Genomic DNA, 72,089 nt, shown 5'->3' with positions numbered 1-72,089 from the left:
CAGTGAGATTCACATGGAAGAATTTGATGCCATGGAAGACACACTGTCAGTTCCACTTTGTGGATTAAAAGTCCACATTTCATTTCACTGGCTCTAGAATAATGATTTGCTTTCTGCTTTGATCCCTGAAAGCCACTCTGATTTCTTGTGGAAAGAGAATATTCTGATTCTTTCTTTCTACATAAAATTCAACATTCTCTGAATTAATTTCCTTCAGAAGACATCCCACAAAACTCCAGTTGAGTGCGGTTTTTTTTTTTTTTTTTTAATGTACTTGACTAATTCTGGGATTAGAGTTCCGCTCCCAGAGTAAGGAAGAAAAACTGTAATATATTGAGATTTTCTGTGTTTTGTGAAACTACGTTATATTCAATAAATATTTAAATTTACATTTCATGAGGATGAAGGAAAAGGAACCAACAAAGGAAAAGTACTATATTTTTATTGCTGATTTGTCTATCTAGGAGCATGAAGCTATCTGCCACACTGGGCCACTGTTGAACACACAGACAACTCAGTGACTTACAGTCTAGTTTATCCACCTGGGCTCAATTGAGGCGCTGCAGAACTTGAAACCTGCTTTCCTTGAATCTGCTATTTATTTCATTGTTGGCAGCCTGTTCTGTGTGTGGCCAGTGGGATAGCCATGCAGCATCTTCTACATGTGGCCACAACTCAACAACTGCCCTCACTGTTTTGGGGGCCCCAGTTTAACTCTGAACTTCCTGATAACAAACTCTGGTCTCTCTTCTCTTGAGATCTTCGAACTTGGAAGCCCCTGGAACTACCAGGTGGTCCCAGCTTAATTTTTGGTTTTAACACCCGGTTTATACCATTTTATTCCATTTTCCTGTGGTTCTTTCCTCTGGATTCTTGATTTTTCCCACTTACCAAGATGCTTTGTTGAACTTCGAAGTGGTCATTGCTCTCCAGTTTAGCATGAAGCAGGAGAGTACAAACTTGAGCATTTATGTTTTCATGTCTCCTAGAGATATGTATTGAGAAGTCCTAAGCCCTGGTATTTGGTATACTTACTTAGAGATAGGAATGTGCAGCAGTAACCAAGTTAGGATGAGGTCACACTCACTTAGGATGGGCTCTACCTCAATATGACAGCATCTCTGTAAGAAAAGAGAGAGAACCCGGGAAGACAACGCCATGTGGACATCCAGAGACCCATGTGGACATGGATCCAGAAGGAAGATGGTCCTGGGAAACAGATGCCAGGACGGGAGTTAGGCTGCCAAAGCCCACAGAGCACCTGGGACTCAGAGTAGCTTCAAGAGGAAAGGAAGGAGTTTCCCTAGAGGGTTAGGGAGTAGTTTGATTCTGTAAACACCTTGATTTTTTTGGATTTTTAGGCTCAAGAACTGTGAGAGAAAAAAATTCTGTTTTTTTCAGCCTGCAGTGTGTGTAATTTGGTACCATGGCCCTTGGAAGCTAGTATGGAAGCTCCAATGAGATGCAGATCATTTGGTTCTGTGGTTGAGCACTGGACACTGAGAAAGGCAGAAATCATCTGTTCCAGATCTCTGTTTAGAAATATTTCCCTATATTTAACATCACAGAGATGTTCACAGAGCATCTCCTCTTAAAGGGGATTTTCCCTTTCCTCATTTGGGATCAATCTAACTGCCCATTAGTCCATCTGCCTTCTCATGGTGTCACAAGAAGTGTCTTAATCCACTGTACCACAATACCAGCTCCACAAACCGAAGTTTTAATTCCATTTGTCTGTGAAGGTTTTGGGTGCCTCATATAAATCAAATAATAGCAGTTCTTGCAGAATCTTCCATTGCTAATAAAAGAAAACTTACCGTAAACCACAATAGTATCTTTACAATTATATGTTTGGTATGAGTGCCTATATTTTATAGATGAGATAACTGAAGCTAGACATTGAGTAATTTGATCAAAGTGATGCAGCCACTGGGTGGCAGAGCCTAGCTCATTCTCAGTTGTGTTGAGGAAAAGTCCTAGGCAGTTTCCATTACACCATAATTCACATAGTGAAAAAGATGTCCTTGGAATGTAAGTCATTTCAAGCCGTGCCATTGCTTGTGTCCACATTGCTGCACAGGTGAATTCAGAGCTGAAAGCAAGAACTTGAGCTTAAAGAAGTCAGTGAAATAAACTTGTGTCAAGTCAGGCTGGTTTATGTAGGTAAAGTTGGATTTGTCTCAAACGCTGTCCATGTCTTTTTGTTTCCACAGGTAGCACCCTCATCCACTCCCCATCACCTTTCAACAAAGCTATTGCACCAGCCCTGTGACTCTGCACCTGCTCTTGTCCATGTCTGTATGTCCTCAAAGCAGCCAGACTGAGCAGTTTAAAACTATGAGAGTAATTCAGAAAGTTCCCAGAAAATGCAATTAACAGATAAGTTTATTTTGGTGCAAAAAAATTGAAATCCAGGCATGCACTTTTCATGATATGCATTTTCCATGGACTTTTTAAAGGCCCATTGTATGCATGGATTCAAAAATATTTTGCATCAAAATAAACTTGCCATTTTTTAGAAGAGGAATTATTTCAAAAACACATACACACACACACACACACACAGAGAGAGAGAGAGAGAGAGAGAGAGAGAGAGAGATCTTCCATGCGCTGATTCACTCACCAAATGTCCACAACAACCAGGCTAAAGCTAGGCTCAAACCAGGAGCCAGGAACTCTGTCCTGGTCTCCCTTATGGATGGCAGGGACTCAAGTACTGGGCCATCATCAGTTGCCCTTCCAGGAGAATTAGCAGGGAACTGGGTCAGAAGCAGAATAGACAGGACTTGAACCAGCACTCCAGTATGGGATGTTGGTGTTGTTACAGCTAAAACAGCGATGAAGAAAGATGACTTCAGTTCTGATCTCATGTGACAGAAGGATGTTCACATGGACAAGGCAGGGAGAAAACTAAGATTTATTTAAGTCAGATACCCCCTGCTGAAGCAGCCAGGAGGGGGCTCCAAGAGAAGCAGATCTGAAAAATTGGTGAAAGTTGAGTCGTTTTATTTTTAAAATTTTTTTTTAAAAAATTTTAAGGTGAACAAATTTTCATATTTCATATATACAGATTTAGGAGCATAGTGATACTCCCCACCCTTCTCTCCTCCCTCCTTTTTTGCACTTTCTTTTAATTTTTACAATGATCTACTTTAAGTTTATTTCATACTCACAAGATTAACCTTACACTAAGTAAAAAATATCACAATGAATGAGAAGAAAAAAAAACACTGCTCCTCAACAGTAGAGACAAAGGCTGCAATCATCGTATCACAAAATGTCAATTTCACTCAGATGCATTACATTTTTGGGGTACTCTATTAATTACCACAGATCAGAGAAGACATATGGTATTTGTCTTTTGGGTATTAGCTTATTTCACTAAGTATAATGGTTTCCACTTGCATCCATTTTGTTGCAAAAGACAGGATTCCACTCTTTTTTAACAGCTGAGTAGTATTTCATATTATAAAAATACCATAATTTCTTTATCCAGTCTTCAGCTGATGGACATCTGTGTTGATTCCACCTGTTTGCTATTGTGAAATGAGCTGTAATAAACATGGGGTCCAGAAAGCTCTTTCGTATGCTGATTTCATATCCCTTGGGTGCATTCCCAGGAGTGGGATTGCTGGATCATATGGTAGATTTATTTTCAGCTTTCTGAGGTATCTGCGTATAGAAGTGGAGCCTGTAAAGCACAATTTGGGGGGGGGGGGGCTAAAAACAGAACAGCAGCCAGTAATTACTCAGAGGGTGGAGACAAAAGCCCTCAAAAGGCCGGATTTGTAATCCAGTCTGTTCTGTCTAGCTTGTTTATGTCAAACAAAAAAGCCATCAGAGAGGTATGATTGGTAACTTCTTCTTTCTATTCTCATGATAAATCAAAACTCATAAGGGTAGAATCACCACTTCTTTCCTATAAAACTGGAAACTCTGGACTGGGATTTGGCACCTTCATCTTGCTAAATGTAGCTTTCGGGGAGAAGCAAGCATCTTGCATCCTTTCCTCATTCCATCTGGGGCCAGTCTAACTTCCTATTAGTCCATCTGCCTCCTCAGAGTGTCAGAAGCAGTGTCTTAATCCACTGTGCCACAATACCAGCTCCGCAAACTGAAGTGTTAATTCCGTTTGTCTGCGAAGGTTCTGGGGCGCCTCATGCTTATTAAATTACAGCCTTCCATTGCTTATGCAAGAATACTTACCTTACACCACAAGGTCCTGCAGGCCCTCTTGCTTCATCTTGTGTCTCTCTTACCTCTTCTTCATTGTGTCCCAGCCCCGTGTTATCTTTTTCCCCTCCAATACATCAAGACCATTCCCATTGCCAGGCTCCGTACTAGCTTTTTCCAGGCCTAAATTTTCAGGTGGGAAGTCAGATACCCCCTTTTTAGAAAGGAGTTCTAGGAAAAACGTGATGAAAGTGTTGCCATCACTCCAGTATCCTTCTGCCCCGTGTACTTGGTTCTGTTCTCATCATAGCCATCATTACCACTTCAAACTCTCTTATTTATAATTTGCTTTCTTACTTTTTGTCCATCTTGCTTACACAGCTCTTACTGTTCACGAGGGAAACAACCTTGTCTGCACTCTTCTCTGCTGTATTTGCCCCCACAGTGTAGCGCCTGATAGTGAATTCTCGATAAAGGTTGGTGGCGTGAACACCAATGCCATCAGTCATAATAGCCATATTTTCCAGAGCTTACAGCGCGTCAGGTACTGTTCTGATCCTTAGACAAACGATCTCGTTTCCAGCAACCCAGTTGTTTAGAAATGATTCATAATTCCCGTGTTGAAGACCCTGAGGCTTAGAGAGATTGAGAGATGTGCTCGGAGGTAGTAATGGCCAGAGACAGGACTTGAACCCAGGTGTGAGAATGACAGCTTGTTCTCCGGCACCAGGGCTCCCTGCTCGTAGATAGCTTTACCAACTCTAGTGGCTTCTTTCATGGCCGGCAGTGAACGTTTCAGAAAGCAAACGTTGGGCATTAAGGCAATGATCTTTTCTTTTTATGGGAGTTGACCAGCTCAGTACTCAGATCTAGAGCAATCGTTTAGTTCACAGAGTTGGTAAAATGGCCCTGCTCTTTGGCAGTCTCATTGATTTGAGGGCTCTGTTCTGGCATCATCTACTTTGGTACTTTATAGACTGGGGGGACACTTTCCAGATAAGTCAATGGGTCCCCCGACTAGAGGAGTCTCAGAAACAAAGGGGTCATGCAGAACATTGTCTGACTCGTCCCCTCCCCTTCATATGCCTCCCATTAATTTCCACTCCCGTATTCGAAAAGTTGGCTGGGACGAAGGCCCCATTTAGCAAAAACGATGAAACACAAACGTTTATTGAGTCTGTGCTTCGAATCAACAGGGTTTTCCTCAGATTGAGTTGCCGCCAATTATCCTCCATGCAATTACGGTGATCCCAGAAGCAAGCAGATGGGGAAGAGTTTTGTTTTCAAATGGAGGAGAAACCAATATGTAGGAAGAAAAGGCAGCTTGTTCATTTGAACAGACTCCAGGTGGCTGTTCGCCAAAAGGCAAAGAGCTGGGGAGGCCAGGTCTGGCCCTGGATCAGAGTGATTGCCCACAGATCAGATGAGCCACAGAGATGACGAGGCTCTCCTTCTACTGTCTTGTCTGCCCTCAGCCATGCAGATGACAGAGGGAAAGCCAAGGGGAGGGACAGCCCACAAAGACTCTCGCAGGTCAGGCTCCTGACGTTGACACCACTGGGACAGGAAATCCTGCTATTTTGTTGTAAAACAGCAATGTGTTGGTGTGTTTTCATAGAGAAGAAAATTGAAGAAAAGACATGCAAAAGCCCAAGCCATATGGCGAGCCTCCTTGAGTGGCCTTGATCATTTGGAGTTTCACAAATGCAAAAGGTTGTTTCCTTTTCTTATTATACTGTCCCATGCTTCTTGCTCAGCCTATGGGTTATCATTCGCAGGAGAACTGAACATGCTGTCAAGAGATTACCATAATTATTGTTCTCTGATTTTTTAAAATTTATAATTGCATAGCAGCTAGGGCTCTCTCAAAAATAGTCAATGACGCCAATGCCAGGAGCATCGAGCTTAGAGGGGATTTGTTCCCCTTTGACAAGAAGGGAACGTTATCAGATTGAAATAAATCCAAGGCACATGGAGTGTGAAAATGATATTTACAGTTACTCAGTAAATTAATTGAGGTAAGAAAGGTATAATTAAATGAGGGAAATTTCCATGCAAAAATCAGCCCAACTCATAAGCCAAATGAAGATGTTTGAATTTTCGTTTATCACCCGCACAGCAAATAACTATTTGGATTCCCATTTTTAAAAAGAGTAGCCAGTTGTCCTAGATGAATAGGTAAAAAAATCTTTATGTGATCTCAGTTTTAATCTCTGTCTGATATCATACAGCTGTATAATTTTGTCAAATCGCTCATATTCCCTGAGATATGGTTTATTCTTCTAGTTTAAGGTAAGTTCACTAATGTATACCGAATCAACATTTTGTAGTTAGAGTGAAAAAAAGACCTTGATAAATGTTGGGCTTTTTAAGGAAATGATTCCTTCTGTTTGCCAGGGAGCTTATGGATGATTTTATGAATGATCATATGATTGCACTCCTCTTGAATGAGTGAATATTGTGGGGGAAATAGTGGACTATGCAAAATAGAATCTGACCATAGAAAACATGTAGGAGATGGATGGGGCCTGTTTTGACAGTAAGAGGAAAAAAGCCCAGGAAAGCTCTTAGAGGCAGGAAACAATTTTGAAAGTGCTGCAAAAGACAATGATATTGTTCTTGGTTTAATAGGTGATCTGCCCCATGAAATAAAGCTGCAGGGCCACGTTTGTCTTGGTTAATAATGTCAGCAGAGTGAGGAGGGTTAGCTGTAATAACAGTAATAACTGTGTCGATGTAACTGCTGAGGCAGAATTTCCATCTGCAGCCTCATAATATATGACCTTTGTTATGCCTCTACCTGTTGATTTTTAAAGGAAAAATTGGCTTGTCTCTTCTGTTCAGAGGATGGAGGCTCAAATAGTCCATTTTCCCTGGATAAATCAAGGTCTTGTGTGTAGTGATTTAATCTCACAGGCATCCTCTGGACTTGATTAAAATTGCAGAGAAAGGAAGTTAGACATTAACAGATACATTTTTCCCTTTGATGCAGGATTCGGTGGGTTTAAAGCTGGACATTTTTTACTTCTTGTCTTTCCTTTCATTGCCTTCCCTTTTTCTCCATCAAACAAATACTGACACATGCATTTTCTTCCTGCGATGCTTCCCTGACCTCCCCTGAAAGAGTTAAGCACTCCATATTCTTGGAATGTGTTTTTATTACATCTGTCATATTGTTTTGCAATATATTTGTTATCATGTCTTGTCTCCCTCACTGGACAGTGAGGTCTTTGAAAATAGAGACTAGGTCTTGCTGATTTCTGAATCTCTAACACCTAACATGCAGCCTGGTTGATGTACAATACTATCTAGGCATAGCATTGAAGATTCTCTCTAATGCATTTTTTTTAACTTTTCCACACAATACGCACTCATATTGTTCATCCATTTATCTCCTGTAGTGGTAATACAACAGTAGTAGAACAGATTGAATGAGATAGGTTAATACAGTTGTTCAAGATTTCTTAACTAATTAGTAGTGAACACAGGGTCAGGGCTTTTACTTTCTAATTAATAGCCTTGAGCTTGGTCAACCCATGTGGGATCGGGGACCTCCTGGGAATGTGTATAGGACACTTTTGACATTACTGTTCCCCCTGTATGATCCCAGGCTGATACAATTGTATCCCATTTCTCTTGAAGTCTGCTGATTTTATTTAGCTTTAACAGTGAATGTTGAGTGTTGTATGGAAGTGTCCATCAACATTATTATCTTTATCCCTCAGAAAATTTTTTAAAGACTAAACAATATATATAAGGATTTATCAATCATATCTGCATTGGAAGCACTCTGGAAATTGATCAATTATATTTTGCCTTTTTCTCTTTTCTGTCTTTTCTGCACTATCTAGCTAAACCCAGTGTGCCCTTCAGAGCCAAGCCCAGCTGAAGTTTCTCCTTCATAATTTCACTCCAAAGTCACTCTAGAGGGTCCAGTATCCTCTGAAATCATCTACACTCCTTGCTAACCACATGATGACATACGGATTCAGCTGCATTATTACTTTTGTCTATTTTGCTGTTTTCTCATATACCTATACATAAAACATGTTTGATCATTGATGATCGATAGTCCATATAATACTTTGTGGGCTCCTTGATCTCAAAGAGGTCATGACTTTGGAAAAATGTCTGATTTTGTTTATAGTTTCTTGTTTCTTTCCAATGGCTGTTCTGTGGATTTTTGCCTGATTGCTTTCTCCACATTTATGTCTCCTTACTCTACAAGATGGGTAGTCACAGTTCAACATCCTGATTTTGCAGAAGGACCAACTGATGATTGAGGAAGTGAAATAAGTTGTTCTAAGTTACATGACAGTCCAAGTGTAATGTTTATGGTGACAATGATGATGGGGGCGATGACATCACACTACCTGTAGAGAGACACTTGTTGATATTCTGATATTTTTTAGATTCCTACAATCATTGAACTTCCTTAAAAAAGCCATGAGATGTGGTTCTCTATTCCATGTTAGCCACTAGCTGATGCATTGGTTCAAATTTCTCATTACTATCTTGGTATGACAGTGAAAATCCCAGCAGGAGGACCTGCCAACTATTCCAGCCAAAATCTGACAGTAACTATTTGAAACCCCAATTCTGATGATGATTTTAGCCCTAAAAACAACTACAACTTCATGGACCATAGCACAGAAAGAAACAAGGAGAATAGAGATGAAGAGTGGACAGCGGGAAACAGTTACGTTGTAAAATATTTGTGCCTGATGCCTTTGGTTGTCCCTTTCTGAGTTCTTATTGAGGGGGCTTCCTCCATCTTAGCACTCAGAGTTCTGTACTCTTCTTACACCAGACATTTAAACCTTTGTTGCAATTTAGGTCACACTCACTCAAGCAGAACCCTGAATTAATGTGTGAAATTTTCCCTAGGGTATATTTCTATTTGGAATGAAAAGCTTAGGTCCTTCTTAAAAGAGTTTCAGGCATTGATGAGCAAACTTGGAAGATTTTGGAGGGTGAGGGGTTTGCAAGAAAAGTTTTCCAAATATTATTACAAGAGAATACCATGACTATCCATAGAACATGCTCTCCTTCGTATTTTTGAGTGTCAGTATTCATAATATTCCCTATTATTTAACCCTCTGTCTTTTAGTCTGTCATTTATGAAGAGACAGAACAGGAATTTGTTCTCCCAGCTCTCTTTCAGTCTTTATGTTGTAGGACTCTAGAATCCTCCTTTAGTTCCTGTTTACCCACTGTTCTTTCCAAACCCCCAGCATCTTCATGATGCTATTATTATTATTATTATTTATTATTTTTCATTTATTAAACTTTTATTTAATGAATATAAATTTCCAAAGTACAGCTTATGGGTTATAATGGCTCCCCCCCTCCCATAATTTCCCTCCCACCGGCAACCCTCCCCTTTCCCGCTCCCTCTCCCCTTCCATTCACATCAAGATTCATTTTCAATTCTCTTTCAATACAGAAGATCATTTTAGTATATATTAGGTAAAGATTTCAACAGTTTGCCCCCATATAGCAACACAAAGTGAAAAAAATACTGTTGGAGTACTAGTTATAGCATTAAATAACAGTGTACAGCACATTAAAGACAGAGATCCTACATAATATTTTTTAAAAAATTAATTTTCTATGCCATTTCCAATTTAACACCAGGTTTTTTTTTTTCATTTCCAATTATCTTTATATACAGAAGATCGATTCCGTATATAATTAGTAAAGATCTCATCAGTTTGTACCTACACAGAAACACAAAGTGTAAAAATACTGTTTCAGTACTAGTTATAGCATCACTGCACATTAGACAACACATTAAGGAGAGATCCCACATGGGATGAAAGTACACAGTGACTTCTGTTGCTGACTTAACAATTTGACACTCCTGTTCATGGCGTCAGTAATCTCCCTAGGCTCTAGTCATGAGTTGCCAGGGCTATGGAAGCCTTTAGAGTTTGCTGACTTTGATCTTATTCCAATAGGGTCATAGTCAACACTCTGGCCTCAGAATCAGCCCTTAAGGCATTCGGATCTGGCTGAAGAGCCCATGAGAGTATTGTAGGCATGGAAAGCCAAGATACCATGGAAAAGAAAAAAAAAGAAGAAGACCTAAATGAAAGATCTCTGTGAGTGAGATCCCAGTGGAAAGAACGGGGCCATCAAAGAAGGCGGTACCTTTCTCTAAAGGGAGGAGAGAACTTGCACTTTGACTATGACCCCATCAGAATAAGATCAAAGTCAGCAGACTCTAAAGGCTTCCATGATGCTATTATTATTTTAAATTGTGACATAGCAAAGTAAAAGCAAGCGAAAATAGTGAAAAAATGCCTCTCCTTGTCTTCTCATTCCTTCTTTCCTACCTCTTGCATCCATTGTTGAGCATATTTTAAATTATCAGACTCAAGCAATATCAATTGATATCTTCCCATGCGCACATCCCTGGAAAGGCAAGAAATTAGGTTGCTATTCACTCCCTCTGCATTTCTCTTTACAAATTTTAAGTCAGTAAGATATTAAGCTTTTGTCTGTTCATTGGTTACCCATGTAACTTTAAATAATATGTCTAAACTTTTATTTCATGCTCCATCGATTTCAGTAAGACAAGGACTGTTGCTTTTGTTTGCAGAGCCATTGGTAGAACACCCTTGTCTCTGCTGGAGTCGTCCTAGTAAGGTCACACTTCATTTTTGGACTGTGGATCAACACATCCAGAAATCTACCCATCATCAGATTGACCACAAAAACTTTGTGACAAAGACACATTGGAAACCAATGTCACAGAAGATTGAGTAAAGTTAAAACTGATAAACTCGGGGAGAAACAACACAAAAAGCAACATGATAAACAGTAACTGGGAAAATCGCTCACTTAAAAAAGAAACACTACCCAACAATTAGCCGAATTAGCACCTCTATTGATTCTTGGAAGTATTTTCTCCCATTTAACCTACTCAGATCAATTAGCTTGGCATCTGCCTCCAACTTCATATATCAATACAACTGTTTTCTCCGCAGCTAACTGCTGCTTAGGAGATAATGGGAGGGGTGGGCCATTTTACAGCAATAACGCGGTTCCCAGAGAAATAAATTGAGGGACTGAAGGAATCAGATTTATTTCCAAAGAAAGTGGTACTTCCCTCCCATGGTGCCTAATACACCACTGGTTAAACAATTAGAGTTATTTTTGGATACAAAGTTAATTACTTTGAAAAGTCACTGATACTGCCGTTGACAAATACTACCCTTAACCCTTAGAAATAACAAGGCAGTCACTCAGAACTGCGAAAATGGCAACATCTGACATTTGTTATTGCAGGAATTATGGTCTTCCTGCGAAGTTATCTGATCTTTCTAGTCTTAATTGAAACTTATCAGGTCAGGCTTTAGAAGTTACCTGGAGATAGAGGCTGAGAACCCCACTATTTTCTTTGTGAGGTCCCATAACTGTTCCCCAAATGACTATTCCCCCAGACCAGCTGTCAGGCACCTTTCTCTCCGTTGTTACAGCCTTTGGTTTTGGAATCCTAAAAGGAGCTAGGCTGGCCCCAGGTGCCAAAGATTTCCAACATAAGGGGTGAGTGAGTGAACTGAAACTTGGTTTACTTTCTGTGAATTTCCAATTCCTGTTTGAAGCAGATCACAAAACAGTAAGGAAGTAGTTGAAAACAAGTGTGATACAACGTGAAATATACACAGTTGTTAAAAATAATGTCCTCAAATAACATTTAATGATAATGAAAATGCTGGCAATATACAGTCATCTGTAAAAAGGCAAGAAACAAAATTATGCCGGGAATCTCATTTTATTGAAAGTAGTTGACTATGGATCATAATTAATAAAGGGACTTGAAAGAAATACTCTATCTCTACCTCAGATTAGTGAGAGTATGGTGTTTTTTCTTTACATTTTTCTGCATTTTGCCAATATTTATTTTGAATATGATATGTGCTATGTATCAGCACACATATCTTTTATTTTTTGAAAGATTTATTTATTTATTTGAAAGAATTACAAAGAGAGAGGAGAAGCAGAGAGAGAGAGAGAGAGAGAGAGAGAGGTCATCCACCCACTGGTTCACTTCCCAATTGGCTGCAACAGCCAGAGTTGCATCAGTCCAAAGCCAGGAGCCAGGAGCTTCTTCCCTGTCTCCCACATGGGTGCAGGGGCCCAAGCACTTGGACCACTGCTTTCCCAGGCCATAGCAGACAGCTGGATGAGAAGTGGAGCAGCCAGGACTTGAACTGGCGTCCAAACGGGATGCCAGCACTGCAGGCGATGGCTTCACCTGTTATGCCACAAGGCCAGCCCCCACAAATATCTTTTAGAACCTGAAGAAGTAAATTCTTATTAAATAAAGGGACACTAAAGGTGTAAAGATTCAATATTACAGACCTTTGGCCCCTATCCTTTTCTCCCTATTAGTTCACGACCTACATAGGCAAGGAATCATGTATGCTAATATTTCTCTGATTTTTATCATTAAAAAGAGGCCTAGACCTACTTCCTTGTCACAGAAGGCCATAATGAAGGATGATAGAACAATGCACTTGGTAATATGAATGGGGCTGCTTCCAAAATCAGGTGTCGCCAATGTGGTGGGAGGGGTGGGGCCTTTAAGGAGCCACCAGGCCTGCCTCCTTGGTAATGAGACAGGGCCTTTTTAAGAGGCTTCACACAGAGTTCTACTCTGTTGCTCCTTCTTGCTACGAATGTATTAGGAAGCTTCTCCACTGAGGGTGACACCTTGATCTTGGACTTGGCCGCTTCCAGAATGGGGAGAAATGAGTTTCTGTTCTTTGTCCATTCCCCAGACTATGATATTCTAGTACAGCAGCATGAAACAGACTTCAGATAATGCCTCTAGAAAATTTCATCTTTTTAAAGAACAAAAAGTATATGTGCTTCCTAAGCAATGGAGGGGCGGTTAGAAGCTCAGCAGACAGCATCTCCACGAGAGCCCAGCAGAGACATTAATAAAGGGCTATTTTCAAAGGTGGTAGTGGAGTTAAGGGAAACCCACAGGGACAGCAGAACTGGGGAGAGGCTGGCTGTAGCAGAGAACTTGATACCAGTGTCCCGGTTGTTGGTGTGATAGGCGTTTAATGGAATTCTACAAAGCAATAAACTGTAATGAACTATTGATAGACTCAACAACATAGATAAATCTCCAAATAATTATGTCGAACAAAAGAGTTCATACTCTGTGATTCCATTTATATTAAATTCTAATAAAGGTAAAACTAATCTATAATGACGGAAATCCAATCAGTGATTGCCTGGGGCTGGGGGGGTGGGGACTGACTGAGGGGAACTCGGATGTCTTTTGCGATGCTGCAGCGTCTCTCTTGATTGTGGCAGTGCACACACAGGTGCAAACGTTTGCCAAAACCCATTGAGCAGCAGATGTAAAAGGGATTTTACTGCATACGAATAAAGATTAAAAAATAATTATGAATCCATCACTAACAAGCGGTCTTGCGTAGCAGCAACCACGAAAGTAAAATGCCATTTTTCCCCCTCTCCACACTCTCTGATGTCTTGCTGCTTGTGGATGTTTGATATAGGCTTTCGAGGCCAGTCTTTTTTGGGGTCAGAGCACGTTTAGAGAGGCTCTATATGAGGAAGCAGGGAAGCTCCAGCACTGTATTTCCATGTGGTGTGAAGCTCTTAAAGAACCGCTAGGGGGAAAAATGTTAGGGAAATCCTGTTGGCCAAAAGATTTGGAAATGGGACAGATGCCCAGGAGGCTGAGGGTGGTCCTCGAGCTCTGCCACAGAAGCGCCTGCCTATTCATGCTCTCACCCAAGAAAGGCAGGAAGATGCCCTCTGTCTATGTTCTTCATCCAGGGGCGTCTCTCTATGGCGTCTCACCACCCCCCGGTGCTACAGTTTGAACCTCCTTACTCAGGTGGTTACAAGCTCAGCTGCAGAACTCTCTGCCTGATGGATCCAATGGGTTTACTGAGCCCTGCATGCTCGTCTTTGTGGATGTCATCACCAAATGTGTTTGCTTCATAGCCCACTGACACAGAGTGACTCATTAAGTACTATAGGTTGTCACTGAATATGTTATTTGCCTGCAATCACCAAGTTAGAGAGATTTGTATTTAAATTCGAAAGGTGACTGAAATGTGACATCCTATATCATTTTAATGCCAAATAACAATAACTACTTTTTAAAAGTTATGGCCCACTTCTGAGTTTAGGGAGACAAAATGCAAAGCATAATTTCAGCATCTTTGGCAAGATTAATCAGTATATTTGCATACTTTTATAAAATAAGGATGCATGCATAGATGTTGTTGACAAATGGCCTCAGCTTGCTGTTACTGTTTCTTTTGTGGCTTTGTCAATTGCCTCTGTGTCAAACTAGGGCTCCTCAGTGCTTCCAGCTTGTCTGTTTGAAACTAAGCTAACAGGAACTGGAAAACTAAATTGTTATCTCAGTTAACTAACTATGTGTAAGCTAACAGTAAATAAGAACAAAAAGACTGAAAGATAGAAGTGTTGATGATTAACATTTACAACACTGATGTCTACCTTTTACTAGATTCCTTAAATACCTTCAGAAAAGCTCGATTTTTAAACTTCCTTTTAGTTACATATTTCTATACTTCTGTGTCATTTGGTTTAATTTTCATGTTTATAAGTTTCTTCCGTTATCTGTTTTATGATGTAGTCTTTGGAGAGTCAGAGAGCTTCCTTGGTTTCCTTCCCTAACGCATGTAACAGCTGGCACTGGGCTGAAGCTGAGGTCGGGAGGTAGGAACTCAAGTCAGCTTTCCCATGTAAGTGAGCCACCCAATCACTTTGAGCCATCTCAGCTGCCGCCCAGAACTGCATTAGCAGGAAGCTGTTGTAAGGGACATGAGCTGAGTAGGAGACCCACTTACTTGGGTATAGGCGTCATATTCACTGGAGGAAATGCTTGCTCTGAGGTCCTGTTTCTCAGAGTTGGAGTGATGGCTGCTTATGATCTGTGCATGTCCGACTTGAGTCGGTAGGTCTGGTAATGGTCACACTCGGGCTGCGATTCTTGTCTGTCAAGGTCTGTGCTTTGAACACGAGTCACTAACTTTGCTGTGAGATCCTTATAGTTGACCATCTCTCTGTAACTCCCATTTAGTGACTGGTTTTGGAAGCATGGCAAATGAAACCATGTATACTGTAGTCCCCCTTTCTCTGTGGGTGATACGTTCCGAGACCCCTCCCTGGGTGCTTGAAACTATGGATTGTATCTTATCCTATATATATTATCTTTTTCCTGACTAAAGTTATCTATAATAAACTTTAATTTCCAAATTAGGCACAGTGAGATATTAGCAGTACTACAATAGCAATTATAAGAATATACTATAGTAATACTGTAACATCACTAATGTTTCACTTGGGGCCACTAAATTAAAATAGGAATAATTTGAATATAAGGTCTGTGATACCGCAGTACCACCAAAAAAGTCACATAATTAAGATCACTCCCAAGTATCTCACAGGTGGGTGGCACATGCAGTGTGGATAGGCTAGACAAGGAGATGATTCACATCTCAGGTGAAGTGAGGTGAGATCCTGTGAGAGCTCATCTTGGTGTGAGGAGTCAGATGGATTAATAGGTAGTTAGGGGATCCCAATGGAATTTGGATGTAAAATATTTGCTTCATTCCCCAAAAACTTAACTTCAGCAGATCAAAGTGTCTTGCTTCCTTAGGAATCTCCAAATTTACAAATTTCCTATGAGAATAGCAAGGGAGTGGTGATGGCATCAGAGCTCACAGTTTGTTGTGAAGGCAGGTTTGCTATTCCACCATTGTGGATGTTTTTTGTTTTAGCAGGAGCAAATCAGATAGGATAAAGGATCGTAAATCAGGTATTCTGGTGGTTTTTGTCCCTGCCTGGTAACTGAATGCCAATCTGATTGTCAATGTTTTTTCCTTTGAAATTGTACTTTAAAACCCCTATAAGGGTTTTTGGGTTTGTTCTTCTCTTGCAAGCAGCCCTCCATGCTGGCTGGAGGTCCTTGATTCTGATAAATACCTTTTGAATTTCTTTGCCATCTGCTTGGAAATTCTTCCATGTGAGACAAAGAACTGAGGTAACAATTTCTCCATGGCTGTTTTCCCATAACAATGGTACTCAAAGCAGTGTACACTTTAAAGCTTAAGAATTATTTATCTCTGGAATTTTCCAGTTTATATTTGTAGACTATAGTCAACTGTGGGTAATAAGAGCCACAGAAAGCCAAGCGGTGGATATGTGTACACTACTATATTTTAAAACTGTTTTTGACTAGTAATTCTCAAGCTAAGAGTTTGACATTATAAATATTTGTGGTAAATCTCATGCCTATTTTCCTGTTGAAGAAATTGAAGACTTGGAGTTACTGATTCCGTTTCTCAGTTGCATTTGTTGGTAGAAAACAGGTTTGACTCACTCAATAGTCATTTAAGAATAGTTATTCTTATATCATACTCTCAAGTTCTCTCTCACTGGGAATTCTGTATAGCCCACAAGATGGCTATGGAGACACCCAGGAGCAATAGGGAGGTTGATGTCTGCCTTGTAGAATGGAAGCTCCATTTTGGAGTTGGGGACTGTATCACATTGACTTGGTGACAGTGTCATCAAGAAGGTTGAATAAAGATTTCTAATGTTGCAGATTGCAGAGTGAAGTAAGTTGTCTCTCTTGGACTCTGAATTCACACATCTTAATTATCAGTAAAGCCTGAGAAGATATTCATTTGGTTGTTCAAAGAAGACTGATCAACTGCCTCATGTTCTGCATCAGCTGTCTATTGCCATGAGATAAATTTTCCCTTAACTTAGTGACTGAAAATCACCCAGATTCATGATCACAGAGTGCCTTTGGGTCAGACGTCTAGGAATGCAGTAGTGAAGGGGTCCTGGCTTGGTGTCTCTCACAAGACTATAGCCCAATTTTGCCTCAGGGCTGTATCATCTCAAGGTTTCATTGCAGGAAGATTCCTTGCAAATTTCATTAGTATGACCACTGGCAGGTCCAAGAATATCAAGTCCCAACTTCATTCACAAGGATGTGGGAGGCTTCACAGTTCCTGGCTGGATATTCGTTGGAGGCAGCAGTCCCATAGCACAGGAGCCTCTCCTTAGGGCTACCCATTATGACAGCTTACATCCTACAGAGTCAAAGCTCTGTGAGAGGATGATAATAAAAGGGGATGAGGTGGTAGAGAGTTTGCACAGCTTTTTGGAAACATACTGAAAATGATGTAAGTTCATTTCTGCCATGTATTCTTCAGAGGCCAAGACACTTGATCCAAACTCTACCTTGGGTTGTAGGGTAGAAGAGATAACAAATGTCCAGGAATATCAGGTGATGAGAAATATGGAGATGTCTGAGAGGCTGCCTTCCACAATCAGTCCCGCTCAACTGATGGGTGTTCTGTGGCTTAGGATAAACCATATGCTTAGAATTGATAGGGAGATTTTGTGCGGCAGTAATGAGTGCACCTTACAGCACATAAAAGATGGGTGGGAGTCATTTCCTCTGCGAGGGGATTGCAGTCGAGTTGGGAAGATGGACTGTAACCAACAGAAATGGTTAAATATAAACTGTATGTAGTTACTTGTGAAGAGAAGTGGATCTTGCCCTCAAGGAGTTTGTTACCACAAGTGAAGCATGAATCAGAATATTTCAGCTTTAACTAGAAAGTCATAAACACTACAATAAATACATTGTGAAGAAGGAGTGATTAAGAATGGAAGATATGTGGGGAAAATTAAGGTATTAGTTAAAACTCAATATTTGCCTGTGAACCCAGTCATAATTTTAGGTTTTGAAGAAAGTCTCTTGATTACTTTCATACATTTTAATTCATTAATCATGTGCTGTGTACCTGCTGTGTGCAAGACACTGTGCAAAATACTGCAAACAGTGTTATTATATAAATAAAAGATTGTAAGTCATCATTACTCATGTTTACAGATGAAATAGCTGGTATTCAGGTATGTAAACTTATATAAGCAATGGTGAAGTTGAGATTTAAGTTTGCAATGCCATTACAATATCATTGACTCTTATTCCTTTAGTTACCTCATTAAATAGTTTCCAAGTACCTATTGTGTTCTAGGACTTAACTAGGACCTTGAAAAGACAGAGATGAAAGAAGATGTAAGAAAGGGTCTGTGTCTTGTGGGTTTATGCTCTAGTGCAGGGCTGGGGAATCTTTCTGCCAAGGGACATTTGGATATTTATAACATCGTTTTGCAGGCCATACAAAATTAGCAACTTAAACATCAGCTGGCTGTAGATTTATCAAATTGAGACCTGCTTGCAGCTGCTTTGACAGGCTCAGATCAAATGATTTTATGAGTCTGAAATAGCTCATGGTCCAGATGTTCCCCACCCCTGCTAGTGGGACAGGGATAAGAAGACAAGTAAAACATCAGTAGGCCAGAACAACACAGTAATAAGTGATGTACTCCTTCACCTACTGGGGTATAAACTCGTTGAGGACAACAAACTTGCTCATCTTTTCACTACTGTAGTCCAAGTTCTGGAAGAGTTCTTGAGCACAGAGTAGGAACCCAATCAATATTGTAACTTGACTCAAAATAAAGTAGCACATCATCTTATTTTCAAGACATGATGGATAGGGAAACTTTGAAGGAGGTAGTCAGAAAGCCTCACAGAAGGATGTGTCATTTGAGCTGAAGTCCGAAAGATAAGAATCCAGCTGTGTAAACATCTGGAAGAACATTATCAAAAGCAATGAACAGGTAGTGCAAAGTCCTGGAGTGAGAATAGGTTTGCTGTTGAGCAATCACGAAGGCATCAGTGTGGTGAGGAGAGAGAAGGAGTGAAGTGGACAGAGATAGAGAGGGCAAGATCATGTTAGACCTCATAGGCTATCAGTTAGGGCTTGGGTTTTCCTTTCAAATGTGATAGAAGTCATTGGATTTAGATAGGAAATTGGGAAAATGGCATAATCTGCTACAGTATTCCAGACAAGAAGTAAAAGAGGCTTAATTGAAGGGATAAGGCAAGAAGGGAGGGAAGGAAGGCAGATGGGCTGCTTACTAATGGTAGTTACTTAATGAGTCAACTTCATGACCTTGGCTTTTTGGGAAGCAGTGGTGACATTTCCTTAAATGTGGAAGACTGAGACCACAGTCTGTACCAGTTTTCTAGAACTACTTTAACACAGTACCATAGACTAAGTGGTTTGAACAACAGAAATTTATTTTCTCCCAGTTCTGGAAGCCAGAAGTCTAAGATCAAAGTATCTGTCAGCAAGGTTGATTCCTTCTGAGAATCTAGTCGATGACTACCCTGCTTTGAACGTGTCATCTTCATAAATCAAGTGTTGCCAGTGTGATTGAATTAAGATGTGGGGCCTTTAAGAGGTGATGAGCTGTGAGTGGGATTAAGGCACTTAAAAAGAAGCTTCCTGTAAAATCTGATTACATTTTGCCCTTTCTACCTTCTACTATACAAGGACACAGTGTTATCTTTTAGGTGAGTAGCTTTCACCAAACAGCTAAACCTGCTGGCATCTTGATCTTGGAATTCCCAGTTATGAGGAATACATTTTTTTTTCTCTATAAACTACCTGATATATATTCTTACAGCAGCACCGATGGACGGAGTGCCTCTCTTACCTATAGCTTTAAGGTGCATTGTTTCACATCAACGTTCATCCCCAGATGGTGCTGTCCTTGTGTGAGCAGTTTGGAATGGCAGGGAGAGGAATTCAGTTTCTCTTGTGACCATGTTAAATGAGATTTGACTGCTAAACTCCAAGGAGTGGTGTCAGTTTCTGTAGGAGTCCAAACAAGAAAGAGGTAGATCACAGCTGGGCAGGTTTCATGGCGAAGAAGCTAAAGGATGGTATAGCTTTGGAAATAACAAATATCAGGCTTCTCTGGGACTCCCAAGCCATTTTGATAAGTAAATGGATAAGCAAATGTTTTATAACCGCAGAGAAGCATTTATTGTTTTTCCCTTCACAGAAGGGAAAATCACTAAGGAATTATTAAACATGTATTCTGATCAGTAACTTCAGCCATTTCCAGACAGAGCCGACAGCTACCCAGTAGGGAACAGTGACACAGAAATATTCTTTGCTTCCCAGTGAAAGAATCTTTCAGTATCTGCTAAGACAGGAGGTCTCTATTACTATTGGTTTAGCATCATCCATGCCCAGGAATATGAAATGAAGAGAATGGGCAAAGGAAAATCAATGTATTGGGAATGACTCACCCCTGTATCTATACTGGAGTAATCATAAATGGATTTGGGGATCTGTTAAGCTTGATCATGCTACATCCTTGATTAAAGACCTGTAAACGCTGCTCATTGTTTTTAGAGCTACGACTCTAACCTTAAACTTTGATTACAGTAGTCTGTATGTGCTGGTCACACCAAATTCTATGCTCCACATTCAGCCTTGATACCCTTTTTTCTTTTACTGCCCCCTTACTAATATGACTTGCTCATTTCAGCCTCAGGGACTTTGAAGGTACTCGTGTGTAATCTGGGATTTCTTGTCCCTCTAGTCTAACTACATTTATTCTCCATATGACGAATTGCCTAAGGTTTTAGGATGCACCAGAAACCTGTTTGATCCTTGTCATTGAACACCCCACACTTGTCTGCTGATGTCTTTAGCAGTAACTTTGAAGAGTAGATAGGTTTTTGGAGTGATTGGACTGTAATCCAGGCAATTTTAGGATATTCTCCTCATTACCACTAGGGGGAGGGCTGCCCAAGTTTTATGCTTCAGAGCTTTGGTTACAACTTACTTGATGGAATGAAGTTGCAGAGAAAAGTTCAGGGCATGTTCCCAGCTGCTGTGAGGAGCAGGAAGTGGAGGGAATATTGGTGCTGGAGCATAAAATAGTGATGATGACGATGGAAATAATAAAACAGTACAGAACAAAAAGATAGAGGAACAGAGGTTGTGGTTACAAGTGTTCAAGCATGTAATTCTAGTTTAAACAATGCATTTGAAAGGAGAAGGCCTCTTTGCAGAGGGCACTGCTAAATGCTTATGTGAGGACTCCCCATTTGCTATTCCTTGTTGTCCTCATTAGAAAAAAAAAGCAATCAAAGACTCAGATGAAATGCTACAAGGCTTTTATAGCAAATCTGGAGAACTGAGATTTGTTTGTACACAAAATGGTAAGTGGCAGTGAATAGGTTGGGTTACAGTTCTGTCTTCTAGAGTTGTTTTAACTTGGACAAGTTACATTATTCCTTGGTTTCCTCTTCTATAAATTGGGAATGACCTCGGTCCTTAGATTATGATGCAGATTTCTAACAGCTGAAAGTAATACTACACTTCATTTAAATGAGGCATTATTTTAAGTCCTTTATGTTTGAATCATTTAGTTCTAAGAGCATATCTTTGACATAGGTATCATTATTTTTCTGCCTATGTTACAGCAGAGAGGAGAAAGCATAGAGGAGTCTGTAAATTTGCCTAGAAATGAGTCAAGATTTGAACTCATCAGGTACTCAGACTTCTTCTTTTTTTTTTTTTTTTTTTAATTGATTTGAAAGTATTACAGAGGAAAAAGGAGAGGCAGGGAAAGAGAGGTCTTTCATCATCTGGTTCACTCCTCAGATGGCCGCAATGGCTGGTTCTGGGCCAGGCTTAAACCAGGAGCCTAGAGCTTCATCCAAGTCTCCCACGTGGGTGGCAGGGTACCACGCACTTAGGCCATCTTCCCTTCCTTTGCCCAGGCACATTAGCAGGGAGCAGGATAGCTAGTAGAGCAGCTGGGACATGAACTGGTACCCATATGAGATGCCAGCATCGCAGGAGGTGGCTTTATCTGCTGTGCTATAACACCAGCCCCTCAGACAAAAACTTGACATATTATTCTGCAGTTTATGGGGAAGCCTCTGCCATCTGTATGTGGTTTGGATAGCTAATTTTTTCTTTAACCTGCTTTTGTGTAAGGGGAGGCAGGCAGGGAAATAAGGGCAAGAAGGGAAGAAACCTCCCTTGGTAGGAGCTGCCGTAGCACTATTGTTTTGTTCTTGGCAAGTCTCCTTTGATGTTTGAGGCAGAGCCTATTTCTGGGTCTGCTTGAGTTGATAGTCCAGGGACAGTTGGGTTTCCCATTTCTGGGTGGGATATGGTAGGTGGCATTGTCACCATGTGGCTGCTGTTTTGGCAGCCCCAGCTCCTTGGTTCACAATCTGGGGAGGGTGGAAGCCACACCTCCAACTCACAGGTGGCATCTTTGTTGTCGCTGAGACCATGAAAGCAGTGAGAGGCAACTATGTAAAGCTTCTGGAAGAACAAGATTTTAACCTGTGGGCTGAAGTGAAAGTAGGGAGAAAAGCACTCGTGAAAACATGTTACACACTCACAAAACATCTAGAAATTACTGCTGGGGAATTCAGAGGAGGGAATGCAAGAGGCCTTTGATATGCAGGTGAGGTTAACAGGTATCCAAGAGTGATTACTTTCAAAGGGAACACAGTCAAATCTAGCCTTTTAGGCCTGGAATAACAGGAGAAATATGGACCTATTTCCTTAATTAAAAACAACTCTCCCTATTTTGTGCAAGGAATATGCCTGATGTATAGTACTTATTCCCTGGGACTTCCATCCTGTCCCTTAGAAATCTGCATCCTTGCACCAATGTTTGATTGATGTGACAAGTAGAAGCTGCAGACAGGTACCAAGTTATATTTCAAGTTGGATTGATGGTTCAGTCTGGATACAAAATGGGTCAACACAAATTTCCAAAGCATAATGTCTTAGGAGAGTATCTAATGCTGTTACCTAGGATTTGTTATGTAAATAGAGGCTACAAAAATCAGTGTTATTAAAAACCAATAGGTTTGTTATTTAACAGGTGATGTATACATCACAAAGAAGCAGAAGTGAAGGTTTGAAGCTAGTATGTATCTGTAGGATGGATATCTGGTTAAGCTCATAGCAAGTAGAACCATACCTGGTTATCTGGGTTTCCTGTGATGGTCTGAGCTCTGTTGGGCACAGATGGATGCTCTGTTGATGTTCTTTGGAGATAATGATACCAGTGATGTTTGCTCACCAGAGAGGATATTTGGAAAATATATCTAACTCTGCTAAGAACAAGTGATTTCATGAGATGGGAAAGATGGAGATGACTCTGCTAAAGATATGAATCAGAAGGGCTGATAGCCAGCCTCAAGGGTTAGAGGGATGTCAAGGTGTACTGTAGTTGCTTCTAAGTAGCATTACTTCTATCAAATTTATTATTGTCTGGTCAAGGTTAATAAATTTGTACTTAATTTTTCATTGGTATGCTAAAAATAGAGCAATAAATGATTTCTGCCACCCTGAAGCCGATAGAGTAACAATAATCCTGGATGTAATAATTAATGAGGGGTACTGCATGAAATGCGGTGGTGGTAGTCTGCAGTTATAAGGAGGAGTTTGAATTTTCTGAGAAGACTTTACTTAGAAGGTATTTTCAAATAGTTGCCTTTCCCTGGTGTTTTATAATAGCCTGAGTTATTGAGGGTAGATGAACTAGAAGTGATCGTCCAAAGTTTGGAAAGTTTTATTGCATGGATATGGAGAATAATTAATTATGTTACCTTATAAATGCTTAGGGAGTTTCCATGAGCTTGGCATGCAGCCCCAGAGTGAATTCTGAAATTGTGAATCTCAAGCCCTTAAGTCTAATGATAATACCTAACACGAACTGAGTGTTAAATATGTGAAGTCAACAGGAGCAACTGAGAAGTCTGATTTGATATCTGCAAAGGACTGAATGTTTGAATCCTCCCTGGAATTCATATGTTAAATTCTTATCCCCAAGCTGACAGTAAGAGGAAGGATGACCTCAGGGTGTGAACAGAATTAGTGCCCTCATAAAAGGGATGGTAGGAAGCTTGCGCCTTCCTTGTGCCATATGAAGACATGCTCTGAACACAGCCTTTTGAGAAATGGGAAACAGGGTGTCGCCAGCCCCTGAATTTGCTGATGTTCTGATCTTGTATTTCTAACCCATAGACAACTGAGAAGTAAATTTCTGTTTTCAAACTGCTCAGTATACAGTTCTTTGTTACAGTAGTTGTAGCAGGCTGAGTTGTATAACATTAGATAGGCTGGGTTTGCAGCTCTGAGAAAGCCTTGATTCTTCATTGGATGCTCAAGGTTCAAGCTAAGGAATTGTAAGGGAAACACCTCAAGATGTAGGTGAAGGTGATGACTTCATGGATAACACCCTCAAAGCACTAGCAACAAAATCAAAACTAGATGAATAGGATTATTTCAAGATGGTTGTATATATCAGTTTTGCTGCAAAAACAGTGTTTTGTTAAAGAGCTCATTAATTCACCAAACTAGACATTGCAGGGAGAAAAAAACTTACTAGCATATATAAGCTGGCATCTTCAAAGTGATAGGAAAGATAGGAAAGAATAAAAAAGCACATATAAAGGAACGAAAAATAGGATGGGAAGGAGGAGGAAAATGTGGGAAAGTATAGACGATTGGAGGAAGGGCTCTAGCAGTCTGTTCTCAGTAAGATAGGATTGGATTCTCTGCTCTGACTTGCACTAATTGTGAGTTTTTTTTTTTTTTTTTTGCAGTTGTACAGTCTTATGAGCCTTGATCTCTTCCATAAAAGATGACATTAGCTTTTTTTGTCTCCATTCCTTTTGAGAGTATATCTTTATCATTCCATTCTGAGGTGGCATAGATAAGATGTTGTTCAGAGCCTGGCTAAGTATGTATTTAATTCAGTTGTTACTATAATTCTGCAGTTGTGCAGAGTTAAAAAACCTCTAGGACATAATAAGCAGTAGATGCTAGAAAGGAAAAAAAAAAACCATGTAACTAGTGTTTATTGAGAATATATTAAATGTGGCCTTGATTTGTAGAGCTCAGTGTTGGCAACACCACCACCACCATCACCACCACCACTTAGTCAGGTTGGGTTGACTTCTACCTGGTAGATGTAAAACGCCGAGGTGTAGAGGTTAATTAACCCATTGAAGTTCTAGGAAGAGTCATGTATTCAAAGATGGTGTTCTGTATGCTACACAAGTCCTTGCTTTTCCTATTGCAATATCACCAGGCCCTTTATGAGCTAACAGTTTATTCCCTTATTGTTTACCATAACCTGGAATGTAAATATCCCACTTCTTACCTAGAGAAGTCCCAGAAAGATAGCCTAAAGCCGTGATTCTCATAGTCTGGTGCCCACTCTGTTCCTATAGGGGGAATATTCAGATAAATATTTCAGCCAAGTATATGGGAATTCCCCCTTAACTATCACCTTGCTTTTTGTAGCTTTAATTGCCCAGGGCCAGCCATGTTCCAAAAACATTATATGGAAAACACAGAAATTTGTAATTCTGAAACTTCTCATCATTCTGAGGAGTGTAGTGATACCTGATACAATCTCTCTGTGTCCCTGGTAAGTTAATCATGCATTTGTCCATCATAGTCATGATATCCACACGACTGCATCTTAGTCATTCAGCAGCCATCTCAGTTTTCAGATCAACTGTTGCAGTTTCGCAGCACTTGTGGTCAAGGAAATCATGTTTCGCTTCATCATAGTTTCAAAGCACAAGAGTAGTGGTGCTGACAGTCCATACACACCAAAGAGAAACATGAAGAGCTTCCTTCAGTGAAAAGGTGAAAGTTCTTGACTTAATAAGGAAATAAAATAATTTGTATGCTGAGCCTGATAAGGTCTATGGCGAGAACAAATCTTCTATCCATGAAAATGTGAAAAAAGAAAAAGAAATTTGTTAGTGTTGCTTTCTCTCCTCAAACTGCAAATTTTTCAGCTAAAATGCATAAGTGCCTAGTTACGATACTATTAAATCCAATAATTTAGTATCTTTTATAGTTGGCATTTTAAACATCTGTTTGGGATTTTGGTACCTATACCCCTGGATAAGTGGGAACTGCTGTAAAATCATGGCAGATCACACCCATAGAGTAAAAATATAGTGTTATCCAATTATATGAGCTGTTTATGTGATCAAATTTTTCTAGTAGTCACATTAAAAAGTAAAACTAATAACATTAATTCTACATTATATTTTATCCAATATATCCAAAACAGTTTCACTTAAATATGTAATCAGTATAAAAATTCCGAAAGAGATGTTTTATATAATTTTTCTCTTGCTTAGTGTTTCAAACTTAGAGTGGATTTCAATTTGTACTAAACATAAAGTACTCTGGGGCCGGCGCTGTGGCGTAGCAGGTAAAGCCTGCAGTGCCAGCATCCCATATGGGTGCTGGACCCGGTTGCTCCTCTTCCAGTCCAGCTCTCTGCTATGGCCTAGAAAGCAGTAGAGGATGGCCCAAGCCCTTGGGCCCCTGCACCTGCAAAGGAGACCTGGAAGAAGCTCTTGGCTTTGGATCCTCGCAGCTCTGGCTGTTGTGGCCACCTGGGGAGTGAACCAGTGGATGGAAGACCTCTCTCCCTCTCTCTGCCTCTTTTCTCTCTGTGTAACTCTGACTTTCAAATAAATAAATCTTTGGTATTTTTTAAAGTTTTCTTTATTTGAAAGAGTTACAGAGGTTGAGACAGAGAAGCCAGGGGCCAGGAGCTTCTTCTGGGTCTCCCACGCAAGTGCTGGGGCCCAAGGCCTTGGGCCATCTTCTACTCCTTTCCCAGGCCATAGCAGAGAAGGATCGGAAGAGGAGCAGCCGGGACTAGAACCGGCGGCCATATGGGATGCTGGTGCTTCAGGCTTTAACCCGATGTGCCACAGTGACGGCTCCTCTTTTAAGTGCTCATAATTTACATGTGGCCAGTGTCAAACAAATTGGATCACGTAGTAAGACAATTGCTTTGTGAATTTGGATGATTCTCCAAAAAATGGAAACATTGAATTTGGTAGTCACAGCAAGATTGTCATAGTAGAACAAAAAAGAGAACTATGATCAAAGGTTTTGTGAAATAATTCTGTCAATGAAATTTTGGACTGTACTTGATACATATACAAAGCAAAGAATATAATAACTTACTTTACCCTTAAGAAAAAAAATGAATTTTTTTCACTTGAAACATGAACTAGGTTGCTTTTCTATTTTTGTAAGCAAATAAATATACTTAAAATTTCATAGAAGAAAGGAAATACTTAGAATTCATTTACTAGGTATTTAGGGAATACAAAATAGGGAGAATGAGAATTGTGAGGCTTTCATTGAAGTCTTTTTATCAGCAAAGCTGTCACTTCATAGAGACGTAATCTGACAGGCACTATGTTGGGTTTGCTTTGGCTGAGAGCTTCTGCTTGTAAGGTAATTATATGAACTCTACTCAAACTTATGGGAAAAATGCAAAAGACTGTATCACGTGCTTCTACCTCTTTTTATTTACATATGTTCCATGAAGCAGATGTCAGAACCATTAAATTCGAACTTTTTTAGTCCTATGAACTAGATAATAGTTGACAGTAAGGGCTAAGGAGTTGCAAGGAAATACTGTGCTTCCGCCATTTAGTGCTACACTTACGTAACACTTCACTGAAATATTTAATAGTCCTGAAGAACAATAGTGGTGTTCGAAGAGCTTCCCCAGCAAAATGGGGCCATATTCAGTTCCATTTTTAGGTTTGCAACTCATCTAACAAAAATACTTTTGTGTCTAGTTTGTAAACCATTTTAGGTTTATCCATGTTTAAATGTTACTTTCTCATTTTATAGTCCTGGATTGATTTTTTCCCCTACCCCACTGCTTTATCCAACCCTCTTTATTTTTATTGTAATTCTAGAACAACAGGAAATATTTGTAATGAAATTGCTAAGATCTGTGTAAAGTAAGAACATTTCAATTCTATCAGTTTGAGTGTTAATGATTTTAGGCAAGCTGTCATTTAGGCTTTCTGAAGTGGATTTTGTTCTTGCAGTCAAGAACATTGCTTAGTGCAGAATTAATTAATCATTATAAATATAAAACCTGCAGTATCAGCTCCTGTGTTCAGAAAGGTTTCAAGAGGCAAGGTTGAAAGAGTCAATAGGCTGCTGAAGGGAATCTTATCTATCCCCTCCCCTAATCTGATAAAAGGACAATTTAACCATCCACTTGATCTTTTTAGAAGTCCTTAATTCAAGTGTCAGTTCAAAATCTTAAAGTGACTACTTTTTACAATGCAAAATTTCCTTTCTTGTTGGGATTTCATAAAGATTTTTAAAAGTATGATTGACCAGTAAATTGAAAATTGAAATTCACTTTGGTTAAAGGAAGATCTATCATGAAAAAAAAGCAGCTAAATTTGGGTCCCCTAGCACGATGCTAAACAGAACATATGTGCTTACTGGGCTAGGAGTTTTCCCAATACCTAGTTGGCTGCTAAATTTTCCTATACAGTGACTATAATAATTTACTGTGAGCCTTAATGTGAGGAATATATTCTGCTATAAGGGGAAAAAAAAAAACCCTCACTTTATCTTTTGCCTTTCCTACTAGTTTTTAATAATGGCTTTATAATAATGTTGAATTTTCTTGCTCTCTAATGAAATCTAAAGTCAACCAAGTTACAGTGAAATTCACTGATGAAACATGGACATCATCATTTGGGGAAAAATACGAATTGGAATAGCAATGTAGATAATGATGTAAGTACATTTAATAAACCAACAAGTCACTCTAATTGCTTTAATTGCTTTGGAGAAGTCCTTCTATGTAGTTGTCTCATTTAAGTTTTACCACTCAGAAGCAAAGAGTGCACCATCCCCATATAGAAAAATCTGATTTTTATATTTTGTGAATACCTCACAATGTGAAGAGATTCTATATGAATTTTTTTAAAGATTTATTTATTTTATTTGAATTTAGAGAGGAGAGGCAGAGAGAGAGAGAGAGAGGTCTTCCATCCTCTTTCATCGAACAGGCAGGCGCCCATATGAGATGTGGGCACTTCAGGTCAGGGCGTTAACCCACTGCGCCACAGCGCCAGCCCCAATGAATATTATATATTATATAATATAATATATACATATAGATAAGCAGATCTTTGCAAAGCCCTTGGAATATAATAAACTGTACTGTTCTTCAAATTTTGAGGTGTGTACAAATAACACTGTAGGTCTTAGTTCAGGAGGCATGGGTGGGGATTGAGATTCTACATGAACTATTTAGAAAAAATAAAATCCTAATTTGGTTCAAAAAATATAAAATCCATGCACAGTTACTCATAATACAAAATTTTCAAGAGGTCTTAGAAGAACCCTTTTATTTTAAGCATTTTATTGAAATACAGTATAGACACAGGTAAATACATACTTGTACAGATAAATTAGTTTGTCATCTGATCACACTTGTAACCAGCATTCAAATTAAGAACAAAGCATTACTAGTACCTTTTAATAAATTCATTTAAAGTATACAAACTTCATGCATTTCATATATAAATTTAGGAACATAGTGATTCTCTACACCCCACCTTCCCTTTTCACATTCTCGCCCATCTTCCCCTCCCTCTCCTATTCCCTTTCTTATTTTTTTATGAAGATCTATTTTCAGTTAACTTTATACTCATAAGATTAACCCTATACTAAAGAGTTGAACAAATAGTATGAAGAAAAAGTTTCTCAACAGTCTGGATGAGGGTTGTTCAAAATCATTGCATCCCAGTATGTCAATTGCACTCTCCTAGTACATTAAATATCCTCACTATTCCCTCCATTTCTTTTATTCTGTGAAATAAGTGTATAATATCATTTACATGTGATTCAGTGAAGAACTATTTGTAATTATACAGCAAATGATGACATCTACAAAATTTTTGTACTCTCTATATTAACTATAAGAAGAAACAGAAGACGTGTGATATTGACCTCTTGGAGTCTGGCTTGTTTCACTTAGGATGATGTTCATCAGTTGCATCCATTTTTTTTTTTTTTTTGAGAAAGTCAATTTCACTTTTCATGGCCAAGTAGTAGTCTGTAATACATATGTTACTTTTTCTTCATTCAGTAGTGAGTGGATGAACATCTAGGTTGATTCTCTTTCTTAGCTATTGCGTGTTCAGCTGCTATAAATATTGGAGTGCTTCTTAGACTTTTTTATGCTGATTTCATTTCCTTTGGATATATTCCCAGGAGTGGGATATCTGGGTCATATGGTAGATTTGCTTTTTTTTTTTTTCTCTGAAGAAACTCCATACTGTATTTGCATAATGGTTGTACCAGTTCACATTCCCATCAGCAGTGTATTAGGGTACCTTTTCCCCCACATCTTCATCTGCATTTGTTAATTTTTTGATTTTTGGATGATATCCATTCTAACAGGGATGAAATGATACCTCAATGTAAATTTTATTCACATTTCCCTTATTGCTAGTGATTCTGATCATTTTTTTTCATGTGTCTATTTGCCATTTGTATTTCATCCTTTGAAAAACATATGCTCATAGCATCCTAATTCTCATTTCTGATCTTTATACTTTTTTTTTGTTTCTTGATTTATTGTGATGGCTAATACAGCTTGTAAATATCAAGGAAGTTAATATAGCAAAAAAAGTGGTATCTGATTTATCATCAGAAACATTGTGAACCAGAGAACAGAATAGCATTTTTAAAATACAAAAAAATTCAAGCTAGAATTCTTTATCCAGAGAAAGTATATTTCAGAATTGAAGACAAAATAAAGATTTCCTCAGACATAACAAAGCTTTGGAACTCATTAGCAATTCTCCCCCTGAAGAAATGTAAAGGATAGTCCTTCAGTTAGATGGGGGTGATAACAAATGAAAATAATAACATAAAGGAATAGAGTATCAGAAATCATAAGAACATAGGTAAATGAAAATATGTTCCTTATGACATTTACCTCTTGAACAATAAGACAGCTAACAGCAAGAAAAAATAGCAACATAATAAGAGACATATAGCATATAGAACAGTAAAGTATATGACAGTAATACAAAGCTGGGAAGAAAGCAATGTAAATATACTGTTTAAGGGGTCGTAGGCATAAAGAATAACAACATTTGAAGATGTTTTTCTTCTTTTTTGAGTTTGTAGTCCCTTAGATTTTCTAGATAATTATACATTGAATGCATCATTGGCAAATATATTCTCTTATTCTGTTAATTGCCTTTTCACTTTGTTGAGAGTCTAAGAAGTTTTGATGCATGATATATTCCCATTTTTCTACTTTTGCTTTATTGCTTGTGTTTCTGGGTTCTTACCTAAGAAGTATTTGCATGGACAAAATCTTGTAGCCTTTGCCTCTTGTTTTCCTCCAGTAACTTGATGTCTTTTGATCTTAGCTTTAGATTCTTCATCCACTGTGAGTTAATTTTTGCGTAGGCTGTAAGGTAGGAGTCTTTCAAAATTCCACATTTGTAAATCCAATTTTCTCAACACCATTTGTTGAAGACTGTCCTTTCTTCAGGGAATGATGTTAGCTCATTTGTCAAAGATGAGTAGCTTATAGATGTGTAGATTAACTCCTGGAGTTTCTATGCTGTTCCATTGATCTACAGTGTCAAAATTTTGCAGTACCACTATGTTTTGATTATAACAGCCCTGTTGTATGTCTTGGAATTTGGTATTATGATGCCACTGGTTTTGTTCATATTGTTTTAAGATTGCTTTAGCTATTTGGGTCTTTTGTGTATCCACGTGAATTTTAGGATTGTTTTTTGTTGGGTCTGTGAAGAATATCCCTGGAATTTGATTGGGATAACACTGACACTGGATATATAAATTAATTTGGGCAGTATGAACATGTTGATAATCTTAGTTCTCTAATCCATGAAAATGGAAGGTATTCTCATTTTTATGTCTATTTCTTTCATTAATATTTCATGATTTTCATTTTAGTAATCTTTTACATCATTGGTAAAAGTTATCCCCTGGTATTTACATTTTTAAAATTATTGTGAATGGTACTGATCTTTCTTTTAAAGGAATTTATTGATGCTTTAGGTTTCCAGGGTCATAGGAAATATGTGAAAATTACTATAAAATCATTCTCAACATTTCTGTCAACGTGATATTAGTACAAAGAAAACATTTCTTTAACACATTGATTTAACAGAGCATCAGAGTTTAATTCTATGTCAAAGAGAAATTGAGCTTCCTGTGATCTTTTGCTGTGAGGTTTCCTTCCTTTACCTTCTTTCATATTGGTGACCATGTTTCTGTGTTTCTGTGTGTAACACATCTTTAAGCATCTTTTGCAGGGCAGGATGAGTGGCAACAAATTCTTTCAGTTTCTGTTTGCTATGAAAAGTCTTAATTTCACCTTCATTCACAAATGAGAGCTTTGCAGGATATAATATTCTGGGCTGGCAGTTTTTCTCTCTTAGTAACTGGGCTATGTCTCACCATTCCCTTCTAGCTTGTAGGGTTTCTGATGAGAAGTCTGCTGTGAGTCTAATTGGAGATCCTCTGAGAGTAATCTGACGTTTCTCTCTTGCACATTTTAGGATCTTTTCTTTATGTTTCACTGTGGTGAGTTTGATTACAACATGTCGTGGTGAGGACCTCTTTTGGTCATGTTTATTAGGGGTTCTATAAGCTTCCTGTACTAAGATGCCTCTGTCCTTCTCCAAACCTGGGAAATTTTCTGCTAGTATCTCACTGAAAAGGCCTTCTAATCCTTTCTCCCTCTCCATGCCTTCAGGAACTCCTAGAACCCGAATGTTGGGTTTTTTAATAGTATCCTGTAGATTCCCAACAATATTTTTTAGATTTCTAATTTCTTCTTCTTTGCTTTGGTTTGCCTGTTTCCTTTCCTGTTCTCTGTCTTCTAAGTCTGATATTCTCTCTTCTGCTTCGCCCATTCTGTTTTTAAGGCTCTCTAATGTGTTTGTCATTTGATCTATTGAATTCTTCATTTCATTAGGATTTCTCGTCACTATCTCAGTTTCTTGTTCCACTAGTTGTTTCATTTCATTTTGATTGCTCCTTAATATTTCATTTTCACGAGAGAGATTTTCTATCTTGTCCATTAAGGATTTCTGTAGTTCAAGAATTTGTTTTTGAGAACTTCTTAATGTTCTTATCAATTTTTTTGAGATCTGCTTCTTGCATTTCTTTGATCTCATCATCTTCATAATCTTGAATTGGGGTGTCTTTTTCATTTGGGGGTGTCATAGTGTCTTCCTTGTTCTTGTTAGCTTGGTTTTTGTGTTTGTTGTTTGGCATGTTGGAGATATTTGGTTTCTTCACTGTGGTGTTTTTTCTTGTTACACTATGGCTCTATATTAAGTGGACTGTCTGCTTTCAGTGGAGCCTTAGAGGCTTGAGATGAGTATGGACTGAGAGCTGTGTTTGGTTCCTCAGGGTTGAGGGTGTGTCAAAGATGACACTCCCAGGTTAGGTGTGGTAAATCTCTTTTTCTTTTTTTGATTCAAAAGGGAAGTAATTCCGCACAGCTGAACGTAATTGGAGGTAGTTAGCAGGCAAATGATATACCCACAGGAGCCAGAGATCGGAAGCTCTTTCCCAAGGACCACACAGGGAATCTCTGCTGCCCTCAGTGTGGGCTCCAATTCTCCTGCAGTCTCCCACTGGGTTGCCAAGTTAGATCCTAATCTCCTGTTATTTCACCCCTCCCCCCAGAGTCAGGTGTTTCTGCTAGGCTCAGGGCCGGTGCAGACCTGAGGTCGCCCTGCTTATGATGTATGTCCAAAATGGTGCCTGCTCTGTCTTGCTCGCCTTTGAGAGGTGAGCGGAGAGAGAGAAACTTGTGTCCGTATCGGTCACTTTTTTATTTTTTTCCTCTCTCTCTTCTAGTTAGCCTGGTGAATTTTTCCCCACGGAGTTTCAAGCCTCGTTCCCTCTAGCCTCCTCTTTCCGCTTGCCCGCTGGTGTCTCGGGCTATTGAGGTTCGGCTCACCTCGCGTTCCAGCGCTGGTGTGTTGAGTCTGCCGCTGGTGTCCCGAACTTGGGCTCCCACACTCTCCATGCAGGTACACTGTGAATCACTAGTTCCGGAAGAGTTTCCACTGCTGTTTCTTCCCCTACTCTTCCTTGACCCTGCAGTATCTCCACTTATATTAAACTGTCTCTCCCCCGGACTAATAGTGTGCTCCCTGCCTATTCCGCCATCTTGCCGCTCTCCAGGGTGCCTTCCCCTAGGAGGTTCACACCTCCCTTAGGATATACCCCATGTGAAGAGATAGATAGGTCTGGGCCTCTGAATTTACAAGGCCTAAAGCCCACCAGATTATTATCAAGCCCCTTCTATCAGGTTCTATTTGCCTCTCAATCAGAAAAATTACTTGTAGCTTAGACAGCACCTTTCTTAGCTCCTCTAATAATGACTCTGTCCTTTGTTCTAGGCCCTGTCTAGTGCACTTGGGCCTCATTCCTTTGTAATCATAACCTCTACTCTACCACCAATTGCTCTACTCCCAACCTGTGTGTACTGATGGTCCTCTTCCCCACTTAATGCTGTATAATTGTTCAAACCTGGTAAATGCCACTCTTAGGATCATTGGTTACTATCCTCACCCTGTCTTTTATGACCTTGTCTAAATATGATCAGATTCGGCAAACTTGGAAGGCTTCCATAGCCTTGGCAACTCATGACGACAGCCTAGGGTGGTTACTGGCGCCATAAACTAGAGTGTCAATTTGTTGGGTCAACAACAGGAGCCACTGTGCAGTTGCTCCTCATGTGGGATCTATGTCCTTAATGTGCTGTACATTTTTATTTAATGCTATAACTAGTACTCAAACAGTATGTTTCACTTTGTGTTTCTATGTGGGTGCAAACTGTTGAAATCTTTATACTAAATTGATCTTCTGTATATAAAGAGAATTGAAAATGAATCTTGATGCAAATGGAAAGGGAGAGGGAGCGGGAGAGGGGAGGGTTGCGGGTGGGAGGGAAGTTATGGGAGGGGGAAGCCATTGTAATCCATAAGCTGTACACTGGAAATTTATATTCATTAAAAATAACATAAAATAAATAAATAAATAAAATATAAACATCAAAGCTAAAAAAAAAACATTTCATGTCATTCATAGATAAAATTCTAAGTATATCTTATTTTCTTCCTCCCTTATTTTCTATTTTAATTTTTGAGGTAATATATTTTTAATTGATATTACAAAGACTTAATGTTTAACTCAAAAAGTCCAACAATAAAAGATAATCAGTGGGGATATAGGCAAAGGCTACAATGTTCAAATGAAATGATGTCCAGTTTACTCACATATTGCAAATCTTAAGATAATTAGATCATTAAAACTATACTAGTATATCATTGTTAACCATTGGTTTGACAAAAATATAAAACAGTTTGACAATACTATATTTTAACTATTGATACATGCATTTTATTTTTATTTTTCAATTTTGATTCTTCCTAAACTTTAACTCCCATATATAATGGAAAACATCTGGCATTTATTTTTCTGTGTCTAGCTTATTTCACTGTGATTCATCCAGTTGATTCTATTTTATGCAAATGGTTAAATTTAAATTTTATACCTGAGTAATATTTCATTATAGTTATCTACATAAAAATACCACATTTTATTCTTTGACACCTTTGTCAATTCCATATTTTGAATATTGTGAACAGTGCTGCTATAAACAACATGGCACAGGTATCTCTTTGATACAAAATATTCATATCTTTTGAGTATGTACCTAGCTGTGGGATTGCTAGATCATATGGAAGGTTTATTTCTATTTTTAAAGAAACCTCCATACTATTTTACACAGTATTTTCACACCAACAGTGTATGAGTTTTCCTTTTCCCACAACCTCACCAGCATTTGTTATCTATCTTTTGATTAATAGCCATTCTGATAGGGGTAAGGTGATATCTCATTGTGGTTTTGATTTGCATTTCCTTCTTTGCTGGTGATGTTTTACTTTTTTCCCTGTATTTATTGTTCATTTGCATTTTTTCTGAGAACTGTCTGTTGAGGTTCATTGGGCAGTTTTTTAAAGTGAATAGATTGGTAGTTTTTTTTTTTTTTTAAACTTGCTGATACATTCTGGAATTAACCCTTTCTCAGGTAGTTTGCAAATATTTTTCTCCATCTGTTGGATCTATCTTCACTCTATTATATGTTTTGTTTGAAGTGCAGAAATTCATAGTTTGAAATAATCCCATTTGTCTCTAGTTATGCTTCTATTGCTTGTACTTTGGGGTTTTATCCAAGGAGTTGTCACCTACACTGAAGTATTGAGCTATTTCTCCTACAAGTATTCCTGGAAAATTCAGCCTGAGGTCTTAAATTTAGGTCTTTGGTCTATCTTGAGTTGATTTTTGTATATGGTAAGAGGTAAGGATCTAATTTTCATTTACATATTTGCATGCAATTTTGCCAACACCATTTATTTAAGGGACAGTCTTTTCTGCAGTGTATGATCTTAGCACTTTTTTCAAATATCAGTTGGTTGTGGATATGTGGATTAATTTCTGGGTTCTCTAATCTGTTCCATTGATCTGTCAGTTTTTATGCTAGTACCATGCTATTTTAATTACTGTAACTTTGTTCTGTGCTTTCAAGTCAAGTATTGTGATGCCTCCACACATCACAATTTGGCAAGGATCACTTTTGCTATTCAGAATCTTTTGTGATTCCATGTGATTTTTAAGTTATTTTTTCCTAATTTCTTGTTCTATGAAGATACAACTGTTATTTTGATAGGGGTTGTATTTAATCTGTATATTGATTTAGATAGTAAATATCTGAGTGATATAAATTCATCCAATCCATGTTAAAGGTATCTTCATTTTTTTGTGTCATTAATTTCTTTCTTTAATTATTTAAGTTTCAGGATAGATCTCTAAACATCTTTTATGACTATTGTGAATGAGATCTCTTGTTTGACTTGTTTTGCTAAGTTTATCAATAGTATATAAAAGGCTACCATTTTTATTTTGTAATTTTAATTTAATTTACTCTTTTAAAAACTTTATCTTCAGCATTCACTATGATTTGTAGGTATAATTCTAAGAACATAATGAGATTCCCTTTCTCCTTCCCTCCCTTGCCCTTTTTCTCTCCCACCCTCATTTCTTCTCCCTTTCTTTTTTAGTTTCTGTGATAACATTTTTGCAATTTACATTACAGTACAAAGGCTTAATACTTCACTAAATAAGAAGTTTAACAAGTAAAAAGCAAAAAGATCTTAATTTAGTGGGAATGTAGACAATGGCTATAGAATGTAATTGGATGGAAAATGACCATTTTACCCATATATAGTAAATTTTAAAGTAACAACAGATCATTGAAACTAATATAACTTTCTTAACTATTGGTTTGACAAAGGCATAAAACAAAGTCTCATAAAACTATTTCTGGCAGTACAGTTAATTCTTTTTCTTTTTTTTCTGCTTTTTTCTTTCTCATTTTTCTTTTTTTAAGTTGAGCTTTAACATAAGGGAGAAAATGGTATATTTGTCTTATGTTTGGCTTGTTTCACTCAACATGTCTTTTTGTTACATCTATTTTGCTGCAAATGATGATAAAATTTCATTATTTCTTAGAGATTAATAGCATCCCATTGTATGTGTGTTTATATAAATATGTATCAAATTTTCTTCATCCATTAATCAGATGATGGACACTGTGGTTGGTTCCACATTTTTGCTGTTGTGAACAGTACATGGTGGTGAAGGTATCTCTTTGATACAATGTGTTCAAATCTTTTGGGTATATACCCAATAGGGGATTTCTGGGTCGTATGGCCAATCTATTTCTAGTTTTTAAATAATTCTCCATGCCGTTTTCCACTTTGGCTGTACTTGTTTACCTTTCCATCAACAGTGTATAAATGTTCTCCTTGTCCACATCCTTACCAGTGTTGGTTACTCTGTTTTAGATTTTAGCTCTTAGAGGGATGGGGTGATATCCCATTGAGGTTTTAACTTAGATTTTCCTGATGGCTAGTGATGTTGAGCATTTTCTTTATATATTTATCAGCCATTCATATTCTTTTGAAAACTATCTGTTGAGGACCTTTGTCCATTTCTCAACTGAATTGGTTGTTTCTTCTTGTAGTTGAGTTTAAGTTGCTGATATATTTGGAATAGTAATCCTTTGTCAGGTAGCTTACAAATATGTTTTTCACATTCTGTTATGTCTCTGCATTGTATTTACTTTGCTGTGCAAAAGTTTCTGAGGTTGATATAGTCTCATTTGTTTAGTTTTGTCTTTGTTACCTGTGGTTTGGGGGTCTTGTCCAAAAATTCATTCCCTACCAATGTCTTGGAATGTTTCCCCTATGTTTTCTGACAGCGACTTCATAGTCTCAGGCCTTAAATTTAGGTCTTTGCTCCATCTTGAGTTGATTATTATATGTAATTAGATCTCTACTTCTCATATATATATCTATATATATCTATATCCATATATCTATATACAGTTTGCCAGCATTGCTTATTGAAGAGATTATCCTATTACATTGTATGGTCCGGGCACTTTTGTCAAATCATTTTGCTGAATGTACTTGGATTAATTTTTGGGCTCTCTGTGTTCCATTGATCTATTTGTCAGTTTTTATGCCAGTACCTTGCTATTTCAATTACCATAGTTTTGCAGTATGCTTTGAAGCTGGGTATTGTGATGCCTCCAGCTTGATTTTTCCTGCTCAGGACCACTTTGGCTACTGAGGGTCTTTTGTGATTCCATATGATTTTTTTTCTAATTCTCTAAAGAATACCATTGATTTTGATAGGGATGACAATGAATCTGTAAACTGCTTTAGGTAGTATAGACGTTGAAAGACATTGATTGTTCTAATATTTGAGCAAGGAATATCTTCCCATTTTTTTGTGTGTATCTTTGTTTTCTTTCATCAAGGTTTGATAATTTTCATTGTAGACATCTTTCCCTTCTTTGGTTAAATTTATTCCTAAATATTTGGGGTCGTATGTTGGGGGGGAGTGGGGGGACTATTGTGCATGGGATTTCTTTCTTGACTCTGAGTTCATCATTAGCATTTAAAAAAACTACTCTTTTTGCATGTTTATTTTGTAACTTGCAGATTAACTGAATTGGGTCATGTCTTTGGTTTTGGTATTAATGTGATGCTGGCCTCATAAAACGAGTTTAGCACAGTTCCATAGTATTCAGTATTTTGAAATAGTTTGAAAAGTACTAGAGTTGTTTACTTTCTGGATATTTTGAGAATTCAGTAGTTAAGTCATTAGGTCCTGGATTTTTCCTTGATTGAAGCAGTAAATCAGCATCTTCCATCTCATTGCTTGTTATGGGTTTCTTTTTTTTTTTTTTTTTTATTAAACTTTTATTTAATGAATATAAATTTCCAAAGTATAGCTTGTGGGTTACAATGGCTTCCCCCCTCCCATAACTTCCCTCCCGCCCGCAACCCTCCCCCCTCCCGCTCCCTTTCCCCTTCCATTCATGTAAAGATTCATTTTCAATTCTCTTTGTATACAGAAGATCAATTTAGTATATATTAGGTAAAGGTTTCAACATTTTGCCCATATAGCAACATCGAGTGAAAAAACTACCATTGGATTACTAATTATAGCATTAAATAGCAATGTACAGCACATTAAAGACAGAGATCCTACATAATTTTTTTTTTCAAAATAATTAATTTTCTATGCCATTTCCATTTGAACACCAGGTTGTTTTTTTTTTTTTTTCATTTCCAATTCTCTTTATATACAGAAGATCACTTCAGTATATAATTAGCAAAGACCTCATCAGTCTGCGCCCACACAGAAACGCAAAGTATAAAAATACTGTTTCAGTACCAGTCATAGCATCACTTGGCTTTAGACGACACATTAGGGACAGATCCCGCATGGGGTGTAAGTACACAGTGACTCCTGTTGCTGACTTAACAATTTGACACTCCTGTTCATGGCGTCAGTAATCTCCCTAGGCTCTAGTCATGAGTTGCCAGGGCTATGGAAGCCTTTAGAGTTCGCTGACTTTGGTCTTATTCAGATAGGGTCATAGTCAAAGTGGAGGTTCTCTCCTCCCTTCGGAGAAGGGTATCTCCTTCTTTGATGGCCCCGTTCTTTCCACTGGGATCTCACTCACAGAGATCATTCATTTAGGTCTTTTTTTTTTTTTTTCCCATGATATCTTGGCTTTCCATGCCTGCTATACTCTCATGGGCTCTTCAGCCAGATCTGAATGCCTTGAGGGCTGATTCTGAGGCCGGAGTGTTGTTTAGGACATCTGCCATCCTATGAGTCTGCTGTGTATCCCACTTCCCATGTTGGATCTTTCTCTCCCTTTTTGATTCTATCAGTTAGTATTAGCAGATACTTGTCTTGTTTGTGTGATCTCTTTGACTCTTAGACCTATCAGAGCTATCAATTGTGAGCTGAAATTGATCACTTGGACTAGTGCGATGGCATTGGTACATGCCATCTTGATGGAATTGTGTTGGAATCCCCTGCACATTTCTAACTCCACCATTTGCGGCCAGTCCGATTGAGCATGTTCCAAATTGTTCATCTCCTCCCTCTCTTTTTCCACTCTTAGATTTAACAGGGATCACTTTTCAGTTAAAATTTAAACACCTGAGAATAATTGTGTGTTAATTACTGAGTTCAACCAATAGTACTAGAACAACAACAACAACAACAAATACTAAAAAGGATAAAGTATTACATTGTACATCTAAAGTCAGGACAGGAGCTGATCAGTTCATTGTTGCTTATAGTGTCCATTTCACTTAACAGGTTTCCTCTTTGGCGCTCAGTTGTCATCGATCAGGGAAAACAAATGATATTTTTCTCTTTGGGACTGGCTTAATTCACTCAGCATGATGTTTTCCAGATTGCTCCATCTTGTTGCAAATGACTGGGTTTCGTTGTTTCTTACTGCTGTATAGTATTCTATGGAGTACATGTCCCATAATTTCTTTATCCAGTCTACTGTTGATGGGCATTTGGGTTGGTTCCAGGTCTTAGCTATTGTGAATTGAGCTGCAATAAACATTAATGTGCAGATGGCTTTTTTATTTGTCAAATTAAATTCCTTTGGGTAAATTCCAAGGAGTGGGATGGCTGGGTTGTATGGTAGGGTTATGTTCAGGTTTCTGAGGAATCTCCAGACAGACTTCCATAGTGGCTTAACCAGTTTGCATTCCCACCAACAGTGGGTTAGTGTCCCTTTTTCCCCACATCCTCTCCAGCATCTGTTGTTGGTAGATTTCTGAATGTGAGCTATTCTCACCGGGGTGAGATGGAACCTCATTGTGGTTTTGATTTGCATTTCTCTGATTGCTAGTGATCTTGAACATTTTTTCATGTGTCTGTTGGCCATTTGGGTTTCCTCTTTCGAAAAATGTCTATTGAGGTCCTTGGCCCATTTCTTAAGTGGGTTGTTTGTTTTGTTGTTGTGGATTTTCTTGATTTCTTTGTAGATTCTGGTTATCAATCCTTTATCTGTAGTATAGTTTGCGAATATTTTTTCCCATTCTGTTGGTTGCCTCTTCACTTTCCTGACTGTTTCTTTTGAAGTACAGAAACTTCTCAATTTGATGCAATCCCAAATGTTAATTTTGGTTTTGACTGCCTGTGCTGTTGGAGTATTTTCCAGGAAGTCTTTGCCTGTGCCTATATCTTGCAGGGTTTCTCCAATGCTCTCTAATAATTTGATGGTTTCGGGTCGTAGATTTAAGTCTTTAATCCATGTTGAGTGAATTTTTGTGTAAGGTGATAGGTATGGGTCTTGCTTCAAGCTTCTGCATGTGGAAATCCAATTTTCCCAGCACCATTTATTGAATAGACTGTCCTTATTCCAGGGATTAGATTTGGATCTTTGGTCAAATATAAGTTGGCTGTAGGTGTTTGGATTGATTTCTGGTGTTTCTATTCTGTTCCATTGGTCTATCCATCTGTTTCTGTACCAGTACCATGCTGTTTTGATAACAACTGCCCTGTAGTATGTCCTAAAATCAGGTATTGTGATTCCTCCGGCTTTGTTTTTGTTGTACAGGATTGCTTTGGCTATTCGAGGTCTTCTGTGTCTCCATATGAATTTCAGCATCATTTTTTCTATATCTGAGAAGAAGGTCTTCGGGATCTTGATGGGTATTGCATTGAATGTATAAATTGCTTTTGGGAGGATAGACATTTTGATGATATTGATTCTTCCAATCCATGAGCATGGAAGATTTCTCCATTTTTTGGTATCCTCTTCTATTTCTTTCTTTAAGGTTTTGTAGTTTTCATTGTAGAGATCTTTAACGTCTTTGGTTAAGTTTATTCCAAGGTATTTGATTGTTTTTGTAGCTATTGTGAATGGGATTGATTTTAGAAGTTCTTCCTCAGCCGTGGCATTGCCTGTGTATACAAAGGCTGTTGATTTTTGTGGATTGATTTTATATCCTGCTACTTTGCCAAACTCTTCGATGAGTTCCAGCAGTCTCTTAGTAGAGTTCTTTGGGTCCCCTAAATAAAGAATCATATCATCTGCAAAGAGGGATAGTTTGAGTTCTTCCTTCCCGATTTGTATCCCTTTAATTTCTTTTTCTTGCCTAATAGCTCTGGCCAAAACTTCCAGAACTATATTGAATAGCAGTGGTGAGAGAGGGCATCCCTGTCTGGTACCAGATTTCAGTGGAAATGCTTCCAACTTTTCCCCATTCAATAGGATGTTGGCCGTGGGTTTTTCATATATTGCTTTGATTGTATTAAGGAATGTTCCTTTCATACCCAGTTTGCTTAGAGTTTTCATCATGAAAGGGTGTTGTATTTTATCAAATGCTTTCTCTGCGTCTATTGAGAGAATCATATGGTTTTTCTTCTGCAGTCTGTTAATGTAGTGTATTACGTTGATTGTTTTGCGAATGTTGAACCATCCCTGCATACCGGGGATGAATCCCACTTGGTCTGGGTGGATGATCTTTCTGATGTGTTGTTGCATTCTATTGGCCAGAATTTTATTGAGTATTTTTGCATCTATGTTCATCAGGGATATTGGTCTGTAATTCTCTTTCAATGTTGCGTCTCTTTCTGGCTTAGGAATTAAGGTGATGGTGGCTTCATAGAAGGAATTTGGGAGGATTCCCTCTTTTTCGATTGCTCTGAATAGTTTGAGAAGAATTGGAGTTAGTTCTTCTCTAAATGTCTGGTAGAACTCAGCAGTGAATCCATCTGGTCCTGGGCTTTTCTTTGTTGGGAGGGCCTTTATTACTGTTTCAATTTCTGTGTCAGTTATTGGTCTGTTTAGGTTTTCTATGTCTTCCTGGCTCAATTTAGGGAGGTTGTATGTGTCCAAGAATCTGTCCATTTCTGATAGATTTCCCTGTTTGCTGGCATACAAGTCCTTGTAGTAATTTCTGATGATTCTTTTTATTTCTGTGGCGTCTGTTGTTACGTTTCCCATTTCATCTCTGATCCTATTGATTTGGGTCTTTTCTCTTCTTTTTTTAGTTAGTTGGGCCAATGGGGTGTCAATTTTGTTAATTTTTTCAAAAAACCAGCTCCTCGTTTGGCTGATTTTTTGTAATGTTTTTTTGGATTCAATCCTGTTGATTTCTTCTCTGATTTTAATTATTTCTCTTCTCCTACTGGGTTTGGGTTTGGTTTGCTGCAGATTTTCTAGATCCTTGAGATGACTTGAAAGCTCATCTATTTGGTGCCTTTCCAATTTCTTGATGTAGGCACCTATTGATATAAACTTTCCTCTTAACACTGCTTTTGTTGTATCCCATAGGTTTTGGTATGTTGTGCTGTTATCCTCATTTACTTCCAGAAAATTTTTGATTTCTCTTTTAATTTCTTCTATGACCCGTTGTTCATTCAGGAGCATATTGTTCAATCTCCATGTGTTTACACGTGCTCTAGGGATTCCTGAGTTGCCAATTTCCAATTTCATTCCTTTGTGGTCTGAGAAGCTGCATGGTATGATTCTAATTCTTTTGAATTTGCTGAGACTTGCTTTATGGCCTAGTATGTGGTCAATCCTAGAGAGGGTTCCATGTACTGCTGAGAAGAATGTAAAGTCCTTAGATGTAGGATGAAATGTTCTGTAGATGTCTGTTAGATCCATTTGGGCTATAGTGTCATTTAAATCTACTGTCTCCTTGTTGATCTTCTGTCCTGTTGATCTGTCTATCTCTGAGAGTGGAGTATTGAAGTCCCCCAGTACTATTGTATTGGGGTCTAAGTCTCCCTTTAAGTCCCTTAACAAGTCTTTTAAATAAGCTGGTGCCCTGTAATTAGGTGCATATACATTGATAATCGTTATATCTTCTCGTTGAATGGATCCCTTAATCATTATATAGTGCCCCTCTTTGTCTCTCCTAACAGTTTTTGTAGTAAAGTTTATGTTGTCCGATATTAAGATGGCTACGCCCGCTCTCTTTTCATTTCTGTTGGCGTGGTATATCTTTTTCCAGCCTTTCACTCTCAGCTTGTATGGATCATTGTTGGATAGATGGGTTTCTTGTAAGCAGCAAAAGGATGGGTTTTGTTCCTTAATCCAATCAGCCAATCGGTGTCTTTTAACTGGACAATTCAAGCCATTAACATTCAATGTGACTATTGAGAAGGAGTAACTTTGCCCTGCCATTTGCCAAAGATATTTTCTAATATCTGGTTTGAGATTCCTGTGATCTTTTGCTCTGAGGTTTCCTTCCTTTACCTTCTTTCATATTGGTGACCGTGTTTCTATGTTTCTGTATGTAACACGTCTTTAAGCATCTTTTGCAGGGCTGGACGAGTGGCGACAAATTCTTTCAATTTCTGTTTGCTGTGAAAGGTCTTAATTTCACCTTCATTCACAAATGAGAGCTTTGCAGGATATAATATTCTGGGCTGGCAGTTTTTCTCTCTTAGTACCTGGGCTATATCTCGCCATTCTCTCCTGGCTTGTAGGGTTTCTGATGAGAAATCAGCTGTAAGTCTAATTGGAGATCCTCTGAGAGTAATCTGTCGTTTCTCTCTTGCACATTTTAGGATCTTTTCTTTGTGTTTCACTGTGGTGAGTTTGATTACGACGTGTCGTGGTGAGGATCTCTTTTGATCATGTTTATTAGGGGTTCTCTGAGCTTCCTGTACTAGGATGTCTCTGTCCTTCTCCAAACTTGGGAAATTTTCTGCTAGTATCTCACTAAAAAGGCCTTCTAATCCTTTCTCCCTTTCCATGCCTTCAGGAACTCCTAGAACCCGAATGTTGGGTTTTTTAATAGTATCCTGTAGATTCCTGACAGTATTTTTTAGATTTCTGATTTCTTCTTCTTTTCTTTGATTTGACTGTTTCCTTTCCTGTTCTCTGTCTTCTAATTCCGATATTCTCTCCTCTGCTTCATCCATTCTGTTTTTAAGGCTCTCTAATGTGTTTGCCATTTGATCTATTGAGTTCTTCATTTCATTGAGGTTTTTTTTCACTATCGCAATTTCCTGTTCCACTAGTTGTTTCATTTCATTTTGATTCCTCCTTAATATTTCATTTTCACGGGAGAGATTTTCTATCTTGTCCATTAAGGATTTCTGTAGTTCAAGAATTTGTTTTTGAGAACTTCTTAATGTTCTTGTGAATTTTTTGAAATCTGCTTCTTGCATTTGCTCTATCTCTTCATCTTCATAATCTTGCATTGTCATGTCTTGTTCACTTGGGGGCGTCATAGTGCCTTCCTTGTTCTTGGTAGCTCCGCTTCTATGTTTCTTGCTTGGCATGTTAGAGATAATTTGTGGTGTTTTTGTTTTTGTTTTTTTTTCTCTCCTTATACTATGCCTCTAAGTGAGCTGTCTGTTTTGTTGGAGCCTTAGGGGCTGTGATGGGTGTGGTCAGAGGGCTATGCTTGTTTCTTGAGGTTTAAGGCTGTGTAAAGAGCGACTCTCCCAGATTATTTGCTCCTTGCTGGGATGCTCTCTCTCTCTCTCTCTCTTTTTTTTTTTTTGTTTTGACTTAGTTGGGAGTGGGGTTGAGGGTAGTTGAAATCTAGCCTCTGTGAGTATTCCTTTGATTTACCCCTGGGACCACACAAAGAGTTTATGCAGCCCTCAATGTGTTCTCCAGTTTCGCTAAAGATACTGAGTTTGGCTGAGCTTTACATATGTAAAATCGCGGTGCTCTTTGTTTTGCTTGGTGAGTGAAGGGAGAGGCCTCTGTTCCCCCTCCCCCCCAATGTCTTGGACTTCTCAGGTCTTTTGTCTTTCTTACCCTCCTCCGTTCCCGCTTGGCAAGTTAGAGATAATTTGTGGTGTTTTTGTTTTTGTTTTTGTTTTTTTTTCTCTCCTTATACTATGCCTCTAAGTGAGCTGTCTGTTTTGTTGGAGCCTTAGGGGCTGTGATGGGTATGGCCAGAGAGCTATGCTTGTTTCTTGAGGTTTAAGGCTGTGTAAAGAGCGACTCTCCCAGATTATTTGCTCCTTGCTGGGACGCTCTCTCTCTCTCTCTCTCTCTCTCTCTCTCTCTCTCTCTCTTTTTTTTTTTTTTTTGACTCAGTTGGGAGTGGAGTTGAGGGTAGTTGAAATCTAGCCTCTGTGAGTATTCCTTTGATTTACCCCTGGGACCACACAAAGAGTTTATGCAGCCCTCAATGTGTTCTCCAGTTTCGCTAAAGATACTGAGTTTGGCTGAGCTTTACATATGTAAAATCGCGGTGCTCTTTGTTTTGCTTGGTGAGTGAAGGGAGAGGCCTCTGTTCCCCCTCCCCCCAATGTCTCGGACTTCTCAGGTCTTTTGTCTTTCTTACCCTCCTCCATTCCCGCGCTGGCGAGATTCTGTGGCTCTGCCTCCTCTCCCGCCGCTGCCGCTCGGCTTGTCTCGGTTGGTTTTCCACGCGGTGGGTTCCCTGTAAGTCCTCTGTGTTTCCTCCACAAGATCCGGAAGCGATTCCTCTGCAGTTTTTTTCTTGAGTTTTTTCCTGATGCTACAGTAATTCCGCTTTTATGAAAGTTTATTTTCCCAAACTAAGGCACACGTCCTCACTATCCGCCATCTTGGCTCCGCCCCCACCTGTTATGGGTTTCTTTAAGTTGTATGTATCTTATTGACTTAACCTTGTTATGCGTGTCCAGGAATTGATCCTTTTCTTTGAGGTTTTCCAGTTTTTAGCATATAGTTCTTTTGTATTTTTCAAGGTAGTTTTTATTTATATAAGGTTAACAAATCTCATGTACTTCATAAATGCAGATTTATAGCATAGTGATACTTCCCACCCTATCCTCCTTCCTGTCCATGCTCCCACTCACACCTCCCTTTCTTATTTGTTCTTCTAATTTTTACAAAGACATACATTTACTTCATTTTATAATCATAAGCTTAGTCCTTCACTAAGTGAAGAAATCAACAAATAGTAAGAAATAAATTTATGTTCAACAGTGGAGACAAGGACTGTAAATGATAATGAAATCTAAGAATGTCAGTTTTGCTCATATTATATTTTTTATACTGTATTAGTTACGAAGATCAGGAAAAACATGAGATTTGTCTCTTTGGTATGGACTTTTTTCACAAAGTACAATGTTTTTTAGTTGCATGCATTTTATTGCAAAAGATGAGATTTCATTATTTTTATGGCTGAGTAGTATTCCATAGTGCATATGCACTACTTTTTCTTTATCTAGTTATCTGTTGGACATCTGAGTTGATTCTATATCTTTGCTAATGTGAACTGAGCTGCAATAAATACTGGCTACAGATAACGCTTTGATATACTGATTTTCTTTCCTTTTGGTAAATTCTCAGGAGTAGATGGCTGGGTCATATGGTAGATCTATTTTCAGATTTCTGAGGAATTTCCATACTGTCTTCCACAATGGCTACAGAATACCTTTCCTCATATCCTTGCCAGCACTAATTATGTGGGTTTTTTGGTTTGCTTTTTTTTACTTCTGTATGAGAGCCATTATTATTGGGGTTAGGTTAAACCTCACTGTGGTTTTTATTTGCATTTCCCTGCAGGCTAGCGATTCTAAGCAATTTTTCATGTTTGTTGCCCATTTGAATTTCATACTGTGAAAAAATGCCTGTTCAAGTCCTTTTCTTATTTCTTAAATGGCTTTTGTTTCACTGTTTGAGTTTCTTGCTCTTCATAGATTCTGGATATAATCCCTTATCAGTTGCGTAGTTTGAAATATTTTCTTGTATCCTGTTGGTTGTCTCTTCACTTTGAGTGTTTCCTTGGCAGTACAGAAGTTTCTTACCTTGATAGAATCCCATTGTCTATTTTGGCTTTTAATTCCAGTGTTTCTGGAATCTTTTCCAAGAAGCCTTTGCCTATTTCAATGTCTTGAAGAGTTTCCTCTGTTTTCACTCATAATTTGATGGTCATAGATTTAGATCAGGTCATAGATTTAGATCCTTGATCCATTCTAAGTTGATGTTTGTATAAGGTTTAAGTTAGGGTTCTTGTTTTATACTTTTGCATATGTACATCCATTTTTTTGAACCACATACTAGTCTGTATTTATTTGAGGAGAAGTAAATTAAGAATTTTATTAGTCTCTGGAAACCATAATTAAAACATATAATTTTTAGTCTAAATTGTCTTTAAAAAGTATGTGAAGACTAATCTCTTAGAGAAATATAGGGTAAAAGACAACAAATCATTTCTCTAGTTTACATTTGAAAGTTAAATTAGTTTTTTGAATTTATTTGTAGAGCTTTGGATTAAAAATTTCAGATTAGAAAATATAATTCTTTTAACTTTTAATTAGTAAATATAAATTTCCAAAGTGCAGCTTATGGATTACAATGGCTACCCCCAATAACTTCCCTCCAACCCACAACCCTCCCAACTCCTGCTCCCTCTCCCATTCCATTCGCATTAAGGTTCAATTCTCTTTATATACGGAAAATAAATTTAGTATATATTAAGTAAAGATTTCAACAGTTTGCACCCACACAGAGCATCAAGTATAAAATACTGTTTGAGTACTAGTTATAGCATTAATTCACATTGAACAACACATTAAGGGCAGAGATCCTACATGGGGAGTAAGTGCACAGTGACTGCTGTTGTTGACTTAACAAATTGACCCTCTTGCTTATGGCTTCAGTAATCTCCCTAGGCTCTTGTCATGAGTTGCCAAGGCTATGGAGGCTTTTTGAGTTTGACTATGACCTTGTCTAAATAAGATCGAAGTTGACAAAGTGGAGGTTCACTCCTCCTTTCAGAAAAAGGTACCTCCTTCTTTGATGGCCCCTTCTTTCTACTGGGATCTCACTCACAGGGATCTTTCATTTAGCCCCCCCCCCTTTTTTTTCCCAAGAGTGTCTTTGCTTTCCATGCTTAAAAATACTCTCATGGGCTCTTCAGCCAGATCTGAATGCCTTAAGGGCTGATTCTGAGGCCAGAGTGCTATTTAGGACATCTGCCATTCTGTGAGTCTGCTGTGTATCCTGCTTCCCATGTTGGAATGTTCTCTCCCTTTTTGATTCTATCAGTTAGTATTAGCAGACACTAGTCTTGTTTGTGTGATCCATTTGACTCTTAGACCTATCAGTGTGATCAATTGTGAACTGAAATTGATCACTTTGACTACTGAGATGGCATTGGTGTTTGCCACCTTGATGGGATTATATTGGAATCCCCTGGCACATTTCTAACTCTACTGTTTGGGGCAAGTCAGATTGAGCCTGTCCCACATTGTACATCTCCTCCCTCTCTTTTTCCCACTCTTATATTTAACAGGGATCACTTTTCAGTTAAATTTATACACCTAAGAAAAGTTGTTAGAGTTCAATCAATAGTATTAAGTAGAACAAAAAAATACTAAAAGGAGTAATGTAGTAAGTTGTACGACAACAGTCAGGACAAGGGCCGATCAAGTCACTGTTTCTCACAGTGTCCATTTCTCTTTAACAGATTTCCTTTTTGGTGCTCGGTTAGTTGTCACCATCAGGAAGAGCATATGATATTTGTCCCTTTGGGACTGGCTTATTTCACTCAGCATGATGTGTTCCAGATTCCTCCATTTTGTTGCAGATGACCGGATTTCATTGTTTTTGACTGCTGTATAGTATTCTATAGAGTACATGTCCCATAATTTCTTTATCCACTCTACTGTTAATGGGCATTTGGGTTGATTCCAGGTCTTGGCTATTGTGAATTGAGGTGCAATAAACATTAAGGTGCAGACCACTTTTTTGTTGGCCAATTTAATTTCCTTTGGGTAAATTCCAAGGATTGGAATGGCTGGATTGTATGGTAGGGTTGTATGGTAGGGTATTCAGGTTTCTGAGGAATCTCCAGACTGACTTCCATAGTGGCTTTACCAGCTTGCATTCCCACCAATAGTGGGACATGCCACATCCTCGCCAGCATCTATTGTTGGTAGATTTCTGAATGTGAGTCATTCTAACCGGGGTGAGGTGAAACCTCATTGTGGTTTTGATTTGCATTTCCCTGATTGCTAGTGATCCTGAACATTTTTTCATGTGTCTGTTGGCCATTTGGATTTCCTCCTTTGAAAAATGTCTATTGAGGTCCTTGGCCCATCTCTTGAGTGGGTTTTGTTGTTGTGGAGTTTCTTGATCTCTTTGTAGATTCTGGTTATTAACCCTTTATCTGTTGCATAGTTTGCAAATATTTTTTCCCATTCTGTCGGTTGCCTATTCTCTTTCCTGACTGTTTCTTTTGCAGTACAGAAACATCCATTTTTACTAGCACAATTTGTTCAAGAGACTGTCCCTGCTCTAGGGATTGGTTTCAGATACTTGCCAAAGATGAGTTGGTTATAGATGTGTGGATTGATTTCTAGGATTTCTATTGTGTTCCATTGGTCCACATATATGTTTTTATGCCAGTACCAGGTTTTTTTTTTGATTACTATAACTTCCATTTAGTACATCTTAAAATCTCATTGTGATGCCTCTTGCTTTACTTTTGTTGTCATAAGATTGCTTTAGCTATTTGGGGTCTCTTGTGATTCCATACACATTTTAGCATGATTCCTTCTAGATCTGAAAATGTCATTGGTATTTTGGTTGGGATCACATTGAATTTGTAAACTTCTTTCAGTAGTATGAACATTTTGATAAAATTCTCCCAGTAATGAACATGGAAGATTTTTCCTTTTTTAAATCTTTTGGTAATCTTCATTATAGGGATCTTTCATCTCTTTGGTCATTTATTACAAAGTATTTAACACTTTTGTAGCCATTGTGAATGGGATTGATCTTAGAAGTTCTTTCTTATCCATGGCATTGTCTGTGTATACAAAAACTTTTGCTTTTTGTGTGTTAATCTTATATCCACTTTACTAAATTCTTTTATGAGTTCCAATAGTATCTCAGTGGAGTCTTTTGGATCCCCTATATATAGAATCGTGGCATCTGCAAATAGGTATAACTTGACTTCCTCCTTCCCAATTTGTATATTTTATTTCTTCTTATTGCCTATTGGCTCAGGCTAACACTTCCAGGACTATATTGACTAGTAATGGTGAGAGTGGGCATCCTTGTCTGGTACCGGATCTCAGTGGGAATGCTTCCATACTTGTTTGGTTCCAGATCTTAGAGGAAAAGTGTCTAACTTTTCTCCATTCAATAGGATGCTGGCCATGGGATTTTCATAGATTGTCTTGATTGTGTTGAGGACTATTCCTTCTATATATAATTTGTTTAAGGTTTTCATCATGAAAGGATGTTGTATTTTATCAAATGCTTTCACTGCATCTATTGTGATAATAATATAGTTTTTGTTCTTCAATTTGTTAATATGATGTATCAGTTAATGACTTGTAAATGTTGAACCATCCCTGCATACCAGGGATAAATCCCACTTGGTACATGTGAATGATCTTTCTGGTATGTTGTTAGATTCAATTAGCTGGTACTTTGAAGATTTTTGTATCTATATTCATAAGTGATACTTATCTATAGTTCTCTTTGTTATATTTTTTAAAGGTGATGCTGGCCTTAGAAGAAGTTTGGGATATTCTCTCCAACTATTTTAATTTGAGAAGTATTGCAATTAGTTTTTCTTAGAAATTTGGTACAATTCTGCAGTTTATAGTATCTGGTCCTAGTATTTTCTGTTTGGATTGTCTTATTACTCATTAAATCTCCATCTTTGGTTATTGGTTATTGGTCTGTTTAGGTTTTCTATGTCTTCATTATTCAATTTTATTATATTGTCTCTAGTAATCCATTCATTTCTTCTTGATTTTCTAGTTGGTTGGTATAAGCTGTTCGTTGCAATACCTAATGATTCTTTTTATTTCTGCTATTATAATATCTCCTTTTCATCTGATTTTATTTCAGTCTTCTATCCCCTTTTTTGGTTACTTGGGCCAATGATGTATCAATTTTGCTGATTTTTTTTTTTACATACAGCTCCTTATTTCAAATCTTTTGTATCTTTTTTGTTTTCGATATTTTTTTAATTCTCTAATTCTAATTGTTTTATTTTCTCCTAACTTTGAGTCTTGTTCTTGTTTTTCCAAGTACTTGAGATATGTTGTTAGATCATTTATTTGATGCCTTTACAATTTCATGATGTAGGCACTGATTGCTACAAACCCCATTCTTAACACTGCTTTTGGTAAATCCCATAGGTTTTGATATGTTGTATTGTCATCTTCTTTCATTTAAAGCAATTTTTTGATTTCCCTTTTAATTTCTTCTGTGACCCACTATTCATTCATGTTGTTTAGTCCATGTGCTTACATGTTTTCTTAAGTTCCCTAAATTGCTAATTTCCAGCTGCATTCCATTGTGGTCAAAAAAGATATAAATATATTAATTTGAATCTTGCTTTTTGGCCTAGTTTAAATCTATCCTCAAAATGTTCCATGTGCTAATATAAAGAATGCGTTTTTCAACTGCGGGATGAAATGCTCTGTAGCTATCACTTAACTTCTATTAGGTCCATAGTGTTGATTAACTCTATTTTTTTTTTTTTTTATTTTCTGTCTAGTTGATCTGTCCGTTGATGAAAGTGGGGTGTTGAAGTTCTCCGTTGCTGTTGTATTGGAGTCTGTCTCCTTTTGGATCCACTAAATTTGTGTTAAGTAGCCAGATTTCCAGGTATTGGGTACATATACATATACCATAGTCATATCTTCCAGCTTCTTTTAAAAAATAATTATTTATTTGAAAACCAGAGTCACACAGAGAGAAGAGGCAGAGAGAGAGAGAGAGGCCTTCCAGCTGATGGTTCACTCCCCAGTTGGCTGCAACAGCTGGAGCAGCACTGATCCAAAGCCAGGAGCCAGGAGATTTTTCTGGGTCTCCCATGTGGGTGCATGGGCCCAAGGACTTGGGCCATCTTGTACTGCTCTACCAGGCCACAGCAGAGAGCTGGATCAGAATAGGAGCAGCTGAGACTAGGACCAGCACCCAAATGGGATGCTGGCACTTCAGGCCAGGGCATAAACCTGCTGCGCCACAGTAGCGGCCCATATCTTCCAGTTTCAATGATCACTTAATCTTTACATAATGCCTTTTTTTTCTCTTAACAGTTTTTTTGTGTGTGTGTGTGTGTGTGTGTGTGAAAATCTATTGTGTCTGATAACAGAATGGCTACTCTTGCTCATTTTTGCTTTCTATTTTCATATAATATATTTTTTCACACTTTCATTTTCATTCAGTCTGTGTATATTTGTTGGTGAAATGCCCCACCCCCTTCAGGCAGCAAATAGATGGGCCTTGATTTCTAATCCATTGATCCAGCCTATCTTTTTTTAAGATTTATTTATTTGAAAGCCAGAGTTACACAGAGAGAGGAGAGGCAGAGAGAGAGGTCTTCCATCCAATGGTTCACTCCCCAGTTGGCTGCAATAGCTGGAGCTGCACAGATTTGAAGCTAGGGGCCAGGAGCTTCTTTTGGGTCTCCCACATGGGTGCAAGGGCTCATCTTCCACTGCTTTCCCAGGCCATAGCAGAGAGCTGGACTGGAAGTGGAGCAACCGGGTTTCGAACCGGTGCCCATATGAGATGCTTACACTTGAGGCCAGGTCATTAATCTGCTGCGCCAGAGCACTGACCCCGGCCTGTATTTTTAAATTGGAGAATTTAGGCCATTTACATTCAAGGTTATTATTAAGTAACAATTTAGCCCCATCTTTTTCCCATAAATTCCTATTGCTTGCTTTGGATTTCCTTTGTACTTTTGCTAGGAAATTTTCTGCTTCCATGTTCTTTCATAATGATGCTTATCATTCTGTGTTTCTATGTGTAGCACTTTATTAAACTTGATTAGTAAGGCTGGATGAGTGACAAATGTTTTCATTTTCTGTTTGTTATGGAAGGTCTTTATTTCACCTTCATTCATAAATGACAGCTTTGCAGTGTATAGTATTCTGGGTTGACAATATTTTTCTTTTAGGAACTTGGACAATGTCTCTCCATTCTCTCCTATCCTTAGGGTTTCTGATGAGTAATCAGCTGCTACTCTGGCTGGAGTTCTTCAGAAGGCAATCTGGTGTTTATCTCATGCACATTTTAGAATCTTGTAATTTTTCCTGTTGAAAGTTCAACTCCCACGTGTCATGATAAAGATCTTTTCAGGTCATTTCTGTGAGGAGTTTCTGTTAGTGTTTCCTGCACTTGGATGTCCCTTTTTCCCTCCAAATTAGGGATGTTTTCTATTTTTTTCACTGAATAGACTTCTAATCCATTCTCTTTCCACGCCTTCAGGAACTCTTAAGACCTGTATAGCATATTATTCTTCACAGTAGGTTCTTAGGATCCTATGTATTTCAGTGATGTCAGTTGCAATGTCACCTTTTCTTCTATTTGAGTTTTTTGGTTGCCTTTTCTTTGTTACTGACTAGAGGTTTATCTATTTTATCTTCTCAAATAACCAACTTTTGGTTTTGTTCTTTTATGTTGTTTTGGTTTCAATTTCATTTATTTCTGCTCTATTCCTTATTTTTCACCTCCTGAAGTTTTTGGGTTTGGTTTGTTCTTGTTTTCTAAACCATCAGGATGCATTATTAAATCTAATGAGATATTTCTTTTTTGTAAGCACTTAATGCTATACATTTCCTGCTTTTTAAAAAAGATATATTTGAAAGGCGAAGTTACAGAGAGAAGGAAAGACAGAGGGAGAGGTCTTCCATCAGCTCATTTACTCCCTAGAGTGGCCACATTGGCCAGAGCTGAGGTGGTCCAGTAGTAGGGACTAGGAGCTTCTTCCGGGTCTCCCATGTGGTTGCAGTGGTCCAAGCACTTGGGATATCCTTTGCTGGTTTCCCAGGCACATTAGCAGGGAGCTGGATCTCAAGGGGGAGCAGCTGGAACTCAAATCAGTGCCTGTGTTGGGTGCTGGCACTGTAGGTGGGGGCTTTACCCTCTATGCCATAGCACTGGAATCTAAACTTCTCTTTTAATATTTTTGCTGCATCCCACCGGTTTTGATGTTACTTTTTTTATTTCAAAGGATTTTGGGATTTCCTTTGTCTTCAGTGATCATTATCCAATCAACAATTACAGGTCTTAGTTCTTACTAACCTTCAATGATCTTTTAATTTCTTCAATTATCGATCAGTAGTCTTGTTTAATTTTCAAGTATTTGAGTGTTCTATTGTTTTGATTTCTAGTTTTATCCCTTTATGGTTTGAGAAGATACATGGTACGATATCAGTCTTTAAAAATTTTCTGAGACTTGATTTGTGACCTAATAGTTGGTATATCCTAGAAATGTTCCATGTGCTGACGGATGACTGTGTAGTCTGTAGTGTTCAGTGAAGTGTTCTGTAAATGTCTGTAAGATCGATTTGCTTAGTATGTTTCTGCTCTCATGTATTTTTGATTTCCTGTTTGGATGATGTGTCCACTGAGAGTGGGTTGTTGAAGTCACTCTCTATTATTGTATTGGTCTATCTCTCCCTTTAGGTCTAATAATATTAGCTGTATTTATCTAGGTGGTCTTTTGTTGGGTGCATATATTTTTGTGATATGTCTTTTTGGTGGATTGAAACTTCTATCAAAATATGTCCTTCTTTAACTCTTACAATAGTTTTTGTTTTAAAGTCTGTTTTACCTGATATCAGGTAAAATCTATGCCTTCTAGCTTTTGGTTTCCATTTGCTTGATACATCTTTTTCTAGCCCTTATATTTCAGGCTGTATGTATGTTTGAAGTGAGTATCTTGTAGGCAGCATATGATGGGGTCTTGTTTTTTTTTTTACTCATTCAACCAACCTAAGTCTTTTGGTTGGAGTATTTAATTCATACATTTGAGGTTAATAGTGATATGTAAAAACCAAGACATGTGTTTTTGTTGATCAGATAGTGATTCTACCTGTTCCATTAGTGAATTTGGTGTCATGTATTTTCATGTTGACTTGTATTGCAGAATACCCTTCACAATTTCTTGTAAGGCTGGTTTGGTGGTGGTGAACTCACTATTTCTGCATAGCTGGAAAATATTTCTACTCAACTTTTAAAAGATAGCTTAGCTGGATATAGCATTCTTGGAAGTTTTTCTTTTTTTTCTGCTAATATCTTAAATATATTATGCTATTCTCTTTTGGCCTGTAGAGTTTCTGCTGAGAAGTCTGTCAATCTGATTTTTCTTTATATGTAACTTGACACTTTTCTATTAATATCTTTAGGATTCTGTCCTTGACAATTTGACTATAATACGATTTGGAGAAGATCTTTTGTAGTTGAGGATTCTTTTTTGCTTGATGTTCTTTGATCTGCTTGTTTCTGGATATCCATGTCTCTTTGAAGACCTGAGAAATTTTCAACTATGATTTTTTTTTTGACAGGCAGAGTGGATAGTGAGAGAGACAGAGAAAGGTCTTCCTTTTCTGTTGGTTCACCCCCAAATGGCCACTGCCACCGGTGCACCGCACTGATCTGAAGCCAGGAGCTAGGTGTTTCCTCCTGGTCTCCCATGTGGGTACAGGGCCCTAGAACTTGGGCCATCCTCCACTGCACTCCTGGGCCACAGAAGAGAGCTGGACTGGAAGAGGGGCAACTGGGACAGAATCCGGTGCCCCGACCGGACTAGAACCCAGGGTGCTGGCGCTGCAGGCGGAGGATTAGCCTAGTGAGCCAGGGCGCCAGCCTCAACTGATTTGATTTAGCAGATGCTCAATGCCTTTTTCCTTTCCATCTCCTTTGGGCATAACTATACTACTGTATCTAATATTTCATAGATTTTCTTTATTCATTTTTAATTCTCTTTATTTTTGTCTTTTTGTGTTATTTCAAAAATCTTATCTTCTAGGTCAAATTCTTTCCTCTACTTGGTCTGTTTTGCTATTAAAGCTATCAATCATATTTTTATTTCACTGAAGATTTCATTTCCAGATTTCTATTTGGTTCCTCTTAGTGAGTTCTACCTCTTTAGTAATATTTTCACTCCTGTCACATTTTGATTTCCTTATTTCTTTAATCTGTCTGTATTCTCCATCTCATTGAGTTTCCTTACAATCATTATTTTGAATTCTATACCTATAATCTCAGACATCTCTTTCAGTTGAGGGTTTAATTCTGGAGGATTATTGTGTTCTTTTGGAGGCATCATACCTTATTTCTTAGTCTCTTGTATCCCTACATTGACATCTGAACATTTCATATAGCTCTCCCTTCTTGATGGAATAGGTTTTATTGGAAAAGAGTTAATGCTTTAGCTGGAATGCAGGATATCACTTGGCTTGTCACTGTAGCTTTGGTTTTAGGTAAGACCAGGAAAGTAGTCTGAGTGATTTCTTTTGTCTATCAATGTCACTTGTGTTACTATGTGACATAGTAGTCTAGTCTGTTGCAGTTCATAGTGATAGAAGTGAGACTTTGAAGTGAATTTGGATTTCCTAGGGTATTTTCCATCCACGAAGAGTTTGGCTTCAGTCTCCCTGGTGACAGTGAAAGCTAGGGACTAACTCTTGGTGCTGAGAGACAGGGATACTTGTCTCCTTGTTCTACTGGAAAGTCTGACATCAGGGTTTGTGGCATCAACTGCTATGGCTCTAAGACTGTGTGATACAGAAGGACCTTTCCTCAGGTCCTACTGGGAGAGCTCAACTGGTGCTATGGCTTATAATACTAACATTCCTAGTCCTAGAACTAGAGGACGTGAACTGAACCCTCCTCCAATGCTACAAGGTGACTACAAAGTATGCAGGAGATTTTGCTTTGGAAAATACAAGTCTAGAGTGGTGAAATGCTGGCAGGTTCTTTTCTAGGTCTACTGGGTAAACTCCAATGGTGTTGAACTTTAGAACTGATTTTTAGTCATGTTGTTGCAGTGAATAGTCAGGTTATTACCTACATCTTTCGGTGTTAGCCCCAGAAGATAAGGTGAATCCTACTGGTTCACATAGAGTGTGTAAGCACATCTCTGGGGCTTTTGACCAAGAACTTCTGTGGTTGCAGGATGCAAGGGATCTATTCTTTTCCCCAAATGTTTCCCTCACTCTGACTCTGATTTTGATACTGGGAAGAGCAGAACAGAGATTAACTACAAGACCTTTGTGATGCCAAGTACAATAGTCTGTGGCAGTGGGGAAGGGACAGGTAGCAATGTTCCCTGCTCCAAGCTCAGGCCACAATCAGCTCTCCAGGCTGAAATAAAAGACAGTGAGTGACTGTGGAATTCCCTTTCAGCTAAAACTGAATAGTGGGGCACAAGGCAATTTCTACCTACTTGATATGGGAAGATGGCTTGCAGCTGGCACCTGGCTGTGCCAAGTGGCTAGTTGTAGCAGTATCTGTTACCTCTCCTGTTGTCCCATGGAGTCTTTTTTTCCACTTAAAATTTTCATCAGTCAGACCCCTGAAAACATAGTCACTCCTTTGCTCTTTTTCATAACACAGAGTAGCTGAAAATAGTGTGGCTACACTCAATTCAGCCATCTTGGACCTTGTATATTTATTTTGTAACAACAAGCTTACTTAATTGGTTTAGGCTTTTCCATGTATTACATCACGTCATCTGCTATTTTGTATATTTTGATTTCCCACTTCCTAATTTTGATGAACTTTATTACTTTCTCCTCTCTAACTGCTTTTGCTAATATTTCCCATACTATATTGAATAACAGTGGTGAAAGTGGGCATCCTTGTTCCATATCTGAATGAAATGCTTTCATCTTTTCTGCATTCCTTATGATATTAGTCATTGATTTCTCATATAACCTTTATAATTTTGAGGTATGTTCCTTATATACCTAATTTGTGGAGGGTTTTTATCATGAAGGGGTGTGGAATCTTACTCAAATGCTTTATCTGCATCTGTTGAGATGCTCACATGGTTTTTCTTCATTTTGTTGATGTGATTTTGGACATTTATTAATTTTTGAATGTTGAGCCACCCTTACATCACTGGGATAAATCCTAGTTGATCATGTTCTATGATTCTTTTGATATGGGTTTTGATTCAGTTTTCTAGTTTTTTTCTTGAGAATTTTTGAATCTGTTTATCAAGCACATAGGCCTGTACTTAAAATATGTGTGTGTATGAATGTATATGTATATATAAAGATTGATTTGAAAATCAGAGTTACAGAGGAGTAGAGATGGGGGTTGTGTCTTCTATCCACTAACTCCCCAAGTGGCTTCAACAATGGGCTGAACCAAGCCAAATCCAGAAGCCAGGTCTCCCATGTGGGTATCACAGTCCCAAACACTTGAGCCATCTACTGCTACTTTTCCCAGGCCATTATCAATGAGCTAGAACAGAAGTGGAGCAGCAGGGACCGGGTGCTGGCATTGCAGATGTTGGCTTAACCTGCTGTGTCACAGAGCTGGCTCCTGTAGTTATCTTTTTGTATTATGTTTTCAGCTGGTTTTGGTGACAGTGATGCTAGCTTCATAAGAAGACTGGTGGAGGGTACAGCTCATTATTTTGGAAAGGTTTGTAAAGTAGTAGAGTTAATACCTCTTTAAATGTATTGTAGAATTCAGTCAAAACCATCAGGTTCTTGACTTTTCCTTGATAGGACAATTTTAATCACTGCTTCAATCTTGATGCTTGTTATGAGTCAGTTTAAGTTGTCTAGATCTTGATTTAATCGGTGAGGTCAGTGTGGCTTCTCACTGTTCAGCCACCTTGAATCTTGGATTGAGTGGACAATCTTTTTGAAAAGTTTTTGCATCTGATCCGGTGCCGCGGCTAGGCTAATCCTCCGCCTTGCAGCGCCGGCACAGCGGGTTCTAGTCCTGGTCGGGGCACCGATCCTGTCCCGGTTGCCCCTCTTCCAGGCCAGCTCTCTGCTGTGGCCAGGGAGTGCAGTGGAGGATGGCCCAAGTTCTTGGGCCCTGTACCCCATGGGAGACCAGGATAAGTACCTGGCACCTGCCATCGGATCAGCGCGGTGCGCCGGCCGCAGCGCGCCTACCGCGGCGGCCATTGGAGGGTGAACCAACGGCAGAAGGAAGACCTTTCTCTCTGTCTCTCACTGTCCACTCTGCCTGTCAAAAAATAAATAAATAAATAATAATAAAAAGTTTTTGCATCTGATTTGCTGCTCTTTTCTTGAAGACAAAAAAGGATATTTGTCTAGTCTCCCCCGCCCCCCCTTTCTCTTTCTCTATATTTCTCTAGTTTTGGAATTAAGGCAATACTAACCTCTTGGAATGTGTTTCGAAGGCTTCATTCTCTTCCAATTGCTTTGTATAGTTACATAAGAATTGGGATTTTTCTTTAAGTTTGGTAGAATTCAGCAGTGAAGCCATCTAGTCCTAGGCATTTTTTTTTGCAGGGGGGAAGACTTTATTAATAATTTAATCTCATTCTTGCTTATTGTTTTACTCAGGTTTTCTGATGTTGTACTTGAAATTTGGCAAATAATGTGTCTCAAATCTATCCATTTCTTCTAGATTTATATTGCATATTGCTTGTCAAAATTCCTGATGATTCTTTGTGCTTCTGTGGCATCAGATGTAGTATCTGTTTCATCTCTGATTTTAATTTGTGTCTTCTTACTGGTTTTTTGTTAGTTGATCCAATGGTTTATCAATTTTGTTCATTTTTTTTTTCAGAAAAATAGCTCTTCATTTCATCCGTTTTATATAATTATTACAACTTTAATCTTTTCTTTCTTACTAATTTTAGGTTTGTGTTTTTATTTTGCTGTCTTTGAGATGAAATGTGAGATTGTTACTTTTCTATTTTTTTGTAGGAATTTAGTGCTATAAATTTTCCCCATAACACTGCTTTAGCTGCATCTCTTAAGTTTGATATGTTTTTATTTTCATTTATTGCAAGGAAATGTTGTGATTTTTGCTTTTGATTCCTTCTATGAACCACTGATTCAGGATCATGTTTTTCAATGTCAATGTGTTTATCTATTTCTAAAAATATCTAAAGTTATAATTTTCCAACTTCATTCCACTGTAGCCAGAAAAGATACATGATATGATTTCAATTTTCAAAAATCTGAGTTTGTTTTTTTTTTTTTGCCTAGTATATGGTCTATCTTGGAATGTTCCCTGCATTGGTGAATAGAATATCTATTCTGCAGCTGTGGACTAATATGTTCTGTAGACATTGATTAGGTGCATTTGATCAATAGTTTAGATTATTTGTTTTCTTTTGACTTATTTGTGTCTGACTACTGTGCCTGTTGATGAATGTGGTGTGTCAAAATCCCCCGTTATTATTGACCTAGAGCTTATGTCTTCCTTTAGATCCATTAAAATTTGTTTTATAGAACTGAGTGCTCTAATATTGACTGTATAATAGTATCATAATGTATATAGTATTATAGTATTGACATTTATTATAGTAACATGTTGTGGTTGAATCAGTTGCTTAACCATTACACAGTGACCTTGTTTTCTTTTCAGTTTTTATCTTAAAGTGTATTTTGTTCTTATTTTTGATTGCCTTTTGCATGGAATATCTCTTTCCATTCTTTGACTTTCAGTCTATGTGCATCATTATTGTGTGTTTCCTGCATGCAGCATATATTTGTGTCTAGTTTATTTATCCATTAAGCCAATGTGAATCTTTTTATTTGACAGGTAGAGTTAGACAGTGAGAGAGAGAGACAGAGAAAGGTCTTTTGTTGGTTCACCCCCCAAATGGCAGCCACGGCCAGCACTGTGCCGATCCGAAGCCAGGAGCCAGGTTCTTCCTCCTGGTCTCTCATGCGGATGCAGGGCCCAAGGACTTGGGCCATCCTCCACTGCCATCCCGGCCACAGCAGAGAGCTGGACTGAAGAGGAGCAGCTGGACTAGCACTGGCTCCCATATGGGATGCCAGCGCCACAGGTGGAGGATTAACCAAGTGAGCCATGATGCCGGCCCCCAATGTGAATCTTAATTGAAGAATTTAATCCAATTGTATTCAAAGTTATCATTGACAGTAACTTGGGCATGCCATTTTCCCATAAATATTCCTATTGTATTGAGTCTCCTTTGTTCTTTTATTAGGAGATTTTATGTCTTCACCATCTTTCATGATACTGATTGACTGTTTCTGTCAATTTTTTTTAAAGATTTACTTATTTATTTGGAAGACAGAGTTAGAGTGGGAAAGGGGCAGAGAGAGAGACACACACACACATACAGAGAGAGAGAGAGAGAGAGAGAGAGGTCTTCATCCACTGGTTCACTCCCCAAATGGCTGAAGTGGTCAGAGCTGTGCCAATCTGAAGCCAAGAGCCAGGAGCTTTTTCTGGGTCTTCCACGTGGGTTCAGGGGCCCAAGGACTTAGGCCATCTTCTCCTGCTTTCCCAGGCCATAGCAGAGAGCTGGATCGGAAGTGGAGCAGCCAGGTCTCTAACTGGTGCCCATATGGAATGCTGGCGCTGCAGGTGGCAGCCTAACCTGCTATGCCACAACACTGGCCCCAGTACATCATTTTTAAAACAAATTATTTTACTTTGTTTAAAGATTACAACTTAATTCATTTAATATATACAGATTTGGGAACATGATCCCCCCCACCTCCCTCCCACCCATTCTCATATTCTTTTTAGTGATCCCTCTTCCTTTTCCACTCTTTTATTTTACAGAAATGATTTTTTTAGATAATTTCATGCATATAAATTAACCCTACACTAAGCAGAGAGTTCACTGATTAGCATTAAGAAGAAAGAAACAGAAAAAAGACAAACTAAAACAAAACAATTGTTCCTTGACACTCATAGCACCGGCTGTTCAAAATCAATAGATCTCAAAGTGTCAGTTTTGCTCCTGTAGCCTACATGTTACGTTCTCTATTAGTTACCACAGATCAGAGACCATATGGTATTTGTCTTTTAGTGACTGGCTTATTAGACTAAGTATAATGGTTTCCAGTTGCATCTGTTTTCTAAATGAAAGGTTTTCATTTTTTAACTGATGTGTAGTATTCCGTAGTATGCTTATATTTTCTTTTTTCTTTAACTTTTATTTAGTAAATATAATTTCCAAAGTACAGCTTATGGATTACAATGGCTTTCCCCCCGCCCCATAACTTCCCTCTCACTCGCACCCCTCCCATCTGCCACTCCTTCTCCCATTCCATTCACATCAAGATTCATTTTCAATTATCTTTATATATAGAAGATCGATTTAGTATATATTAAGTAAAGATTTCATCAGTTTGCACCCACACAGAAACACAAAGTGTAAAATACTGTTTCAGTACTAGTTTCTTTATCCAGTCCTCAGTTGATGGACATCTGGGTTGATTGCAGATCTTAGCTATTGTAAATTGAGCTGAGACGAACATGCGGGTCCAGATCACTCTTTCATATGCTGATTTCTTTTTTTTTTTTTTTGATAAGTTCCCAGGAGTGAGATGGCTGGGTTATGTGATAGGTCTAAATTCAGCTTTCTGAGTTAACTCCATATTGTCTTCTACAGTGGCTGCACCAATATACGTTCCCACCAATAGTGGACTAAGTTAGCTTCTCCCCACATCCTTGCCAGCATTTCTTGTTTGTTGATTTCTGTATATGGGCCATTCTAACTGGGGTGAGATGAAACCTCATTGTGGTTTTGATTTGCATTTCCCTGATGTCTAGTGATCCTGAACATATTTTCATGTGGCTCTTGGCCATATGGATTTCTTTTCAAAAATGCCTGTTTAAGTCCTTTTCTCATTTCCTGACTAGGTAGCTTAGTTTGTGATTGTTTAGTTTCATTTTCTTTATAGATTCAGGAAGTTAATGCTTTGTCAATTTCATAGTTGGCAAATATTTTCTCCCATTCTGTTAGTTGTCTCTTCAATTTGCTGAGTGTTGCTTCTGTAGTGCAGAAGCCTCTCGGTTTGATGTAATCCCATTTGTTAATTTTGACTTTGTCTGTGCTTCTGGCGTTTTTTCCAAGAAGTTTTTTCTATGCCAATGTCTTGTAGGGTTTCTCTAGTGTTGTCTGGTAATTTGATAGTATCATGTTGTAGATTTAGTCTCCCATCCATTTTGAGTGTATTTTTGTATAAGATGTAAGATATGGGTCTTGTTTCATGTTTCTGCATGTGGAGATCCAGTTTTCTCAGCACAATTTGTTGAAGATACTGTCGTGGCTCCAGGGGTTGACTCTTTTTCTCATTTGTCAAAGATAAGTTGGTTATAGATGTATAGATTAATATCTGGTGTGTCTATTCTGTTCTGTTGGTCTACATGTCTTTTTGTGCCAGTACCAGGCTGTTGTCATTATAACTGCCTTGTAGTATGTCTTGAGGTTTGTATTTTGATGCCTCTAGCTTTTTTTTTATTGTTTAAGATAGTTTTAGCTATTCAGGGTGTCTCATGTTTCTATATGAATTTAGCATTTTTTTTTCTGTATCTGAGAATGTTTTTGATATTTTGATTGAGATCACACTGAATCTATAAATTGCTTTTGGTTGTATGGACATGTTGAAGAGGTTGATTCTTCTAATCCATGAACATATTTTTCACTTTTTTATGTTGTCTTCTATTTAATGTTTTGTAATTTTCATTGTAGAGATCTTTGACATCCCTGGTTAAGTTTATTCCATGGTATTTTATTTTTTTTTGGTAGCTATCGTGAATGGCATTGATCTTAGAAGTACTTCTTAGGTATGACATTTTATTATATATACAAAGGCTACTGATTTTTGTGCATTGATTTTATATTCTACTACTTTACCAAACATTTTATGAGTTTGAATAGTTTCTTCATGGAGACTTTTGTGTTCTCTATACATAGAATCATGTCATTAGCAAGTAGAGATAGTTTGACTTCTTCCTTCCCTCTTTGTATCCTTTTTTTTTTTTTTTCTTCTTCCTTGCCTGATGGCTCTGGCTAAAACTTCCAGGATTATATTGAAAAGCAATGGTAAGAGTGGACATCCTTGTCTGGTACCAGATCTCAGTGGGAATGCTTCCAACTTTTCCTCATTCTATAGGACACTGGCTATGTGTTTGTCATAAATTGCCTTGATTGTGTTGAAATATTCCTTCTGTACTCAATTTGCTTAGTTGTCATCATAAAAGGGTATTGTTTTATCAAACACTTTCTCTTCATCTATTGAGATAACCATATGGTTTTACTCTTCAAATTGTTAATGTGATACATCACATTGATTTGGGAATGTTGAACCATCCCTGCATATCAGAGTTAAATCCCACTTGGTCAGGGTGAATGACCTTTCTGATGTGTTACTAGATTTGACTGGCTAAAATTTTGAGGATTTTTGCGTCTGTGTTCATTAAGAAAATTAGTCTGTAGTTTTTTTTTTTCTGTTGCATCTTTACTGAATTTAGGAATTAAGGTGATGCTGGCTTCTAGAACTTGGGAGGATTCTCTCCCTTTCAATTGTTTTGAATAGCTTGAGAAGAAGTGGAGTTAGTTCTTTAAATGTGTGGTAGAAATCAGTGGTAAACCTGTTGGGACCTGGGATTTTTTTGTTTGAATCCATAATAAACACCATTCTATCTCCATCTTGGTTATTGGCCTGTTTAGGTGTTCTAGATCTTTATTATTCAATTTAGGCAGATTTATGTGTCCAGGAATCTATCCATTTCTTCTAGTTTTCCCAGTTTGTTGGAATACAGTTTGTTGTAATAATTTCTGATAATTCCTTTTTACTTCTGTGGTCTGTTATTATATTTCCTTTTTCACCTCTAATTTTGTTGATTTGGGTCTTCTCCCTCTTTTTTTGTCTATTTAGGCCAAAAGTGTGTCTGTTTTGTTTATTTTTGCAAAAAACCAGTTCTTCCTTTCATTGATCTTTTGTATTTTTTAGTTTAAATTTTGTTTATTTCTTCCTTAATTTTATTTGTTTCCTGCTACTAATCTTGGGTTTGGTTTATTTTTTTCTTGGTCCTTGGGATGCATTGACAGATCATTTATTTGATTTTCTTGTTTTTTGACATAGACACTACTTGCTATAAACTTCCTGTTTACACTGCATTTGCTATATCCTGTAAGTTTTGATATGAGGTATTGCTGTCTTCCTTTGTTTCCAAAAATGTTGTGATTTCTCTTTTCATTTCTTTTATGGCTTACTGTTCACTTAGTGTCTTGTTTCTCCATGTATTTGAATATGTTCTTGAGATTCTTGAGTGTTGGTTTTGAGCTTCAATCCATTGTGATCAGAGAAGGTGCATGGTATGATTTTTGATTTTTTTTTTTTTAATTAGCTGAGACTTGGTTTATGGCCTAGAATATGGTCTATCTTAGAGAAAGTTCTGTTCACTGCTGAGAAGAACGTGTATTCTGCCACGGTGGGGTGAAAATTTCCATAGATATCAGTTAGGCCCATTTGATCCATAGTGCCGAATTGCTCTGTTGTTTGTTTGTTGCTCTTCTGCCTGGTTGATCCATCCAGTGATGCCTGGTTGATCTATCCAGTGATGAAAGTGCGGTATTAAAGTCCTCCATTAATATTGTATTGGAGCCTATGTCTCCTTTTAGATCCATTAAAAGTGCTTTTAAGTAGCCAGGCAACCTGTAGTTGGGTGCATATACGTTTATTATTGTCACTTCTTCCTGTTGTATTGATCCCTTAATCATTATATAGTGTTCTTCTTTGTCTCTTCCAACAATATTTGTGTTAAAGTCTATTTCATCTGATATTAGGATGACTACACTTGTCTTTATATTTTTTTTTCCCATTATCATGGAATTCTTTTTCCATCCTCTCAGTTGCAGTCTACACATATCTTTGTTGGTAACCCATGTTTCTTGTAGGCAGGAAATAGATTGATTTGTTTTTTAATCCATTCAGCCAGTCTGTATCTCTTCAACTGGAGAGTTGAAGCCATTAACAGTAAAGGGGACTGTTGGTAAGTAATGACATGGCCCTGCCATTTTTCCATGAATGTTCCTATATTTTGCTTGGAATTTCTTTTGTAATTTTACTGGGAGATTTTCTGTCTTTTGCAATTGTTCATGATGATCACTTTCCTTCTGTGTGTCTGTGAGTTCCACATCCTTAAGCATCTTTTGTAGGTCTGGACAAGTGGTGACAAATTCTTTCAATTTCTCTCTTATGGAGGGTCTTTGTTTCACCTTCATTTATAAATGAGAGCTTTGCAGGGTATAGTATTTTGAGTTGACAGGTTTTTCTCTGAAGATTTGAACTGTCTCTCTTGCCTTTGTCTTCTAGCCCATAGGGTTTCTGATAAAGTCAGCTATGAGTCTAAGTGGACATCCTCTGAAAGTTATCTGGCTTTTCTCTCATGTGCATTTTAGAATCTTTTCTTCATGTCTTACAGTGGAAAGTTTGATTATTCTGTGTCGTGTACAGATCTTTTGTAGTCATATCTGTTAGGAGTCCTGTGTGCTTCCTGTACTTGAACATTCCTTTCTCCAAGTTAGGGAAATTTTCTGTAATTATTTCACTAACTAGGCCTTTTAGTCCCTTTTTTCCATTTCTTCAGGTACTCCTAAGACTTGTATGTTGGGTTTTTGATAGTATCCCATATATCTCCTACACTGTTTTTAAGTTACCTAATTTCCTCTTTTGTATGGGTCTGACTGTAAAGTTTCCAGACATTTGTCTTCTAGCTTGGATATTCTTTCTTCTGCCTCACCAACTCTGTTACAACTTTCCACTGCATTTTTTATTTGATCTATTAAATTCTTCATTTGTAGTATTTCATTTTGATTCCTCTTTAAGATCTGAATTTCATAGGAAATATTTTCATGTCATAGTTTTCTTTAGTTCATGAATTTGTTTCTGATGGCTTCTGAGTAATCCAATGGTTAATTCTGTGAATTCCATTTCTGCCATTTCCTCCATCTCCATCTTCACATTCTAATGTTGAAATATTATAGTGTTCCTTTGGGGGATTATAGTGTCTGTCTTAGTTGTTGAAATTTTGCCTTAATTTTTAGGCATTTGTGGAATTATTTTGTCTGATTTTTATCTTTGTCTTGATAGATGTCTTGGTGGCTTAGTGGGACGTCTATACTTCAGTGAATATTAAGAGGTGTGTCCTGGGTGTAGCTAGGATGCTGTGTTCAGTGCTCCAGAACAGGGCAAGCATTTAGGGTCACACCCAAGTTAGGCATGGTGGCTCTCCTCTGGTTAACTGGATGGAGAGAAACGGTTACCTTTGGTGCGATGAGCCCTTCTCCCAGCTTAGGAATGCCCAGTTGTTAGTCCCCAATGTGCTCAGTACCGCTTTATGAACTACACTTAAATTCTGTGGAGTCTTTCCTGTGAGCATGGTTCCCTCTGCTATGAGCTACTCGAGGCTGCTGAGGATTTCAGAGTGTGAAGAAGCACTCCGTGGTTGCCCAGGACCTAGCCACACTCTGCCTCCTCTCATGTCATCACTGTTTTCTCAGTCTCGGCTCCCAGGGCTCTCAGTCATGGAGTGCCAGTGGCGCTACTCTCCAACTAGCCAGTCCTATCTTGAAGAAAAATAAGGTGCTCCCAGAGCTGCTGTCTGAGTGTGGTACTGGTGAGATCTGTGATTTGCAGGCACACAAAGTACCTGCCTGCTGCAGCCCTGGCCGATTCACAGTTGAGATGGGCATGTAGCAGAGTCCTGCAGGTGGCACTTCTACTCCCCGTCCATTGCCTGGCAACTGGCAAGGTGAAGGCCCTCCTCCTCGGTTTCTCCTGAATTGCTGTGGTTTGCCCTCCCAGACTGGGTGGAGGTCAACCCTCATATTTGCTGGGTACGCACACAGGAGCTGGGTCAGCTGCTACCTGCCTGTGTCCAAAACGGGTGACAGTCCTCCCACAGCTGACTGCAGGTCTCTGCTGCAGCAGGGAGAGGCAGGGAGAGGGGAAGGAGAGAGACATGTCACCTTTTTTTTCCCTTCCTGCTTGAGTGATTGCTCACCTGCTGTCTTGGGACATCCTCATGGAACTCTAAAAGGCGCAGATCACCAAGCTCTTGATCCCGCTGTACCAGCAGCGCCATGGGCCTGTCTGCCCTCTCCTGGTTTGCTGGGGCAGGCATCTTCCTCCCCTATTCAAACTGGAGCATCTTTTGCTGCTTGTCCTCTCTTGTGGTGCAGATCTGGACCACTTCTACTGCATTTGTAGGATCTCCCATCGCAGTTCCCCTGCAGCTTTACTCAGAGTGTACGTTATTCCCTGTTTTCAAATATTAACTTTGCCCTGTGTAAATCAGACTGTCCTGTCGCTATTCCATCATCTGTATAGTACATTTTTAAGCATTTGCAAAGCTGGCTGGGTGATAAAAATTCTTTAAATTGTTATTCCTTTTGGATAGTCTTGTTCATGTTCGTATGTGAATGAAAGCTTCACTGGGTAAAGTATTCAGGGTTGCAACTTTTTTTTTTTTTTCTTTTAGGACTTGGAATATCTCTCCAGTGTCTCTTGTCCTGTTTTTGTTAATCTGTTGCCAACCTGATATTTCCTTTTATAGCTGAGGTGGCTTTACTCTCTTCCAAGTTCTAGGGTATTATTTGTATGCCTGACTTTGAAAAGTTTGACTATACCATGTCATGCTGAGGCTCTTTCCTGATCAAGTCTATTTGGGGTTCTGTGCCCTTCCTATGTTTTGATATCAAGATAATTCCCCAAATTGGAGAAATTTGCTACTTCACTTTGGTTTTCTAAGCCATTCTTCTTTCCCATACCTTCAAGAATATTGGGTGGTTTGCTGGTGTCACATAGATCCTATATAATGTTTTCAGTTTTTCTAATTTTTTTTTGTCAGACATTTCAAAAGGCCTATCTTCTGGGCTGGATATTGTTTCTTCTGTTTCTTCTGCTTCACCAAGTCTGTGAAGTCTTTCCTCTCAATTTTTATTTGATTTCTTAAATATTTCATATTCTTATAATTTACATTCTAATTAGAATATTTCATATTCCAATAATTATTTTATTATTTCTTTCCTGAATTTTCTTTGTGTTCTGTACTGATTTCCAATTTTATTTAACTGTTTTTCTGTATTGCTCAGTAACTTGCACTCATTCTTTTGAATTTCTTTCAGACATTTCATCCTTCTCTCCTTCATGGTCCAACATTAATGTTGAGTTCCTTTGGGGGAGACATACTGCCTGCCTTGTTCATTTTTCTGTGCTTCTGCATTGTTTCTTGCCCATCTCATGGAATTTCTTGCTCCTCTTTTGGAGAATTTGGTTTTTTGAAGACTTTGTTTCTTGGAATGTGCCTCCGGGGCTTGGTAGAGTGCCTGAGGCTTAGTCTTTAGTTCCAGGAATGTGTTCTATGTGGGGCAAAGTAGCTTTGTCCACCTTTACTTGTGCTAAGTCCCAAGTGACAGCCAAGTTGAGTGAGGTGGAGTACATCTGACTACAGTCAGTGTGGGGAGGGGATGTTGACACTGGCTAGTAGGCAGGTGTGTTCAGTGAGCTCAGTGAACTCATGGTACTCACTCACCACACTCACCCAGGCTCAGACACTGGATAGAGCAACAACCCACTCCAGAGTTCCCCCTAACCCCTCTGCACGATCTGAAGATCTGCCCCCAGCATGCAGTGCGCTCTGAGACTCTAGGTATGATAGAGTGTGTGTACAGAAATCAGTCAAAACTCAGGACCTTGTCAGCTCTGTGGCATATGTCTATAACTCCCACATCCACAGGCTGATGGGAGTCTACTCTGTACCCTACAAGCTGTCTCATTCCATCTAGGGCAGCCTCTGGCAACTGTTACCTAACAGACTGAGTTCAGCTGTACCTCTGTTTAAGTAGACTGAGTCCAGTGCTTTAGTTAGGGTAGGGAGGGAGGCAACACGGCTTCATTTCATGGAGCTAAGTACTTGCCAAAACCCTGTTAGCTTCCCCGGTCAGACCCAAAGCCAGTAGGAATGATTGAATTCTCCCTTAGTCAAAGCTGCTAGGGACAGGAGCCATAGCAGCCTCCTCTCACCTACCTTGAGCAGGTAAAACAGCATTTCCCAGCCTGATCCTACCTTGTGGATACAGGAGTGGCTGGTAGCAGTGGGTCTGTACTCCCTACTTGGTGTTTCACAGGGTCCGTTTTGTCCATTCTCCACTGAAAATTTGTCTCAATCAGTTCCTTGGGAATATGATCCTCCTTCTTCTTGTATATATCTGTGGCTGAGGTCAGTGTGGCTTCTCACTGTTCGGCCTCATTTAATTTCATCCAGATGAAGTCTAGGGTGGTGGCTTGAGGACCATAGTTTGAGAACAAGGACAAAGTCTGGTTACAACTTGTAAAGTGATACAGACCAAAGTACCACTTTTTTTTTTTTTTTTTTAATTTTTGACAGGCAGAGTGGACAGTGAGAGAGAGAGAGAGACAGAGAGAAAGGTCTTCCTTTTGCCGTTGGTTCACCCTCTAATGGCCGCCATGGTAGGCATGCTGTGGCCGGCGCACCGCGCTGTTCCGATGGCAGGAGCCAGGTGCTTCTCCTGGTCTCCCATGGGGTGCAGAGCCCAAACACTTGGGCCATCCTCCACTGCACTCCCTGGCCACAGCAGAGAGCTGGCCTGGAAGAGGGGCAACCGGGACAGGATCGGTGCCCCGACCGGGACTAGAACCCGGTGTGCCGGCGCTGCAAGGCGGAGGATTAGCCTGTTGAGCCACAGCGCCGACCCAAAGTACCACTTTTATAATTACCCTGAAGGGCCAATTGTAACTTTAAATTTGGTAAATAGAGTTGGCTTGGTCAAAAGCATAATTGGGCCTTGAATATTGAGTGAGTGTGTATTGGAACATTGCTAAGTATGTTCTTACTAGTTCATAAGTAGGTAGAAAAGGTGTAGAAGTTATCTCAAACCGTGGTGGGGATATCGACAACGAATATTCTCCCCCCAAGAGAATTGATGAGGATCA

This window comes from Lepus europaeus, chromosome 16 (genome assembly GCF_033115175.1).
Source record: "Lepus europaeus isolate LE1 chromosome 16, mLepTim1.pri, whole genome shotgun sequence".
In the NCBI taxonomy this organism is placed as follows: Eukaryota; Metazoa; Chordata; class Mammalia; order Lagomorpha; family Leporidae; genus Lepus; species Lepus europaeus.
Note: the sequence above shows the minus strand (reverse complement) of the source record.